At 42.2% G+C, this 64419-nt stretch overlaps 1 protein-coding gene across 1 annotated transcript; it reads left to right on the forward strand.

Moving 5' to 3' along the window:
• Positions 1–47320: 47320 nt before the first annotated feature.
• Positions 47321–48195, forward strand: LOC116901093 (60S ribosomal protein L7-like). Its single transcript, XM_032902655.1, has one exon. The coding sequence runs from the start codon at positions 47321–47323 to the stop codon at positions 48131–48133; it is 813 nt and encodes a 270-aa protein (XP_032758546.1). The 3' UTR covers positions 48134–48195.
• Positions 48196–64419: the final 16224 nt, after the last annotated feature.

The raw sequence follows: 64419 nt of genomic DNA on the forward strand, positions 1-64419 counted from the left end.
TTAATATCTCTCAACATCAATGGCCTCAACTCCCCAATAAAAAGACATAGATTAACAAACTTTATACGCAACGAGGACCCTGCATTCTGCTGCCTACAGGAAACACACCTCAGAGACAAAGACAGACACTACCTCAGAGTGAAAGGCTGGGAAACAACTTTCCAAGCAAATGGTCGGAAGAAGCAAGCTGGAGTAGCCATTCTAATATCAAATAAAATCAATTTTCAACTAAAAGTCATCAAAAAGATAGGAAGGACACTTCATATTCATCAAAGGAAAATCCACCAAGATGAACTCTCAATCCTAAATATCTATGCCCCAAATACAAGGGCACCTACATACGTAAAAGAAACGTTACTAAAGCTCAAAACACACATTGAACTTCACACAATAATAGTAGGAGATTTCAACACCCCCTCTCATCAATGGATAGATCATGGAAACAGAAATTAAGCAGAGACTTAGACAGACTAAGAGAAGTCATGAACCAAATGGACTTAACAGATATTTATAGAACATTCTATCCTAAAGCAAAAGGATATACCTTCTTCTCACCACCTCATGGTACTTTCTCCAAAATTGACCATATAATTGGTCAAAAAACAGGCCTCAACAGGTACAGAAAGATAGAAATAATCCCATGCGTGCTGTCAGACTACCACGGCCTAAAGCTGGTCTTCAATAACAATAAGGGAAGAACGCCCACATATACGTGGAAGTTGAACAATGCTCTACTCAACAATAACCTGGTCAAGGAAGAAATAAAGAAAGAAATTAAAGACTTTTTAGAATTTAATCAAAATGAAGGTACAACATACTGAAACTTATGGGACACAATGAATGCTGTGCTAAGAGGAAAACTCATAGCTCTGAGTGCCTGCAGAAAGAAACAGGAAAGAGCATATGTCACCAACTTGACAGCACACCTAAAAGCTCTAGAACAAAAAGAAGCAAATACACCCAGGAGGAGTAGAAGGCAGGAAATAATCAAACTCACAGCTGAAATCAACCAAGTAGAAACAAAAAGGACCATAGTAAGAATCAACAGAACCAAAAGTTGGTTCTTTGAGAAAATCAACAAGATAGATAAACCCTTAGCCAGACTAATGAGAGGAGACAAAGAGTGTGTCCAAATTAACAAAATCAGAAATGAAAAGGGAGACATAACTACAGATTCAGAGGAAATTCAAAAAATCATCAGATCTTAGTATAAAAGCCTATATTCAACAAAACTTGAAAATCTGCAGGAAATGGACTATTTCCTAGACAGATACCAGGTACCAAAGTTAAATCAGGAACAGAAAAACCAGTTAAACAACCCCATAACTCCTAAGGAAGTAGAAGCAGTCATTAAAGGTCTCCCAACCAAAAAGAGCCCAGGTCCAGACGGGTTTACTGCAGAATTCTATCAGACCTTCATAGAAGACCTCATACCAATATTATCCAAACCATTCCACAAAATTGAAACAGATGGAGCACTACCGAATTCCTTCTATGAAGCCACAATTACTCTTATACCTAAACCACACAAAGACCCAACAAAGAAAGAGAACTTCACACCAATTTCCCTTATGAATATCGACGCAAAAATACTCAATAAAATTCTTGCAAACCGAACCCAAGAGCTCATCAAAACAATCATCCATCATGATCAAATAGGCTTTATCCCAGGGATGCAGGGATGGTTTAATATATGGAAACCCATCAACATAATCCACCATATAAACAAACCGAAAGAAGAAAACCACATGACCATTTCATTAGATGCTGAGAAAGCATTTGACAAAATTCAACACCACCTCATGATAAAAGTCCTGGAAAGAATAGGAGTTCAAGACCCATACCTAAATAGTAAAAGCCATATACAGCAAACTACTAGCTAATATTAGACTAAATGGAGAGAAACTTGAAGCAATCCCACTAGAATCATGGACTAGACAAGGCTGCCTACTCTCTCCCTACATATTGAACATAGTTCTTGAAGTTCTAGCCAGAGCAATCAGACAACAAAAGGAGATCAAAGGGATAGAGATTGGAAAAGAAGAAGTCAAAATATCACTATTGGCAGATGATATGATAGTATATTTAAGTGATCCCAAAAGTTCCACCAGAGAACTACTAAAGCTGATAAACACCTTCAGCAAAGTGGCTGGGTATAAAAGTAACTCAAATAAATCAGTAGCCTTCCTCTACACAAAAGAGAAACAAGCCGAGAAAGAAATTAGGGAAACGACACCCTTCATGGTAGTCCCAAATAATATAAAATACCTCGGTGTGACTTTAACCAAGCAAGTAAAAGGTCTGTACAATAAGAACTTCAAGCCTCTGAAGAAAGAAACTGAAAAGACCTCAGAAGATGGAAAGATCTCCCATGCTCATGGATTGGCAGGATTAATATAGTAAAAATGGCCATTTTACCAAAAGCGATCTACAGATTCAATGCAATCCCCATCAAAATACCAATCCAATTCTTCAAAGAGTTAGACAGAACAATTTGCAGATTCATCTGGAATAACAAAAACCCAGGATAGCTAAAACTATCCTCAACAATGAAAGGACTTCTGGGGGAATCACTATCCCTGAACTCAAGCAGTATTACAGAGCAATAGTGAGAAAAACTGCATGGTATTGGTACAGAGACAGACAGATAGACCAGTGGAATAGAATTGAAGACCCTATGGTCACTTGACTTTTGACAAAGGAGCCAAAACCATCCAATGGAAAAAAGATAGCATTTTCAGCAAATGGTGCTGGTTCAACTGGAGGTCAACATGTAGAAGAATGCATATTGATCCATTCTTATCACCCTGTACAAACCCTTAGTCCAAATGGATCAAGGACCTCCACATCAAACCAGGTACACTCAACCTAATAGAAAAAACAATGGGGAAGCATCTCAAACACATGGGCACTGGAGAAAATTTCCTGAACAAAACATCAATGGCTTATGCTCTAAGATCAAGAATCTACAAATGGGATCTCATAAAACGACAAAGCTTCTGTAAGGCAAAGGACACTGTGGTTAGGACAAAATGGCAACCAACAGATTGCGAAAAGATCTTTACCATTCCTACAACTGATAGAGGGATCATATCCAAAATATACAAAGAATTCACGACGTCAGATGGCACGGAACAAATAACCCTATTCAAAAATGGGATTCAGAGCTAAACAATGAATTCACAGCTGAGGAATCCCCTATGGCTGAGAAGCACCTAAGAAATGTTCAACATCTTTAGTCATAAAGGAAATGCTAATCAAAACAACCCGGAGATTCCACCTCACACCAGTCAGAATGGCTAAAATCAAAAAGTCTGGCGACAGCAGATGCTGACCAGGACGTGGAGAAAGAGGAACACTCCTCCATTGTTGGTGGGATTGCAGACTGGTACAACCATTCTGGAAATCAGTCTGGAGGTTCCTCATAAAATTGGACATTGCACTACCTTGGGATCCAGCTATACCTCTCTTGGGCATATGTACCCTAAATATGCTCCAACGTATAACAAAGACACATGCTCCACTATGTTCATAGCAGTCTCATTTATAATAGCCTGAAGCTGGAAAGAAACCAGATGTCATTCAATAGAGGAATGGATACAGAAAATGTGGTACATATATACAATGCAATACTACTCAGCTATCAAAAAACATGACCTTATGAAATTCATAAGCAAATGCATGGAACTGGAAAATATCATCTTGAGTGAGGTAACCCAATCATAGAAAAACACACATGGTGTGCACTCATCGATAAGTGGCTATTAGCCCAAATACTTGAATTGCCCTAGATGCACAGAACACATGAAACTCAAGAGGGATGATTAAACTGCGAATGCTTCACTCCTTCTTTAAAAGGGGAACAAGAACACCCTTGGCAGGGAATAGGGAGGCAAAGTTTAGAACAGAGGCAGAAGGAACACCCATTCAGAGCCTGCCCCACATGTGGCCCATACATATACAGCCACCAAACTAGATAAGATGGATGAAGCAAAGAGGTGCAGGCTGACAGGAACTGGATGTAGATCTCTCCTGAGAGACACAGCCAGAATATGGCAAATACATAGGCAAATGCCAGCAGCAAACAACTGAACTGAGAATAGGACCCCCGTTGAAAAAATCAGAGAAAGGACTGAAAGAGTTGAAGGTGCTTGAGACCCATATGAACAACAATGCCAACCAACTAGAGCTTCCAGGGACTAAGCCACTACCCAAAGACTATACATGGACTGACCCTGGGCTCCAAATGCATAGGTAACAATGAAAAGCCTAGTAGGAGCACCAGTGGAAGGGCAAGCCCTTGGTCCTGACAGGACTGAACCTCCAGTGAATGTGATTGTTGTGGGGAGGGCATTAACAGGAGGAGGATGGGGAGGGGAACACCCCTATCGAAGGGGAGGGGGAGGGGCTAGGGGGATGTTTGCCTGGAAACCAGGAAAGATAATAACAATTGAAATGTAAATAAGAAATACCCAATTTAATAAAGATAGAGAAAAAAATAGAAAAAGTCTGGAAAGTGGAGACTCTTACAAGATCTCCGCGCGGTAAATAAAGTAATAATACCCATGGGAGCACTACAATCTGGTCTTCCACCTCCTACTGCCATTCCTACTGAGCTCTTTAAAATTATTATTGATTTCAAAGATTGCTTCTTTACCATACCTCTTCACCCAGAAGATTTTCACCATCTTGCATTTAGCATTCCCCAAATTAATTTCCATGGGCCTATAGACCGCTTTCATTGGTGGGTCCTTCCTCAGGGCATGGCCAACAGCCTTACCCTGGCTCAAAATATGTAGTCCAGGCAATCCAGTCCATCAGGAGAGCTTGACCATAGATTATATGGATGATATTTTATTAGAGGTTCCTGACAAGCAGCAAGCCTTTTTGTGTTTTCAACTTCAGGAGGCACCTAGATCCCAGGGGCTTAAAATTGACCCTGAAAATATTCTCTGGGGTATGAGCTCGCGTTAGAACTGATCCGTGCACCCAAAGTTGAACTCCGGCTTTCATGCCTTAAAACTTTACATGATTTTCAACAATTACTTGGAAACTTCCAATTTATCCACCCCTATCTAAAGATTTTTTCAAGTCCTTGTCAATGAACTTCTTTCAGGAGAGTCTCATCCCTTATCCCCACGAGTTCTCACCCCCCAGGCCATCTTGGCACTACAACTGATAGGTCAAACTATTTCCTCTCAGATCTCATTCCAGATACATTATGCTGTGCCCCTATATTTTATTGTTTGTGCTACCATAATACCCCAGTGGGAATCTTTTGGCAACAACCTTAGGCACCAAAAGAAAAAGGAACCCTGTATTATGGGTCTATATTCCCTTCAATCCAAGCAAAGTTTTGGCCACCTATTACTCCCTATCTGCTGCCTTATTCACAAAAGGAAGAAAAATGTCTAGGCGATATTTTGGAAAAGACCCTGACATTATCATTGTCCCTTATACTTCAGAGCAAGTTGACTGGTTACTTCAGTCCAATGACAATTGGGCCATAGCTTGCGACTCCTTTGCAGGGACCATGGATAATCATTATGCAAATGACCCCCTTATACAATTCATAAAAATACACTCATTGACCTTTCCTAAAATTACCTCCAAAACCCCATTATATAAAGGTACCTTGGTATTCACAGATGGTTCTTCAACCAGCAAAGCCACCTATGTTATACAGGAACAAGTCACCACGATACAGTCCCCATATTCCTCTGCCCAGCTTGTTGAGCTGTTTACAGTACTCCAGGTACTTTCTTGGTTGGGGCTTTGTGTGATTTAGGTATAAGCGTAATCATGGCTTCATAGAGGGAACGGGGTATTGTTCCTTCTGTTTCTATTTTGTGTAATAGTTTGGAATTAGGTCTTCTATGAAAGTCTGATAGAATTCTGCATCTGGTCCTGGGCTTTTTGGAGAGGGGGGACTTTTAATAACTGCTTCTATTTCTTTAGGAAATATGGGACTGTTAAGATCATTTATCTGATCCTGATTTAACTTTGGTACCTTGTATCTGTCTAGAAAATTGTCCATTTTTCAGTTTTTTCCAGATTTTCTAGGTTTGTTAAATAAAGGCTTTTGTAGCAGGATCTGATGATCCTTTGAATATCCTCAGATTCTGTTGTTATTTCTCCCTTTTCATTTCTGATTTTGTTAATTTGGATACTCTCTCTCTGGTTGGCTAATGGTTCATGTATATTGGTTGATTTTTCTCAAAGAAATAACCCCTGATTTTGTTGATTCTTTGTATAGGTCTTTTTGTTTCTAATTGGTTGATTTCGGAGTTTTATTATTTCCTGGCCTCTACTACTCTTGGGTGATTTTGCTGTTTTCTTTGAGCTTTCAGGTGTGCTGTCAAGCTGTTAGTGTATGGGGTCTCCAATTCCTTTTTCGAGGCACTCAGAGCTAGAAGTTTTCCTCTTAGCATTGCTTTCGTTGTATCCCATAGGTTTGGGTATACTGTGCTTTCATTGTCAATACATTATTTTTTTTCCTTGACCAAGTTATCATTGAGTAGAGTGTTGTTCAACTTCCATGTGTATGTGGGCTTTCTGTCATTTTTGTTGTTATTGAATACCATCTTTAGTCTGTGGTGATCTGATAGAATACATGGGATTAATTCAATCTTCTTGTATCTATTGAGGCATGTGTTGTGACCAATTTTATGGTCAATTTTGGAGATGGTACCATGAAGTGTGGGGAAGAAAGTATATTATTTTGTTTTAGGATGATAAGTTCTACAAATATCTGTTAAATCCATTTGGTTCATAACTTTTGTTAGTTTCTCTATGTTCCTGTTTTGAGCTTTAGTAAGTTTTCTTTTACGAAAGTAGATGCCCTTGCATTTGGAGCATACATATTCAGAATTTAGAGTTCATTCTGGTGAATTTTTCTTTTGGTGAATATGAAGTGTCTTTTTTTCTTCTTCTTTTTTTTTTTGATAACGTTTGGTTGAAAGTCGATTTTATTTGATATTAGAATGGCTACTCCAACGTGTTTTTTGGGGATAATTTGCTTGGAAAATTGTTATCCAGCATTTTACTCTGAGGTAGTGTGTCTGTCTTTGTCAGAAAATGCTGGGTCCTCTTTATGTATCTAGTCTGTTAGTCTATGTTTTTTTTTAAATTAGGAAATTGAGTCCATTGATGTTAAAAGATATTAAGGAGTAGTGATTGTTGTTTCTTGTTTTTTTTTTCATATTTAGAGGTGGAATTATGTTTATGTGGCTCTCTCCTTTTGGTTTTGTTGCAAGAAGATTGCATTCTTGCTTTTTCTAGGGTATAGCTTCCCTCCTTTTGTTGGGGTTTTCCATCTACTATCCTGTGTACAACTGGTTTCGTGTAAAGATATTGTGTAAATTTGGTTTTGTGATGGAATATCTTGGTTTCTCCATCTATGTTAATTGAGAGTTTTGCCAGTTATAGTAGCCTGGGCTGGCATTCGTGTTCTATTAGGGTCTGTATGACATCTGCTCAGGATCTTCTGGCTTTCATAGTCTCTGTTGAGAAGTCTTGTGTAATTCTGATAGGTCTGCCTTTATATGTTCCTTTGACCTTTTTCTTTTTACTGCTTTTAATATTTTTGTTTCTTTTGTGTGTTTGTTGTTTTGACTATTATGTGACAGGAAGAATTTCTTTTCTGGTACAATCAATTTGGAGTTCTGTAGGTTTCTTGTATGTTTATGGACATCTATTTCTTTAGGTTAGGGAAGTTTTCTTCTATAATTTTGTTGAAGATATTTATGGACCCTTTAAGTTGGGAGTTTTCACTCTCTTCTATACCTATTTTTCTTTGGTTTAATCTTCTTATTGTGTCCTAGATTTCTTGGATGCTTTGAGTTAGGAGCTTTTTGCATTTTACATTTTCCTTGATGAGTGTGTCAATGTTTTCTATGGCATCTTTTGCCCTTGAGATTCTCTCTTCTATCTCTTGTATTCTGTTGCTGATGCTTGCATCTATTTTCCTGATTGCTTTCCTAGGTTTCCTAACTCCAAGGGTTGTCTCCCTTTGTGATTTCTTTGATGTTTTCATTTCTATTTTTAAATTCTGAATGGTTTTGTTCAATTTCTTCACCTGTTTGACTATCTTTTCCTGTAATTCTTTAAGGGATTTTTGTGGTTCCTCTTTAAGGACTTCTATTTGTTCACCTGTTATCCTGTATTTCTTTAAGGGAGTTATTTATGTCCTTCTTAAAGTCCTCTATCATCATGATGAGATGTAATTTTAAATCTTAATCTTGCTTTTCTGGTGTGATTGGACATCCAGTATTTGCTTTGGTGGAAGAACTGGGTTCTGCTGATGCCAACTAGTCTTAGTTTCTGTTGCTTGAGTTCCTGACCTTGCCTCTGTCCATCTGGTTTTCTCTGGTGTTAGTTTCTCTTGCTGTCCTGATATTGGCTTTTACCATCCTGGAAGGCTGTGTGTCATCACTCCTGTAAACCTGTTTTCTTACACCCAGATCTGTGTACAGAGAACTGTGGGACCTGTTTAGCTCCCAGTGCAAGCAGAAATGTGAAGGGTCCTTTCCCAGACTGCTCCTGGGTTTGTGTGTCCTGAGGCTTCCAGGAGGGTCACTCGGATCAGAAGAGTTGGTCTTACCTCTGCTCTCAAGTGTGTTAATGTTCCTCGTGACTGCCTTTCAGCTGGGAGATTTACTTATGCATAAGTAAATAAACAAATTGAGTCTTTTGATATAATAATGTAGGTCAAGTGTAGAGGGATGGGAGAATAACTTTTTCGCAGACAGATATTAAAAAATTAGGCCTCAATCTCATGTAAGAACAAGGCTGGAGATATTGCCATCTTTCACATGGCATGAATGAAGATTTATCAAAATTGATTATTGATCAAATTCACTCATAAAAGGATAATATCTTTCACCTGCTTAAACAAGAACCAACAATTCAACCTTAACTGATCAGTGTACCTTGCACAATATATATGAATACCTTATTATTACTAAATTTTTGTTGTAAAATTCATATAATGCAGAATGTACAGCTCTGACAAGATTCAATGGTTGGGACACTGAGATGAGCTGCTGCCCTATCTATCTGCTTCCTGATGCCATTTCCAGAGACTTGCTCCAGAACAGTTTCAGAATTGCTGCTGACTCACTACAGACTCAGTTAATCAAGCCTTTCAGAGAGATCCTCAAACTTCAGTTAAACCCTGAGTCTTCTAATCATACAGAGACTGGATAACAGATGCTAAAGCTAGCTTTCTTAATTCTACCCATTTTTTTCTAAATTTCCTATTCCTCCCCATCCGTTTAAAAATTCATTGCTCCAATTCAGCAGGAAGAAGCTGTGGAAAGTCATCATCTCAATCCCTTGGATTTGGTTGCCTGGTTATGGTTATTTTATAAGTTATAATTAGGTTGACATTTTCAGGGATAATTTGGAAATGGTCTTAATTTTAAACAGGGAGGGAATATATGGGATGGATTACTAAATTTATTGAACAAAGTATTGTATACCATAAACTTATATTGGTAGGAATCTTGATATTTGTTCCAAATTTGGTTATAATTTCTTACATTGGTAGAGAATTTATATAGTGATGCAGATGTAAGGTTCTACTTGGTATAAATCTATGCATATTGGTGCAAAATTTGAAATAAATGTTGTTACTCTTAAACAGGCATTGTGCCTATGGAACTCACTTAAGAACACAAGGCTTTGACCCAGTCCTTCTAAAGTTGCTATTACAAACTGTTTAGAATGATTATGTGATGGAATTTAAGGACTAGATATTAAACTCATGGTTACATTAGATTCTGATTTAATTATAGTACAGTGTTTTCAATATTATTCAAATTGGAAATAGCTGAGTAGTCAAGGTTCAGTAGTTCATATATATTTATATATAGGTAGTCTTCAGAAACTACAGAAACTACAAAACCTTCAAAAATATCAGAAATCCACATGGCATTTGTAACCATTTAATTATTATTAAAAGTTTGACTAAGAGACATGTCATTCCTAACAATACGCTCTTCACAGTTTGGAGAATATATTGACCATCATAACTTCCATATGGAGTTGCTCCATGTTTGGCATAATAGCCATTGGGTGAGAATTGCTCTAATTCATCTACAGATAAAAATACTGTCCAGGAAAGGACACAGGATGCAGGATAGTCAACAGCTTGGCTCTGCCAAGGTAGAATAAGCTAGTCCTTCAAAATAATGCCTGCTTCATTTGGAGGTCTATTAGATGGTTCTGGGCCAGAAGACTGAAGACAATTGTTCCAATGTTTTGAGGAATTAAGAGCCTATGCATGTTATAAACTGTCTCTGCAATTTGTTTAAATTTTGGATGCTATGTTTTTGTGCTTTCTAGAATTGAATTCATTTTCAGATCTCTGATATGGTTGAAGACTAGTTATAGTCTTATAATCAATATAAAGTTGTTTAGCATTGAGGATGATGATGTAGCTGTGAAAGAATTGTTTTCAGATGATAATGCAATTTAGGATCAAAACATAATTCAGGTGTAGAATTATAAACTCTTTAAGGTAGGATAGATGTTAGAATAATATACCATAATTGACAAAATTGATGGACTGGACATAATTAGTGTATATCATACCTTATAGTTTACATTACTGTTATAAATATATTCAACTTATATTTGAGTGAAAAGGCATTTTTCCTGGATGAAAGGGTGAAATATGGATTGGTTTTAATGCTGCTTGTGTTAAATTGGTTCCCAAATTGCATGAGAATCCCACATTTGAGATATTGAGGATCTCTGCCCCTAGCTGGCTCTAACTGGTAAATAAAATTGCTGGGGTTGGGGATTTAGCTCAGTGGTGGAGCGCTTGCCTAGCAAGCGCAAGGCCCTGGGTTCGGTCCCCAGCTCCGGAAAAAAAAAATAAATAAAATAAAATTGCTGGTGGCCAATGACTGGAGGAAGAGAAACAGAGGTCAGATTATAGGATTTGTGTGCAAATGAACCAAATATGTATTAAGGTTTGCCATGCCAGTTCCAATCATGTGAGAACCAAGGAAGAGTGACTCCATTGGCTCCCACTGCGATTGTGTCTGGGGTACCAAAGATGGAATATAGATTTTAGTAACTACAAATTCAGCAGTATTGAAGGGGAAGCATTAGCACATGGAAGTTTGAGAGTAGCACAGCTTTTAAGTTTATTTAGGAGTATTAAACAAAGCTGCGTGTGTGTTTGTGTGTGTGTGTGTGTGTGTGTGTGTGTGTGTGTGTGTGTGTGTGTGCATGATGAATCTTAAAGATTCCAAAAACCAAAAAGATTTATTATCTTATCTTGGCTGAAGTTTTGGCTATAGAAATTTTTATGTCTAAACTCATTATAGGGCTCTTCCTATGTGGAGGAAGTAGCAGATCAAGTTACCTGTTCTGTTTGATTTTTTAGCATTTTATTGTAGTTAAGATCTTCAGGTGGTCTTCCTCATCAAATCTGATCCATATCCCTATGGAAGGGGTCCAAATATTTTTCTCCATTCCTATCAACACAAATACAAAGCATCTCTTCCCAAACAGCATGTCCCTGGTCTAGTAATCTAAAATCATTAATAGTACTGATTGAATTAATTTAATAGCTTGACCTCTTTCCCAGAGGAATTGTAATTTAATCATCAAACTCAAAACAACACATACTTTGATAATTAATATAAGCAATTAAAACAATTTTAACAAATATTATCTGTTGACATAGTACTCCTTCACCAACCCCTGCCCAGACCTACATGAGATTGAGATTTAAGTTATTTATTCATTTGTATACCTAAATTCTCCCTTCAGTGGAGATTATTATTTCTGTTAAAAATATCCGTTCTCTTGATATAACTTTGATTAACATGCATTTCTCTTATCTGTCTGAAACAAGGTTTTCCAGTATTCCCCTGATCTTTGGCCTATGATTTAAATCCCAAAGCCTCAATTATTTATTCACCAATGTATTTATCTTTAATTAAATTCTTTCTCCTTATTGTATAAGCCAATTTCCAGACTCTAAATTGGTCATACATGGCTAAACAACCCCAGGAACTCTTATAGACCACATTCAGAACAATCTGAGAGTTTGCCCTGGCATAAACTTTTTTTCCAATTTTGTTTAAACCACTTTATTTCATTCAATCTCCATTCTATCTATGTGCCTTTTTTTTCTACATTTGAGATCAAAGGTCTGGATTTCTATATTCCACGTATACTTAAAATCCTCTAAATTATTACAGTTATCCTCACTTTTATCCTTCAAAACAATTTGTTATCTGGTTTCAGGACAGATAGCTTCTACTGTTGGTTTCTGCTGGACTTTCCAGCAGCCTATCTCTTTGCACAGTAGGGGCACCTAGCACCCCTGAGGCCAAACTCTTAGTATTGTTCCCAATAGCATGAAGAGAGCTCAGGCAAAACCTGTAGCCTCTAAGAAGCCAATTTTCCCCAACTCCTAATCTTATATCATGACATGTATATAGTCCATCCAAGAATCTCTAAATACTTTTTTTATGTTTTATATAACTGTTTTTATTGGGTATTTCATTATTTACATTTCAAATGTTATTCCCTTCCCCCAGTTTCCTATTCATAAGCACCCAATCCTATCCCCCTCCCCTTCTTCTAAAACAGTGTTCTCCTCCCCATCCACACCCACTTGCTGCCCCACACCCACGCCCAGATAATCCCCTACACTGGGGGTATAACCTTGGCAGGAACAATGGTTTCTCCTTCCATTGGTGCTCAGCAAGGCTATCTTCCACAGTATATGCAGTTGGAGCTATGGGTCAGTCCATGTAAAGCCTTTGGGTAGTGGTTTAGCACCTGGAAGCTCCGGTTGGTTGGCAATGTTTTTCTTATGGGGTTGCAAGCCTCTTCAGCTCTTTCAATCCTTTCTCTACTTCCACTAGCAGGGGTCCTGTTCTCAGTTCAGTGGTTTGCTGCTAGCATTCGCCCCTGTATTTGACATGTTCTGTCTGTGTCTCTCAAGAGAGCTCTGTATCCAGTCCTGTCAGCATGCACTTCTTAGCATCATCAATCTTATCTAGTTTTGGTGGATATTATATACATACATATATATAATTTATAATATATATGGGGCAGGCTCTGAATGGCCCTTCCTTCAGTCTCTGTTCTAAACTTTGCCTCCATATTTCCTCCTGTGGATATTTTTGTTCCCCCTTTCAAGAAGGAGTGAAGCATCAGCATTTTGGTTATCCTTCTTGAGCTTCATGTGGTCTGTGCATTGCATCTTGAATAATTAGAGCTTTTGGGCTAATATCCACTTACCATTGAGTGCATACCATGTGTGTTTTCCTGTGATTGGGTTACCTCACTCAGGATGATATTTACTAGTTCATTCCATTTCTGTATGAATGTCATGAAGTCATTGTTTTTGATAGCTAAGTAGTACTCCATTGTATAGATGTACCACATTTTCTGTATCCATTCCTCTGTTGAAAGGCATCTGGGATGTATCCAGCTTCATTCTATTATAAACAAGACTACGATGGACTTAGTGGAGCATGTGTCTTTGTTGTGTCTTGGAGAATCTTTTGGGTATATGTCCAGGAGAGGTATACCTGGGTCCTCAGGTAGTGCAATGTCCAATTTTTGGGGGAACCTCTAGACTGATTACCAGAGAAGTTGTACCAGTTTGCAATCCCACTAACTATGGAGGAGTGTTCCTCTTTTGCCACATCCTTGCCAGCATCTGCTTTTGCCTGAGTTTTTTTTATCTTAGCCATTCTGACTGATGTGAGGGTTATTTGGCTCTCTGGAGTCTAACTTCTTGAGTTCTTTGTATATTTTGGATATTAGCCCTCTATCAGTTATACGATTGATAGATCTTTTCCCAACCTGTTGGTTGCTGTTTTGTCCTAATGACAGTGTCCTTTGCCTTACAGAGGCTTTGCAGTTTTATGAGTTCCCATTTGTTGATCCTTGATCTTAGCGCACAAGCTATTGGTGTTCTTTTCAGGAAATTTTCTCCACTGCCCATGTGTTTGAGATTCTTCCACACTTATTCTTCTATCAATTTGAGTGTATTGGGTATTATGTGGAGTTCCTTGATCCAGTTGGACTTAAACTTTGTACAGGGCAATAAGAATGGATTGATTTGCATTCTTCTACATGCTGACCTCCAGTTGAACCAGCACCAGTTGAAATGCTATCTTTTTTCCATTGGATGGTTTTGGCTTCTCAGTCAAAAATCATGTGACCATAGGTGTGTGGGTTCTTCAGCTCTTTCAAGCCTTTCTCTGGTTCCTCCAACGAGGGTCCCGTTTTTAGTTCAGTGGTGTGCTGCTGGCATTTGCCTCTGTATTTGACATATTCTGTCTGTCTCTCAGGAGAGATCTATATTCGGCCTTTCAGCATGTACTTCTTAGCTTCATCCATCTTACCTAGTTTTGGTGGCTGTATATGTATGCACACATGTGGGGCAGGCTCTGAATGGCCATTCCTTCAGTTACTGCTCTAAACTTTATCTCCCCATCCCCTCCTATGGATATTTTTGTTTTCCTTTTAAAGAAGGAGTGAAGCATCACCATTTTGGTCATCCTTCTTTTGTTTCAGTGGTCTACCCATCTTAGGTAATTCAAGCATTTGGGTTAATATCCACTTATCAATGAGTGCATACCATGTGTGTTTTTCTGTGATTTGGTTACCTCACTCAGGATGATATTTTCTAGTTCTATCCATTTGCCTATGAAATTTATGAAGTCATAAGGCTGCGATGAACTTAGTGGATCATGTGTCTTTGCTATATGTTGAAGCATCTTTTTTGTATATGCCCAGAAGAGGTATAGCTGGGTTATCAGGTAGTGCAAAGTCGAACTTTCTGAGGACCCTCCAGACTGATTTCCAGAGTGGTTGTACCAGTTTGCAATACTACCAACAATGGAGGAGTGTTCCTCTTTCTCAACATCCTTTCCAGCATCTGCTGTTGCCTGAGGTTTTTATCTTAGCTGTTCTGATTGGCGTGAGAAGGAATCTCAGGGTCATTTTGATTTGCATTTCCCTGATGACCAAAGATGTTGAACAGATCTTTAGGTGCTTCTCTGTAATTCGATATTCCTCAGCTGAGAATTCTTTGCTTAGCTCTGTACCTCAGAGTCTAACTCCTTGAGTTCTTTGTATATTTTGGATATTAGCTCTCTATCAGATGTAGGATTGGTAAATATCGTTTCCCAATGTCTTGGTTGCCATTTTGTTCTAATAACAGTGTCCTTTGCCTTATGGAAGCTTTGCACTTTTATGAGGTCCCATTTGTCCATCTTAGAGCATAAACCATTGGTGTTTTGTTCGGGAGAATTTTCCCAGTGCCCATGTGTTCAAAAAACTCTTTCCCCCTTTTTCTATTAATTATAGTGTATCTGGTTTGATGTGGTTTGATGTGGTTTGTCCAAGGTCCTTAATCCACTTGGACTTAAGCTTTGTACAGGGGGATAAGATTGGATCAATTTTCGTTTTTCTACATGCTGACCTCCAGTTGAACCAGCACCATTTGTTGAAAATGCTATCTTTTTTCCACTGGATGGTTTTAGCTCCTTTGTCAAATATCAAGTGACCATAGGTGAGTGGATTAATTTCTGGGTCTTCAATTCTATTCCACTGCTCTATCTGCCTGTCTCTGTACCAATACCATACAGCTTTGATCACTATTGCTCTGTAATACTGCTTGAGGTCAGGGATGGTGAATCCCCCAGAAGTTCTTTTATTGTTGAGAATAGTTTTTGCTATCCTGGCTTTTTTGTTTTTCCAAATGAATTTGCAAATTGCTCTTTCTGTCTCTAGGAAGAATTGAGTTGGAATTTTGATGGGGATTGCATTGAATCTACAGATCGCTTTTGGCAAAATGGCCATTTTACTAGATTAATCCTTCCAATACATGAGCACGGGATGTCTTTCCATGTTCTGATATTGTCTTCTATTTCTTTCTTCAGAAACTTGAAGTGCTTGTCATCCAGATCTTTTACTTGCTTGGTTAAAGTCACACCGGAGTAGTTTATGTAATTTGTGACTATTGTGAAAGGTGTCATTTCACCAATTGCTTTCTCAGCCCATTTATCCTTTGAGTACAGGAAGGCTACTGATTTGTTTGAGTTAATTTTATACCCAGCCACTTTGCTGAAGTTGTTTATCAGGCTTAGTAGTTCTCTGGTAGAACTTTTGTGGTCACTTAAGTATACTATCATATCATCTGCTAATAATGATATTTTGACTTCTTCCTTTCCAATTTTTATGTCTTTGACTTCTTTTCATTGTCTGATTGCTCTTGCTAGGACTTCAAGTATTATAATGAATAAGTAGGGAGAGAGTCCCTGATTTTAGTGGGATTGCTTCAAGTTTCTCTCCATTTAGTTTGATGTTGGCTACTTGTTTGCTGTATATTGCTTTTACCACGTTTAGGTATGGACCTTGAATTCCTGATCTTTCCAGGACTATAATGAAGGGATGCTGAATTTCGTCAAATGCTTTCTCAACATCTAATGAAATGATCATGTGGTTTTTATCTTTGAGTTTGTTTAATAGTGGATTATGTTTATGACTTTCCATATACTGAACCATCCCTGCTTTTATGTGTTCTTGGCTTAAGTTTGTAAAAATTTTATTGAGTATTTTTATGTCAATATTCATATGGGAAATTGGTCTGAAGTTCTCTTTCTTTGTTGGTTCTTTGTGTGGTTTAAGTATAGGAGTAATTGAGGCTTCATAGAAGGAATTTGGTAGTGGTACACCTGTTTCTTTCTTTTTTTTTTTTTTTTTTTAGTATTTTTTTTTTTATTAACTTGAGTATTTCTTATTTACATTCAAGTGTTATTCCCTTTCCCGGTTTACGGGCCAACATCCCCCTAACCCCTCCCCCTCCCCTTCTTTATGGCTGTTCCCCTCCCCATCCTCCCCCCATTGCCACCCTCCCCCAACATCACGTTCACTGGGGGTTCAGTCTTAGCAGGACCCAGGGCTTCCCCTTCCGCTGGTGCTCTTACTAGGATATTTAATGCTACCTATGAGGTCAGAGTCCAGGGTCAGTCCATGTATAGTCTTTTTTTTTTTTTTTTTCCGGAGCTGGGAACCGAACCCAGGGCCTTGCGCTTCCTAGGCAAGCGCTCTACCACTGAGCTAAATCCCCAACCCCCATGTATAGTCTTTAGGTAGTGGCTTAGTTCCTGGAAGCTCTGGTTGCTTGGCATTGTTGTTCATATGGGGTCTCAAGCCCCTTCAAGCTTTCCAGTTCTTTCTCTGATTCCTTCAATGGGGGTCCTGTTCTCAGTTCAGTGGTTTGCTGCTGGCATCCTCCTCTGTATTTGCTGTATTCTGGCTGTGTCTCTCAGGACAGATCTACATCCGGCTCCTGTCAGCCTGCACTTCTTTGCTTCATCCATCTTGTCTAACTGGGTGGCTGTATATGTATGGGCCACATGTGGGGCAGGCTCTGAATGGGTGTTCCTTCTGCCTCTGTTCTAAACTTTGCCTCCCTATTCCCTGCCAAGGGTGTTCTTGTTCCCCTTTTAAAGAAGGAGTGAAGCATTCGCAGTTTAGTCATCCGTCTTGAGTTTCATGTGTTCTAGGCATCTAGGGTAATTCAAGCATTTGGGCTAATAGCCACTCATCAATGAGTGCATACCATGTGTGTTTTTCTGTGATTGGGTTACCTCACTCAGGATGATATTTTCCAGTTCCAACCATTTGCCTATGAATTTCATAAAGTCATTGTTTTTGATAGCTGAGTAATATTCCATTGTGTAGATATACCACATTTTCTGTATCCATTCCTCTGTTGAAGGGCATCTGGGTTCTTTCCAGCTTCATGGCTATTATAAATAAGGCTGCTATGAACATAGTGGAGCACGTGTCTTTTTTATATGTTGGGGCATCTTTTGGGTATATGCCCAAGAGAGGTATAGCTGGATCCTCAGGCAGTTCAATGTCCAATTTTCTGAGGAACCTCCAGACTGATTTCCAGAATGGTTGTACCAGTCTAGCAATCCCACCAACAATGGAGGAGTGTTCCTCTTTCTCCACATCCTCGCCAGCATCTGCTGTCACCTGAGTTTTTGATCTTAGCCATTCTCACTGGTGTGAGGTGAAATCTCAGGGTTGTTTTGATTTGCATTTCCCTTATGACTAAAGATGTTGAACATTTCTTTAGGTGTTTCTCAGCCATTCGGCATTCCTCAGTTGTGAATTCTTTGTTTTAGCTCTGAACCCCATTTTTTTAATAGGGTTATTTGTCTCCTGCCGTCTAACTTCTTGAGTTCTTTGTATATTTTGGATATAAGGCCTCTATCTGTTGTAGGATTGGTAAAGATCTTTCCCAATCTGTTTGGTTGCCGTTTTGTCCTAACCACAGTAGGGACGTGTAGTTTTAGTTTCAGTTTCCTTTGCTGCCTCAGCCATTTCTGACTTGCAGAGCACAAAGTTGCCCCCAGAGAGTGCGGCTTGGGCAAACTCTGAAAACTCTCTTGACATGAGCCATCCCTCAGTAGAGGATTCTAGGACTGCCAATGTAAAAGGGGCTACAGGGCCATAATTTGATACCGCTGTTTTAAGTTTTTCTAATATTTTGAAACCCAGGGACTGATAATGATATCTCAGCAGATTTGGTTAGCAAACAGCATGGGACACAGAGCTAGCTGCTGTGGGGGTGGGTTCATCCCCTGCTCCCTGTGAGTCGGGGTGAAACTCCGCCTCTTCCTCCTCCTCAGAATCACCATCCATCACCAAGTCTTCCTCCTTCTCCAGGGTACCTGGGGTGGAAGGGTATCTAGGGAATTTAGCCCCACTCTGTAGGGAGAGAGGAAAAGCTAAAACTTCATGTTTCTTGTCTTGATTTTTACCCTGGCCTGCAGCTTTAAGCTGGAATGATGTGAGGGTGTCAGATTGGTCAATTCTGTTTCTAATTCTTGAAGGACTCTAAGTAATTGTACCTATTCTTTTCTAGTCTCGACCACGTGTCTCAGCAATGCCACATCATTGGTCAGCTGGCAACAAGCATCTGACACAGGGGGTGACTCAAGGACTGCATCTAGAGTGCCATAAGTAGAGAGGGAACGAATGACAGAAAGTGGCTACTGGCTCTGGTTGTGGCCAGCATAATTGTAGCCATTTCTGACTCATAACAGGTGGCTCTCTCCTCTAATTTTGCCTCCTCCTCGGGGGTCGAATGAACTATAAAATATCACCCTGAGTGAGGTAACCAAACCACATAAAAACATACAAGGTATGCACTCATTGATAAGTGGATACTAGCTGAAAAGCTCGAATTACCCAAGATGCAATCCAGAGACCACAGGAAGATCAAGAAGAAGGATTACCAAAATGCAGATGCTTCACTCCTTCTTTAAAAAGGGAACAAAAAGACCCATAGGAGGGGATAGGGAGGCAACATTTAGAACAGAGGCTGAAGGAATGGCCCTTCAGAGCCTGTCCCACATGTGGCCCATATATATACAGCCACCAAAACTAGATAAGATTGATGAAGATAAAAAATGCATGCTGAAAGGGACGGAATATAGATCTCTCCTGAGAGACACATCCAGAGCATGTCAAATACAGAGGTCAATGCTAGCAGCCAACCACTGAACTGAAAACAGGATCCCTTTTGGGGGAATTAGAGGAAAGATAGAAAGAGGTGAATGGGCTTGCAACCCCTAAGAACAACAATGCCAACCAACCAGAGCTTCCAGGGACTAAACTACTAACCAAAGACTATACATGGACTGACCCAGAGCTCCAACTTCATATGTAGCAGAGAATAGCCTTGTTGGGGCACCATTGTAATAGGAAGCCCTTGGTCCTGCCAATGTTGGATTCCCAGTGCAGGGGAATGTCGGTGGGGGGGGGGATACTAAGGGGGATGGATGAGCGGGAACACCTTTATGGGGGAGGGGGGGGGCATAGGGGGCTTGCAGACAGGAAACTGGGAAAAGGATTAAATTTTGAAATGTAAATAAAGAAATATATCTAATAAAAAAATTTCAAAAAAAGAATAAAAAAATAAAGTGAACATAGTATTAAAAAAAAACCTCAGGTACAGCATATGCTGGCGAGGATGTGGAGAAATAGGAACACTCCTCTATTGTTGGTGGGATTGCAAACTGGTACAACCACTCTGGAAATCAGTCTGGAGGTTCCTCAGAAAATGGACATTCCTCTACCTGAGGACCCAGCTATACCTCTCCTGGGTATATACCCAAAAGATGCTTCAAAATACAACAAGACACATGCTCCACTATGTTCATAGCAGCCTTATTTATAATAACCAGAAGCTGGAAAGATCCCAGATGCCCTTCAAAAGAGAGATGGATTAAAAAAATGTGGTACATCTACACAATAAAGTATTACTCCGCAATCAAAAACAATGACTTCATAAAATTCATAGGCAAAAGGAATGAACTATAAAATATCACCCTGAGTGAGGTAACTCAATCACATGGTATGCACTCATTATAAGTGGATATTAGCCCAAAAGCTCGAATTACCCAAGATGCAATCCACAGGCCACATGAAGGTCAAGAAGAAGATGACCAAAATGCAGATGCTTCCACTCCTTCTTAAAAGGGGTAACAAAAATATCCATAGAAGGGGATATGGAGGCAAAGTTTAGAGACTGAGGGAATGGTCATTCAGAGCCTGCCCCACATGTGGCCCATATATATACAGCCACCAAAACTAGATAAGATTGATGAAGCTAAGAAGCACGTGCTGACAGGAATTGGATATAGATCTCTCCTGAGAGACACAACCAGAGCATGTCAAATCAGAAGTGAACACTAACAGCAAACCACTGAACTGAGAACACGACCCACTTTGGGGGAATTAGAGAAAGGATTGAAAGAGCTGAATGGGCTTGTAATCTCATAAGAACAACAATGCCAATGAACCACAGCTTCCAGGAACTAAACCACTACCCAAAGACTATACATGGACTGACCCAGAGCTCCAACTGCATATGTAGCAGAGAATAACCTTGTTGGGCACCAATGGAAGGGTAAGACCTTGATCCTGCCAAGGTTGGACCCCTAGTGCAGGGGAATGTCGGGAGGGTTGGTAAGGGTGTGTGGTGGGAACACCCTTATAAGGGAGGGGGAGGGGGTAGGGAGCTTGTGGACAGGAAACATGGAAAGGGATAACATTTGAAATGTAAATAAAGAAATATATCCAATAGAAAAAGATAGCATTTTCAACAAATGGTGCTGGTTCAACTGGAGGTCAGCATGTAGAAGAATGCAAATCAATCCATTCTTATCATCCTGCTCAAAGCTTAAGTCCAAGTGGATCAAGGACCTCCACATAAAACCATATATACTCGAACTAATAGAAGAAAAAGTGAGAAGAGGCTTGAACACATGGACACTGGGAAATTTTTCCTGAACAGAACACCAATGGCTTATGCTCTAACATCAAGATTCAGCACATGAGACCTCATAAAATTGCAAAGCTTCTGTAAGGCAAAGAACACTGTCGTTAGGACAAAATGGCAACCAACAGATTGGGAAAACGTATTTACCAATTCTACATCCAATAGAGGGTTAATATCCAATATATACAAAGTACTCAAGAAGTTAGCCTCTAGAAAGTGAAATAACCCTATTAGAAATGGGGTACAGAGTTAAACAAAGAATTCTCAGCTGAGGAATATTGAATGGCTGAGAAGTACCTAAAGAAATATTTAACATCCTTAGTCATCAGGGAAATGCAAATCAAAACAACCCTGAGATTCTACCTCACACCAGTCAGAATGACTAAAGTCAAAAACTCAGGTGACAGCAGAAGCTGGTGAGGATGTGCAGAAAGAGGAGCATTCCTCCTCTATTGGTGGGATTGCAAGCTGCCACAACCACTTTGGAAATCAGTCTGGAGAGTCCTCAGAAAATTGGATATAATACTACCTGAGCACCCAACTATACCACTCCTGGGCATATACCCATATGATGTTCCAACATATAACAAGGACACATGTTCCACTATGTTCATAGCAGCCTTAATTATAATAGCCAGAAGCTGGAAAGAACCCAGATATCCTTCAGCAGAGGAATGGATTCAGAAAATATGGTACATCTACACAATGGAGCAGTACTCAGCTATTAAAAACAATGACTTCATGAAATTCATATGCAGATGGATGGAATTAGAAAATGTCATCCTGAGTGAGGTAACCCAAGGACAACAATAGCAACCAACCAGAGCTCCGAGAGAGTAAACCACTACCCAAAGACTACAAATGGACAGATCCAAGGCTCCAGTTGCATATATAGCCAAGGGTGGCCTTGTTGGGCACCAATGGGAAGAGAAGCCCTTGGTCTTGACAAGGTTAGACCACCCAGTGTAGGGAAATATCATGGCAGGGAGGTGGGAAGGGGTATGGTTGGGGAGGGGTAACACCCTAATAAAAGAAAGGGGAGGGAGGATGGGATAGAGGACTTATGGACAGGAAACCGGAAAAGGGAATAGCATTTGAAATGTAAATAAAGAAAATCCAATAAAAAATTCTCCCTTCTTTGGAGATTAATATCTCTATTTATCTTTATATAACTTGAATTAATATCTTTTCCTATGCATTTAACTTTAGTTAAGCTCCCTTCTACTTACTGTATGAGCCTATTTCCAGACTCTTAATTTGTTATACCTGGCCAAGCAATACCAGCATTACCATGTATCCCTCAGTCAAAGAACTCAAGTGCCTGCCCTGGCATAGACTTTTTCAAAAATTTTAAAGCATTTTTTACCATTCATTCTCCATTGTGTGGAGATTAGTACCTCTTATTATTATTTGTTGAGATAGGATTTCTCTCTATCCCCATGCCTTTGTGTCCTATATTTGAGATGAATGGCCTGGATTCCTTATTCCATGTATACTTGAAAACAAACAATTACCACTATATCTCTTTTATCCTTTAAAAACAATTAAATAAATCTCATTTATTTCTCTCCTTTGTTTATCTGATTATAGGATGCAGGCACTTCTCTCTCTCTGTCTGTCTCGCTGTCTCTCTGTCTATGTCTCTGTCATTCTCTCTCTCTCTCTCTCTCTCTCTCTCTCTCTCTCTCTCTCTCTCTCTCTGGCATCCAAGCTCCCTATCTCTTTGCACAGCAGGGGTTCCTAACACATATGGGCTCAAACTTTGAGGCAGCCAGAAACTTTTGAGAAGGGCCCAGGGTAAATCTCCACCACCTGGCTTGTCTGGGTCTTCCTGGGGGACTTTGCTGTGTCCCAGCTCAATTTTGCATGGCAGTTCAGCATACCTTTTGTTCTAGTACAGAACCTGTACAACTAGATGAGAAACCCTTAACTCTGCTAAGAAACTAATTTTGACTAACAATCTCACATCATGGCCTGTGTTTTCCATTTCAGAATCTCCAACTAATTATTAATACTGAGTTCAAGCCTACATGTGGGACATGTTCTGTAGTAGTTGTTTAATCAGCTCTACTCCCCAACAGCACCTTCACAATTTCCTCACTGCCTGCCCAAATGCTCTGGATTCTCGAAAGAAAGACACACATATACATGCAGCTTTGTTTAATATGCCTAAATCAGTTAAATGGCTGGGCTACTCCAAAACTTCCACGATGCTAGTTCCTCCCTTTCGATACTCCTGAATTAATACTTACTAAATTCTATAGCCCATTTTTGCTACCCCAGACCCAATTGGGGAAGGAGCCCTGGGCCCTCTCTTCCCTGGTTCTTACACGGCTGGTACTCTGTCTTCAGCAGCTCTTAAGACTGCATCCTATTCCTTTCCTGGGAAGGTGATTCTCAATTTTTTCTCTTTGTTCCCCTTGCCCATGAATCCAAAAGTCCTGTCACTGTCTCCTTCCCTGGCTATTGGCCACTGGCCAATTAGAACCAGCTGAAGGCAGGGACACTCAGTGTCTCAAATGCAGGATTCTCCTGGTGTTTGGGAACTGATTTAGCACAAGTAGCATTAGAACCTATCCACAACAATTGGGAACAAGCAAACAACAACAACAACAACAACAACAAAAAACTTAAGTATTGCCTTTTTCTTATCACCCTCCTGTCCCGCGCTTCTCTCACCAGCAAGAATACACGGGGACACACGAATCCTTACTGCAGCTAAACGTTTATTGAATCTTAAGGAGAGGCCCCGTGTGCCGGCATGGCGCGGCTTATATACACCCTAGTGCGGCGCATCCACACCTGATTGGTCGCTTACCCATGATCTCATTAGGCACACCCCGGAGTGGGCAAAGACCTGGCACGAAGGCACTCTTGCACATGCGCACACAGTTAACTTCCTGAAAGGAAGTCGGCTGATGCGGCGGAGGCCAGCGCCATTTTGTAATGGTGAAAGCTATCCCAGCTTTCCACGTGGGGCGCAGTGGAAGCCAGTGCCATCTTGTGGTGGCAAATGTTATTGCGGCCCTCTACATCTCCCCCTTATTATTTTATTAATAACCATAAATTATTGTCTAGGCTGGTCTAGGTCTCTGCAGTTACGTCCATCTGCTGTGGCTCCTGTCTTAGGTCGTTCCTCTATGTCACAGCCTATCTGTCGAAGGGTAACCCTATCGCCACCAGGTCCCGTGTACTGTGCATGAGGAAAGTTGCCCGTCTCTGGATACCACAGTGCTGTGTGACAGTAACTGTTAAATGACCTAGGGCGAACTCTAAAAAGAGGCCAGCCAGAAAATGAATTAGTGGGGAAATCATGACGACCCTATCACGTGCAATGAGAAAACCTCAGCAATGTGGGAGGGCTGATCAAAGAATCATTGAGTCTCTCTCATCCCAGTGCAATGGATCCACAGATCCATGGGGTGCAAGAGCAGAGAACTCAGATACCGACTAATTTTTGAAGATAGATAACCAAATTTTAGGGGAGGCCCCTTGTTCAATGGCCACAAGTGCTTGAGTGATAACAGCCTTGTCACGTTTCTGTTGAGATCTGGGTTTGCAAACCAACCATAGCATGAACACTAATCCACAGCATAGGGCTGCACCAAACAGAGCCACTCCCGATAAGTAGTGGGCATCTCATCTGGTTCTCCTCAGTTGTTACCACCAAGGGCCGTAGTCAAGCCGCTCCTATAATAAAATTTAGAATTCCCAATTGTTAGCAACTACTCCAGAAAGTTCACCCACTGTGCTTGTCTAACAATAGATTGGAGGAGGGTAACTCCAGACACTGTAGACACAATGGCTATAGCAGTAAATGGCTGCTACAATAGCAATGAAAGTAACAAGGTCTTTCCCAGGACAGTTCAGGATCAGTCATTCTTTTCTGGAACAACCAGCAGGCAAGGGAACCATGTCTGAGAACTGTACAACCAGGACAGAGTTCCCCAGTCCACAGCAGCTTCACGCAGGTGGCATTCCTGTGAAGCTATAGACTGCAAGATGACAACACCAGTTAAGGCAGCAAGAGTCACCAGGGGAATGAGGGGGGCAGCAATGGCTGGAGTCCAGTCTTCTCCAGCAAGCAGCAGTGCACAGAGGGTCAGAGAGCAGGCCACAGTGGGATGGGACACACGCAGCGGTAACACTGACTGCATCAACGCCAAAATCTCTGTGATGACAAATGATGAGGGGGAATCTTTCATCTTCCTCTCAGGGCAGAGGAATGACTCCAGGGACCCGAACCAGGAGAGCTGAATCTTTATGCAACCAGGATCAGCAAGTCTCACCAGCCACTCAGGCAGCTGGCACACTCTTGTAGCATCCTGTAGAAAAAACACAAACATTCCCTCTTCCCCATATAAAATATCTGGACAGGATCATGTCAATATGTGGATCTCTCTATTTCACCTAGGCAGAAGTATGCCTAGTTGTAGGGTGCCATAAACTTTGGCATCCAAATTTTAAAACTGAAATAAAAGGAGCATTATTTAGCATACAGGGATAACTCCCCCTTTTTATTTATTAAGATATAGTAAAGATATTATTTATTAAGGTAAGTCCTCGAAGATTAAATTGAGGACACTGAGCACTTGTATTTATAAATTGACTTGTATACCAAATTATTTTCTCTAGCATTATTGTTTTGGATATATAAAGAATGAGATTTTTTGACTAATTGTTCCTATGTAAGGCCTATAATTTGCCTGGTATCATTGTCTTCCCTTGTTAATGAGTCTAGGCAATCTAGTTTGAGTTCTTAAATGGTCTATTAAGGAACAGTACTTAGTGCTCTTAACCACTAAGCCATCTCTCCAGCCCCTCACCAGCTTTATTTACCTAAACATAAGCATTACTTAGAAATGTCAAAACCTGTAAATATTGTCTAGATTTAGTCGTACTAGAAATCTCTGAGCTGGAAGGGCGAGGCTGAGAATTGAAAGTAAGCAAATGGAGTCTTCTTCTTTTCATATTAACTCCATTACCATTTTCAAAGAGCTGGGTCTATGGTTTTGTTTAGTTGTATGAGCCAGAGCACTGAAAGGACAGTGAGTTGTCAGACAATTTACACTGAAATCACTCATTGATTTTATATAGAAAACCTGTCTCTAGTAAAGCATTAAGTAATTGAAATCAATTGTAAACCACAAGCCACACATTGGCTATCAGTATGTGAATTGAAAGCTTGATTTAAAAACAGTGGCTAAACCATAGAATTTAATAATCTGTGTTGAAGCAATAGAAACTCAAGAGAATAAACAAGTGATCCAATCATACATGTAGCCTTTTCATTAGATGAACCACCTATAAATACAGGAAGCGCATTTCCTATGGGTAGCATGTACAAATATACAGGAAGTATAAAAGCATGTAAAGAGTAAAATTATCAATTTTGCCTGAAAAATTTGTATATGTAATAGGCCAAATATCAGTATTTTGTAATAACCAATTTGATTGCTGTTTGGAATAAGGTATGTTTCACCAGGTTTTTTTTTTAAATACTTCCATGACTCTAGCCTACAATTCTATATTAACACAACTGAAGCTTTATCTCCAATGAGGATAACAAAGGCTTAAGTCCTCTGGTAAGGTGAGGTATTTTGGCAATTAACATATCCTTAGAAACTTAAAATTAGTTTCAAATATTCTTTTCTGGAGTAGTGCAACAGCTACTCCCCAAATATTAAAGCTCATTTTGAGAGCAAAGGTCTGCAGTAAAAATTTCCATATACACTGAAAGATTTAAAGTTCTAACTTCTTACATTGAAGAAACAACAAAATTACATAATATAAGGCTGTTAGCCATTCCTAATGATATCACGTTATGGGCTCTCTAAAATTATAAGCAAGCTCACGAAATGAAAACTCACAATCAATCCTCTAAATCTATCTTGAAATGGCAGTTGGAGTAAACAAACTGGCTGTAGTGCTCTCACAAGTTCCAAAACCTCATCAATCCTTTATAAATCCTGTAACAATCTCTACCTGTTTGATTTTTCTTAATTACAAATTAGTTTGAGTTAGTCAATGTAACACTGGCAATCCTTAATCACAATCTTTAAGTTCTCCTTGTAACACCAGAGCACAGCCACAATTTTGGAAAGTCACCTGAGTTCTGAGTACTGACTAGGCAGCTGTTCTTGGGGCAGTGGAATTAGTATCAAAATACAGATAGCTTCAGGGCAAACCACAACTTTGGAAAGCAAAACTCAACCTTTAACAAACTAGCTTCTAAAATCTCTATGACACCGAGTCTATCCTTTACGCTACTAAGTTTGACTGCCAATTCCTACATATGAACGCACGATGGTGTAGTCTCCAGTACCTCAACAAAGAGACATTGTCCTAAATTCTTTTAGAAGCCTGGTTTCTAGAATAAGAATTCCATAAAAATATTACCTCAATTTAGACCTGTTTCCCTAGGTTGGCTCATGCCACATGTTGTCTAGAATGACTCCATCCAAATTACCAGCTTTATGTCAACTTTCTGTTACCAATATTATACCTTTTTAACCATATCCAATAACTTGAAAGCCAATAGTCCATAACCAAGGCAAGTACAGCATATTTATACATTTAAAACCAATGAGAAACAAAATTGAAGTGGCTACACATATCTTAATATTTAGACCAAACACCATTTTTACCTTTTTAGCTATGATTTTAAGAGAAGCACCTTGTCACCTGTTGAGTCAAATAATAAGTCAGGGATTTTTCTAAGAGAAACAGCCATCAGCTCTCGTACCAAAGAAGCTGAGGAGCTGCTGGCGCCTTTAAGATCAGCTCATGCAGACGCTCACCCCCGGGCAGCTTCTCCAGCTGACCTAGACTCCTAGCTACAGGTGCAGGGCTCTAAAGGCCGATAGAAACTGCTTTTTATTCATTTGTTCCTTTTTTGAAACGAGTTAAAACCAAATCAAGATGTGAACAACCGGCAGATAAAGTTTTTACCATTTTTTCTTTTGAACACGAAACATAAAACATTTAAACAACGAGAAACAAAAATCACAGACATAAACTGACAGACATGGACAGCTTGGTGCACCAAGGACACACAATAGACAAAGAGGGAAAAAAACAGATGGTGTCAGCAGAGAGGTAGGATTTTCCCTTTCCCACCACTTCCACAGTGACCATCCACTCGAGTGGAGTTGATATGGACGATGGATTGTCTCAATTCCTGGACTAGTCCATCAACGTGTTGAAACCAAATTCCTGTAAGATACTGAGATATATTACGGGATATCTGAGCAGCACAACTGACATTCACAAATGGTATGGAAGTGAAACACAGTCCTGAATATTTTTACTCACAACCCAATTACATTAACTCCATCAAGCTGTGCATGGGAATTGAGATGTCCTTTTGTTTGATTCTCCTGAATAAATTTTCAGGCGGTCTACCTCTATCAAATCTGATCAGTATGACTCTGTGAAGCTTCCAGAGCCTAATCACACCTTTTACTAGCACAAAGACAAAATTTTTCTCCCGAAATACTGTGTTCCTTTTATCTCCTCCCTTTTTCTCTCCCGGGGCGTTTTTTCCCCAATCTCTCGCCTCCGCAGATCTGAACTCTTTAGAGGGGACTGTCTGCTTATTATCTTTTTTCCTTGAGCTCTTTAGTTTTTTACCGAACTCTGTTTCTGACATGCCGCCTTGCACCTCCCCCAGTGCTCTCTGCTTTGCTATTACAGCTCGGCGGCTCCCATGCGACCTCTGATGCTGTCTGGCAGTAGCTAGAAACTCAAAGGCCAATAGAGAAAGCATGAGGGCTGCCAAAACGATAACAAAAACTTCCGCCGCATCTAGCAGGGGAGTGAAGTGGAACAAATCAAGACGCATGTCTCTCAGGGCCTACCTTTTAAACACTACAGTTCTGGATTCCTTCCGCAGATGGAAGACACCCTCTTGGCGCCTGGCAATGGCGTGGCATCCCGGGTTCTCGGCACCAAATGTCCCGCGCTGTCTCTCGCCAGCAAGAATACACGGGGACACACGAATCCTTACTGTAGCTAAACATTTATTGAATCTTAAGGAGAGGCCCCGCGCGCCGGCATGGCGCGGCTTATATACACCCTAGCGCGGCGCATTCACACCTGATTGGTCGCTTACCCATGATCTCATTAAGCACGCCCCGGAGTGGGCAAAGACCTGGCACGAAGGCACTCTTGCACATGCGCACACAGTTAACTTCCTGAAAGGCCAGCGCCATCTTGTAATGGCGAAAGCTATCCCAGCTTTCCACGTGGGGCGCAGTGGAAGCCAGCGCCATCTTGTGGTGGTGAATGTTATTGCGGCCCTCTACACCCTCCATTTACTCATCTAGTGAAACTAAGTTCAAGTTCCCAGGCATGAGGGAGTAGGGGACTTCTTATTAGTCAACTACCTTTCCTAAATCATTTTTTGTTCTTTACTATTATTTTTGTTGTTGTTGTTGTTGTTGTTGTTTATACATCATACAACTTTCTGCCTGCATGTATGCCTGCAGGCCAGAAGAGGGCAACAAACCTCATTATAGATGGCTGTGAACCACCATGTGGTTGCTGGGAATTGAACTCACCACCTCTGGAAGAGCAGCCAGTTCCCTTAACTTCTGAGCCATCTCTCCAGCCACCATATTTTGTTCTTTAAACCATAATGGCTGTCTCTAACAATGCCTTCTGCTATTCATCTTGTGCTCTTCAAAACATAACACTTGTTTCTTAACACCAAAGAACAAATGGATGTGATTGGCTAAACTATAAAACCCTCATCCTATCATAGTTAACATTGTAAACTACATAAGGAAAGGCCTTATTCCTGATTGGTGGGGAAATGTAGCTGTAACTTGACACAGATGGTTCTGGTTTTCCACCTGAGAGGCTCTATAATATGCTGGCTCACAGTGGAGAGGTGGATGCATGGCTGCCCCCTCATTATGTTCCAAATATGTTCTCTGGCCATGATTCAGCAGCACCTTGACAACAAGAAATTATTTGTCATTTGCATTACCTGAGTGTGGGTTGTGTTGGATCACAGAGGACCCCATGACACAAAGGCTTTACCACATTGTTGGCACTCACAGACTTTCTTTCCAGTATGAATACTTCCATCATGATGAAGACTAGAGAAATGTGCAAATGCTTCACCATATTGAATATGTTCATAAGGTTTTTCTTTCGTGATGATGAAGACTTGTGAATTTTGAAAAGGCTTTGCCATGTTAAATAAATTCCTAGAGTTTCTCTCCAGTATGGATTCTTTCATGATGACGAAGACTATGGACATGTGCAAAGGCATCACCGTTATTAAATACACTCATAGGATTTATCTACATTATGATTTCTGCCATACCTTTGAATATGACTGACATGCACAGGCTGTACCACATTGCTTATATTCATAAGGTTTCTCTCCAGTAGATGTTCTTTTATGTATTCAAAGAGGACCATGATATGTGAAGGCTTTACCACATCGATTTACATTCATAGGGTTTCTCACCTGTTTGACTCCTTGTATGTATTTGGAAATGATTGCAATGTACAAAGGCTTTATCGCATTGGTGATATTCACAGGGTTTCTTTCATGGGTGTCTCCTTTCCTTTTCTTAGAAAGTACTGTGGCTTGCAAAATATTTACCACACTGCTTATATTCATAGGGTTTTTCTCCAGTATGTATTGTTTTATGTGTTTGTGCAAAGGCTTTGCCACATTAGTTACAACCACAGGATTTCCCTCTCTATGTGTTCTTTTATGTATTTGAAGATGACTGTGATAAAAGAGCTTTACCACATCGACGACATTCATAGGATTTCTATTCTGTATGTGTTTATTTATGCTTTTGGAGGCCCCTGCTTTGTGAAAAAGGTTTAAAACCACCTTGGATACATTCAAAACGTTTCTCTCCTGTATATGTTCATTTATGTTTTTGGAGATCACTGTTTTATGAAAAAGTTTTATCACATTAGTTACATTCAAAATTTACTCTCTGTGTGTTTGGTTATGCATTTGGAGGGCATTGCTATATGAAAAATCTTCACCACATTGGTTATATTTCTCTCCTCTGTGTGTTATTGTATGTTTTTGGAGATCAAAGACTTTACCACAATGGTTACATTTATAGGGTTCCCTTCCCATGTGTGTTCTTTTGTGATATTGGAGACCACTGTTTTGTGCAAAGGCTTTACCACAAATGGTAACCACATTGAATAAATTCAGAGAGTTGTTTTCCAGCACAACTTCCTTTGTGTCTGCAAATACAATTGACACATGTGAAAGCTTCCTCACATTGATTATACTGATGAGTGGGTTTTTTTTAATCTGTATGGTTTCATTGTAAAGAGCACTCTGATCTTACAGTAACATCACTTTGTTACATTCCATGGTGTTCCCCTTCATTGTGAGCTGTTTTGCATCTTTGAATGTACATGGGATGGGAAGAGCATCGATTTCCTGGCTCACATTTTTAGAACACCTTTTCTATAAGAGGTCGTTCACATATTTGAAGTGAACAGGAAGAACTCACAGCCTTACCATACTGATTCCATTCATAAATTTTGCAATAATGTGAACAATACTACATTTGGAATGTGAACCAAGGCAAACAGAAAATCTTCCACATCCTTAGTTCTCATATTGATTTTCAGCAGTTTGAGTTTGTAAATGTCTCCAATAATATTGGAAAACTAAAAATTTATAAGCTTATAGCACATTTATAAAGTCTATTCAAACTGGGGAGTACTGCCTATCTTCTCCGAGAGAAAGAGGTATGTTGCTTTTTTCAATATTTTATGCTCCCATGGCTTGTATCCATTGTATCAATCTTAAAAGAAGAATAACAAGTGAAAAAATCCCACATGACATTCACAGTTTGACTTTTGTTTCCTCATAGAGATGTGGTATAGGGATTAAGGTTTTTCCACAAAACCATCCTGAATCGCATAAACTGTCCATCTCACTAAACTTAGTAATGTTATTACAAGTATATATTTACAAACAGATTTACACTGATTTATTTGCTTATCACAAGGCTTGGACACATACTTATCACCTAATCAATGTGTTTCCCTTTTGTAGTACCCAAGTGTTATAAGGTTGACCAGACTGGCAGTTCTACATCATGGCTCTACTGGGCTTGATTCAGATGGTGATATATCTGTTAAGCCTTTGTTTCTGTGTTTTTATATTTAAAGGAATGTCTTACAAACACAAACTAGATACCTGACATTGAAATACATGATTTTTGTGAGATTTAATAATCATCCATAACTCAGAGTAGTGCTTATTTTATCCTGTTTTACTTTAAAACTTGCAGGACACACTAAACTTTTTCAGAGGCATATTCTTATCAGCTTGCACATGAAAATCACTTTCTATGTCTTCTAGAACTTTGGAAATATTCTTCAATAATAATGGTTTCCCCAAATTTAGCCTAAAATATTGTACCAGAGAACATATGTTACATTATTGAATATTAGGCAAAATTTAGGTTATCAACTTGAGTGAACTTTAGAGCCATGACTGAGTTATTCACCTCATTCTTCCCCATTCTCATCTGAAATTACAAAAAACAAATAACAATAATAAACTGTTGTTCCTACATTTTAAAAAAGTGAAAAAATATCCACTGTATTACCTATAGCAGTGAGGTTCCTATAGGTCATCATACCTTTGTAGAGACTCTTCTCAAAAGGATCCTGCAAAGCCTATTCTTCCAGAGTGAAGTTCACATGCACATTATCATAGGTTATTACATCCTAAAAGATCCCACACATGTGTACATAAGAAAGCATTGTACTGAAGAGAGTGTAAATGAACACTTCAAAATGAATAGTTGCTGACTGACCTGCCCACTCACATACCACTATTTATTCAATAAGCAAACAGTCTTTCACAGTTGAACAACACAAACCTAAGTAAACATAGAAGTAAATAAATGACATCTTGGAACCTGATGCATCAGTATTAAGATGTTGGTTGCTACTACCCAAAGACTATACATGGACTGACCCTAGACTCCAACTGCATAGGGAGCAGTGAATAACGTTGTTGGGGCACCATTGGAAGGGGAAGACCTTGGTCCTTCCAAGGCTGAACCCCCAGTGTAGAGCATTGTTGGGGGAGGGTGGTAGTGGGGAGTGAATGGGGAGGTGAACACCCATATAGAAGAGGAGGGGAGGGGTTAGGGGGCTGATGGACAGGAAAACAGGAAAGGGAATAACATTTGAAATATAAATAAGAAATACCCAATTTAATAAAAATGAAAGAAAATGTAAATAAAAAATACAATAAAAAGAGATTAAGAGGGGAAATCAAGCGGCAGGTCCCCTGTGGTCCAGACACCGCCCGGACCTGAAGGGACCTGGTCAAAAGCTCCCTGCACCCAAATCCCATGGGAAGGAGAGCTAAACCTTCAGAGGGGCAGACACGCCTGGGAAGCCAGAAGAGACTACACTCTGTCCACATTTCTGACTTCAGAGGAAAACACCTAACGCCATCTGGGAACCCGATGCACAGGGGTCCCGGGAAAAGGCTGTGCAGGCCATCCTGGTTGCCACCCTCACGGAGATCTCAAAACCAGCCCTCCATGAGCAACTAGAGCTGCAGGACCAGAGGTAAGACCAACTTTTCTGCTCCAAGCAACCTGCTTAGTAGACTCAGGACACACATCCTGATGTCACTGAAGAACACTAGACAGGAAAACTCTGTTCCCATAACTGGCTGAAAGAAAACAGGAAAACAGGTCTAAAGCACTCCTGACACACAGGCCTATAGGACGGTCTAGCCACTGTCAGAAATAGCAGAACAAGGTAACACCAGAGACAACCTGATGGCAAGAGGCAAGCTCAGGAACCCAAGCAACAGAAACCAAGACTACATGGCATCATCAGAGCCCAATTTTCCCACCAAAGCAAAGACTGAATATCCAAACACACCAGAAAAGCAAGATCTAGATTTAAAATCACATTTGATCATGATGATGGAGGACTTCAAGAAAGACATAAAGAACTCCCTTAGAGAAATGCAGGAAAACATAAATAAACAAGTAGAAGCCTATAGAGAGGAATCACAAAAATCCCTGAAATAATTGCAGGAAAACACAATCAAACAGGTGAAGGAATTAAAAATGGAAATAGGAGCAATAAAGAAAGCACAAAGGGAAACAACCATGGATATAGAAAACCAAAGGAAGAGACAAAGAGCCGTAGATACAAGAATCACCAACAGAATGCAAGAGATAGAAGAGAGAATCCCAGGAGCAGAAGATTCCATACAAATTATTGACACAACTGTCAAAGATAATGTAAAACGGAAAAAGCTACTGGTCCAAAACATACAGGAAATCCAGGACTCAATGAGAAGATCAAACCTAAGGATAATAGGTATAGAAGAGAGTGAAGACTCCCAGCTCAAAGGACCAGTAAATATCTTCAACAAAATCATAGAAGAAAACTTCCCTAACCTAAAGAAAGCAATACCCATAAACATACAAGAAGCCTATAGAACTCCAAATAGATTGGACCAGAAAAGAAACTCCTCCCATCACATAATAGTCAAAACACCAAATGCACAAAGCAAAGAAAGAATATTAAAAGCAGTAAGGGAAAAAGGCCAAGTAACATATAAAGGCAGACCTATCAGAATCACACCAGACTTCTCACCAGAGACTATGAAAACCAGAAGATCCAGGAAAGACATCATACAGACCCTAAGAAAATACAAATGCCAGCCCAGATTACTGTATCCAGCAAAACTCTCAATTAACATAGATGGAGAAACCAAGATATTCCATGACAAAACCAAATTAACACAACGTAAAGCTACAAATCCAGTCCTACAAAGGATAATAAATGGTAAAGCCCAACATAAGGAGGCAAGCTACACCCTACAAAAAGCAAGAAACTAATCTTTTTGCAACAAATCAAAGAGAAGAAAAGCACACAAACATAATCTCACATTCAAATACAAAGAAAACAGGAAGCAACAATCACTATTCCTTAATATCTCTCAACATCAATGGACTCAACTCCCCAGTAAAAAGAAAAAGAAAAGAAAAACTGGATACACAGTGAGGACCCTGCATTCTGCTGCCTACAGGAAACACAAGTCAGAGACAAAGACAGACACTACCTCAGAGTGAAAGGCTGGAAAAAAACTTTCCAAGCAAATGGCCGGAAGAAGCAAGCTGGAGTAGCCATTCTAATATCGAATAAAATAGATTTTCAACCAAAAATCATCAAAAAAGATAAGGAAGGACACTTCATATTCATCAAAGGGAAAATCCACCAAGATGAACTCTCAATCCTAAATATCTATGCTCCAAATAAAAGGGCACCTACATACATAAAAGAAACCTTAATAAAGCTCAAAGCACATATTTCACTTCACACAATAATTCTAGGAGACTTCAACACCCCACTCTTATCAATGGAAAAACCATGGAAACAGAAATTAAACAGAGACATAGACAGACTAAGAGAAGTCATGGACCAAATGGACTTAACAGATATTTATAGAACATTCTATCCTAAAACCAAAGGATATACCTTCTTCTCACCACCTCATGGTACTTTCTCCAAAATTGACCAGATAATTGGTCATGAAAGAGGCCTCAATAGATACAGAAAGATAGAAATTATCCCATGCATCCTATCAGACCACCACGGACTAAAGCTGGTCTTCAAAAACAATAAGGGAAAGTGTCCACATATACATAGAAGTTGAACAAGGCTCTATTCAATGATAAACTGGTCAAGGAAGAAATAAAGAAAGAAATTAAAGACTTCTTAGAATTCAATGAAAATGAAGGTACAACATACCCAAAATTATGGGACACAATGAAAGGTGTGCTAAGAGGAAAACTCATAGCGCTGAGTGCCTGCAGAAAGAAACAGCAGAGAGCATATGTCAGCAGCTTGACAGCATACCTAAAAGCTCTAGAACAAAAAGAAGCAAATACACCCAGGAGGAGTAGAAGGCAGGAAATAATCAAACTCAGAGCTGAAATCAACCAAGTAGAAACAAAAAGGACCATAGAAGAATCAACAGAACCAAAAGTTGGTTCTTCGAGAAAATCAACAAGATAGATAAACTGTTAGCCAGACTAAGGAGAGGACACAGAGAGTGTGTCCAAGTTAACAAAATCAGAAAGGAAAAGGGAGACATAACTGCAGAATCAGAGGAAATTCAAAAAACCATCAGATCCTACTACAAAAGCCTATATTCAACAAAACTTGAAAATCTGAAGGAAATGGACAATTTCCTAGACAGATACCAGGTACCGAAGTTGAATCAGGAACAGTTACACCATTTAAACAACCCCATAATTCCTAAAGAAATAGAAGCAGTCATTAAAGGTCTCCCAACCAAAAAGAGCTCAGGTCCAGATGGGTTTAGTGCAGAATTCTATCAGACCTTCATAGAAGGCTTCATACCAATACTATCCAAACTATTCCACAAAATTGAAACAGATGGAGCGCTACCAAATTCCTTCTATGAAGCCACAATTACATACCTAAACCACACAAAGACCCAACAAAGAAAGGGAACTTAAGACCAATTTCCCTTATGAATATCAATGCAAAAATACTCAATAAAATTCTGGTAAACCGAATCCAAGAGCACATCAAAACAATCATCCACCATGATCAAGTAGGCTTCATCCCAGGCATGCAGGGATGGTTTAATATACGGAAAACCATCAACGTAATCAACTATATAAACGAACTGAAAGAACAAAACCACATGATCATTTCATTAGATGCTGAGAAAGCATTTGACAAAATTCAACACCCCTTCATGATAAAATTCCTGGAAAGAACAGGAATTCAAGGCCCATACCTAAACATAGTAAAAGCCATATACAGCAAACCAGTCGCTAACATTAAACTAAATGGAGAGAAACTTGAAGCAATCCCACTAAAATCAGGGACTAGACAAGGCTGCCCACTCTCTCCCTACTTATTCAATATAGTTCTTGAAGTTCTAGCCAGAGCAATCAGACAAAAAAATGAGATCAAGGAGATAAAGATTGGAAAAGAAGAAGTCAAAATATCAATACTTGCAGATGATATGATAGTATATTTAAATGATCCCAAAAGTTCCACCAGAGAACTACTAAAGCTGATAAACAACTTCAGCAAAGTGGCTGGGTATAAAATTAACTCAAATAAATCAGTAGCCTTCCTCTACCCAAAAGAGAAACAAGCCAAGAAAGAAATTAGGGAAATGACACCCTTCATAATAGTCCCAAATAATATAAAATACCTCGGTGTGACTTTAACCAAGCAAGTAAAAGATCTGTACAATAAGAACTTCAAGCCTCTGAAGAAAGAAATTGAAGAAGACCTCAGAAGATGGAAAGGTCTCCCATGCTCATGGATTGGCAGGATTAATATAGTAAAAATGGCCATTTTACCAAAAGTGATCTACAGATTCAATGCAATCCCCATCAAAATACCAATCCAATTCTTCAGAGAGTTAGACAGAACAATTTGCAAATTCATCTGGAATAACAAAAAACCCAGAATAGCTAAAACTATCCTCAACATAAAAGGACTTCTGGTGGAATCACTATCCCTGAAATCAAGCAGTATTACAGAGCAATAGCGAAAAAAAAAACTGCATGGTATTGGTACAGAGACAGACAGATAGACCAGTGGAATAGAATTGAAGACCCAGAAATGAACCCACACACCTATGGGCACTTGATTTTTTTGACATAGGAGCCAAAAATCATCCAATGGAAAAAAAGATAGCATTTTCAGCAAATGGTGCTGGTTCAACTGGAGGTCAACATGTAGAAGAATGCAGATCAATCCATGCTTATCACCCTGCACAAAGCTTAAGTCCAAATGGATCAAGAACCTCCACATCAAACCAGATATTCTCAAACTAATAGAAGAAAAAGTGGGGAAGCATCTCGAACACATGGGCACTGGAGAAAATTTCCTGAACAAAACACCAATGGCTTATGCTCTAAGATCAAGAATCAACAAATGGGATCTCATAAAACTGCAAAGCTTCTGTAAGGCAAAGGACACTGTGGTTAGGACAGAGTGGCAACCAACAGACTGGGCAAAGATCTTTACCAATCCTACAACTGATAGAGGGCTTATATCCAAAATATATAAATAACTCAAGAAGTTAGACTGCAGGGAGACAAATAACCCTATTAAAAATGGGGTTCAGAGCTAAACAATGAATTCACAGCTGAGGAATGCCAAATGGCTGAGAAACACCTAAAGAAATGTTCAACATCTTTAGTCATAAGGGAAATGCAAATCAAAACAACCCTGAGATTTCACCTCACACCAGTGAGAATGGCTAAGATCAAAAACTCAGGTGACAGCAGATGCTGGCAAGTATGTGGAGAAAGAGGAACACTCCTCCATTTGTGGTGGGATTGCAGACTGGTACAACCATTCTGGAAATCAGTCTGGAGGTTCCTCAGAAAATTGGACATTGAACTACCTGAGGACCCAGCTATACCTCTCTTGGGCATATACCCAAAAGATGCTCCAACATATAACAAAGACACATGATCCACTGTGTTCATAGCAGCCTTATTTATTATAGCCAGAAGCTGGAATGAACCCAGATGCCCTTCAACAGAGGAATGGATACAGAAAATGTAGTACATCTACACAATGGAATATTACTCAGCTATCAAAAACAATGACTTTATGAAATTCATAGGCAAATGGATGGAACTGGAACATATCATCCTGAGTGAGGTAACCCAATCACAGAAAAATACACATGGTATGCACTCATTGATAAGTGGGTATTAGCCCAAATACTTAAATTGCCCTAGATGCACAGAACACATGAAACTCAAGAGGGATGACTAAACTGCGAATGCTTCACTCCTTCTTTAAAAGGGGAACAAGAACACCCTTGGCAGGGAATAGGGAGGCAAAGTTTAGAACAGAGGCAGAAGGAACACCCATTCAGAGCCTGCCCCACATGTGGCCCATACATATACAGCCACCAAACTAGACAAGATGGATGAAGCAAAGAACTGCAGGCTGACAGGAACCGGATGTAGATCTCTTCTGAGAGACACAGCCAGAATACAGCAAATACAGAGGCGAATGCCAGCAGCAAACCACTGAACTGAGAACGGGACCCACGTTGAAGGAATCAGAGAAAGGACTGGAAGAGCTTGAAGGGGCTCGAGACCCCATATGAGCAACAATGCCAACCAACCAGAGCTTCCAAGGACTAAGCCACTACCCAAAGACTGTACATGGACTGACCCTGGGCTCCAACCTCATAGGTAGCAATGAATAGCCTAGTATGAGCACCAGTGGAAGGGGAAGCCCTTGGTCCTGCCAAGACTGAACCCCCCAGTGAACGTGATTGTTGGGGGGAGGGCGGTAATGCGGGGGAGGATGGGGATGGGAACACCCATATAGAAGGTGAGGGGGTGGGATTAGGGGGATGTTGGCCCAGAAACTGGGAAGAGGAATAGCAATTGAAATGTAAATAAGAAATACTCAAGTTAATAAAGATAAAAAAATTAAAAAATAAATAAATTGTGTATAAAAAAAGAAAGACTTTTATGAATCTCTTAATAAATATGACACTTAACCAGGATGATGTCATATATGTGTAGTTACATCACTCAAGCTACAGGGGCAGGAAAAAAGAAAAAAGAAAAGAAAAAGAAAAAGCTGAAGGGGCTTGCAACCCCATAAGAACACAGTGCCAACCAACCAGAGCTTCCAGGGACTAAACCACTTCCCTAAGACTACACATGGACTGACGCTGGGCTTCAACTGCATAGGTAGCAAAGGACAGCCTTGTTGCGCACCAATGGAAGGAGAAGCCCTTGGTCCTGCCAAGGTTGGACCCCCAGTGTAGGAGAATGTTCGGGGGCAAATTAGGGGGGTTGATGGGGAGGGGAACACCCTTATAGAAGAAAGGGAGGGGGATTATGAAACAGGGAAAAGGAATAACATTTGAAATGTAAATAAAAAAAATAATCCAATAAAACAAACAAACAAAAAAAAAGACAGCATTATAATCAATCCCCAACATATGCACACAACCATGGTCTTTGAACCTTCCAATGGGTTCACTTTGAAAGAGAGCAGCTGGTACCTGGATGAGAATCTGCTATAGAAATTCCCAGTCTTTTCTAGATACCTTCTAATTAATGATGCTCATACACAGCTATGTGTGCATTTGTGTATGAGCATGTGGGGCAGTGCATGTGTCCATGTGTGTATGAGCATGTGTGTAGGGTGCATGTGTGTGTGAGCATGTGGGGGAATTCATGTGTACATGTGTATATATGTATGTGTGTGGTGGGATGCATGTGTGCATGTGTGAATGTGAGCATATGTTTGGAGTAGGTGCATGTGTGCATTGTGCATGTGTGTGTGAGCATATGTGGAGTGCATGTGTGCATGTGTGTGTGAGCATATGAGTGGGGGTACATGTGTGCATGTGTGCATGTGTGCATATGTGAGTGTCATCTTTGTCAGAAATCATGTGGCTTTGTGCACCTATATCTGTATCTTCTCTTCCAGTGCATTGATCTGTGTCTGGTTGTATGTCAGTACCATGCTCATTTCTACTACTACAGCTCTTTAGTATAATTTGAAATCAGATAATGTGTATGTGTGGGCATGTGTGAGGGAGGTACACGTGTGCATGTGTATTTGGTTGCATTGTACACTTGTGTGAGAATATGTGTGTGTTTGTGTGAGCATGTATGTATGTGGGTATAAGTGTGCATATGTGTGTATGTGTGCATGTGTGTGTCACGTGTGTGTGGCAATACCAGAGAACACAGCGGTATTTTATACAAATACAATCATAGTTATGTTTTTTATTAATGTGATACACTAAAATGAAGTTTATAGAAAAAAAGAAATCTTTAAAATAGTGTTATTTCACTCCTTGCTTCTATCTGGACACCACCTGCACAACACACCCAGGAAACATTGATTAACACCGGAGGTGGCTGCAAGAGGTCAACAAGCACCTACCGGACCCCCAGTTTCCCCAGAGTAATTACAAGCTAGTGCCTTCTGAAAAGTCCCCTGCCTTGTTCTTTCTACAAACACTGTCGTTTTTGTCCTCGTTCCCCCTTGCAGCCACTTTTGAACGTGGACAGACACGTCTCTGAAGTCTGACTACTTGGCAGCCACTTTGAAATCCCAACACCGAGATGGGTTCCCAACTCCATGGAAGTGAGAATTCACAGGCTGTCCTGGGAGCTTCTTATGTGTCTGTTACTCAAGAAATTGTCTTTAAGTCAGGTAGTCGCCCTGAAGGACGATTACAGAAAGTGATTAGTGAGTTGTTTGTTGTTCTACATTTCCTGGGAAGATATGAAGAGATTACTGTTCCTTCCAGATAAGGCATGTCTTTTGTCAGAGACAGGAGATGGCTCCACCCGAGTCTCGCTTGGTGCTGTGAATAAATACCCATAAAATTATTTTTAGAAGTATGGAAGGGAAGGGTTTATCTTGGCTCATGGTTTGTTGGAAGTCCATCATATTGGGAAAGACAGGGTAGAAAATGGGAGTCAGGATGGGGAGAAGTAGAAGGCAGGATGGGGAGAAGTAGGAGGCAGGTTGAGAGGAGTGGGAAGCAGATGGGGAGTGGGAGGCAGGTGGGAGAGGGAGGCAGGGTTGGGAGGAGAAGGTACCCTGTCACATTGCATCTATGGTCCAAAGAAGAGGGAGATGAAAGGCGTCCCTCTCACTTTCTGCCTGAGCTCAGCCAACAGTTGTAGCCATCCCATTCGGGGTGGCTCCTCCATCTTCTCTTAAGGTTCTCTCAAAACACTAAAATATACCCAGAGGTGTCCCTCCTAAGTGATTTCAAGCCCAGTGAAGGGGAGAGAAATTTTTATTAGGGTTGCAGGAGCTTGGTTGACATAGGCAACTAGCTGCATCACTAACAAAGCCATCAAACATGGGCTGACTCCCTGGATTTCTCTAACTGCTTGCAGGCAGCTCCACCAGAAGAGTCTCCTCTTCCTTGGCAATTGGTCCTTGCTTATAAAACCCCAGGGAGAACCCTGTGAGTCACATAACCTCCTTCTGAGTTTCAGATTGGAGGGAGTGCCTGCTCACCAACTCTGCTGTGAGTGAAGCTAGGATTCGCAGAATAGGAATCTGTTGTCTCCTGGCTGGAGAAAAGAAGGTTGCCTGACAGAGGCTGAGACTGAGGTAGGCTGTCCATCAAGAGGTAGACCATTGAGCAGACATTTTATCAGAGCTAGTGTTCAGGCCTTTGTAGGAGGGAGATGCCCCACAATGACTGTGCCTTCTTAAGCCTGCATGCGTGTAATAAATCTGGAGGAGGCCTCAGAGCACACTTCCCAAATAGTCCAAGCAACTAGGGACCAAGTGTTCAAACATATGAGCTGATGGCGACCATTCTCATTCAAACCATGAGGTCCTTATGCAAAGTGAAATGAGCCAGCCACAAAACGAATGACAAACACTTCATGATCCCTAAAGCTGCCAAGTTTACAGAGTCAGAAAGAAGAGTAGGAGCCAAAAACTGGGGTGAGAAAGGTGAAAATTAATGTTTCAGTAGGCATAGAGGTTCCGTTTGGAAGATCAAAGATGCTCTGTAGCTAGGATGTGGCATTTATCCAACATGTTCTTAACACTACTGAATTAATACTGAATATAATATAACACTATATTAATAATAATATAATATAATAATATAATATAATAATATAATATAATACTGAAACCTGAACGTATTAAGATGGCAGACCATACACTCTGAGTACTTTACTTCAAGTAAAAGGAAGAACAATCGTGTATTATAAGAGGAGGGGAAGCAGAAAGAGCAAGAAGGAGGAGAGGAGGAGGAGGTGGTGGACGACGAGGAGGAGGTAGAAGAGGAGGAAAAGGAGAAAGACAAGGTGGAGGAGGAGGAAGAGAGAAGGAGGAGGAGAGGGAGGGGGAGGAGAAAGAGAAGAAGGAGAAGATGGAGGAGGAGCAAGAGAAAAGGGAGGAAGAGGAGGAGGAAGAGGAGGAGTGGGGCAAATGATGGAGACCCAGGGAGCCAGGACACAGAAGGTAGACAGATGGGCATCAGAAGGCATCCCTAACTTTGTTCCATCTCAAGAAAGCACCGGCCTCTAATTCACTAGAAACACCATCCTGAGTGAGGGGACCAGCACTTGCTCCACACCTGAGAGAACACAGACCTCAGGAAGGCACAACAGCTTGGAGTCAGTTTCTGGACCTTTCTGTCTGAGAGGGATTGCATAGCTCTAAAAGTTGTACCTGTTGTATAGAATTTATTTTGTTCATAGAAATTCAAGTGAATCAGGCCATAAATAGTTCAGATGGTAAAGAACTTACCTTGTAAGTGTGAAGAAGACCTGAGTTGATTCCTGAGGATCTACACATAAAAGTAAAATGTTGTGGTGCATACATGTGACCTCAGCACTGGAGAGGAGCAAATTGGAGTCCCTGGGCCTCACTGACCAGCCAGCCTAGTAGGTAAGCTCTAGGCCAGTGAGAAAGTCTGGCTCAATAAATATCTCCTCAGGAAGACAACTGGGCTTCCTCTGGCCTCCATATGCACCTGCATACATGTATGCCAGCATGAAAATAGATGCACACACATACATGTACACACATACACACACCTGTACAAATATGTGCATACACATATATAAACACATGCACACATGTGCATGAATGTAATACATGCATACACGCACACACGCACACACACGTGAGCACACACGTGAGCACACACGTAGAGTACTAATGATGATGTGCCCTCTTCACCATTCTGTGTCTGCCATTCTCTGTCCAGTGTGTTCATGCTCTATATCATGTCATCTGTTAGAGACTTGGGAGCCATCTTGATTTTCCAGTTCAACTATCACCAATGGCCCATAGCTGTGTTGACGCGTCCCCTATTTCACTAAGAATAGTAATTGTTCTGATTTACTGTTAGCTATGTTATTTATCTCTTGCTGGACCTAGTTCACAAGTTTAACTTTGTCTTAGGTACAGCTAAAAACATTCTACCTCACGCAGGCTCTCAGACACTGTCTGTTACAAATCATTGACTCTCCGTGTGTTACTTAGATCTCATGGTAGAACCCTGGACTCCAGCAACATCAACATCCTGTCTCATCATCCTGATTGAAGAGACTACTAATACTGAGAAACAAAGAAAAGGTATTTATTCAGTGTGGCCACAGTAGGAAGGAGGGCAGATGGACAAGTCCAGTGACCCCCAGTCAACCCAGTCTAGTGGTGGTCTTCCTCTATTGTCCCTTCTCTCGTCATCCTATTTTTTGAGACAGGATCTACCCTGGAGCACTGATTTGGAAAGACTAGCTGGCACTGAGCTCTACGAATCTGCCTCCCCTGACCCTCACCAGCACCAGAACCACAGGACCCACCGCATTCCTGCTGGGGATCCAGCCCTCATCCTTGAGCAAAAGGTGATTTATTGACTGTGCCATCTTCCAAGTTCCACACAGTACAAATAAAAATACGAAGAACATCCGTCCTTGTCTCCCTCTGCACTGGACTCGATGCTTCTCAGCTTTCCCCTGTCAGGGAGAACCCTACACTTCTGAGCTGAGCTCCTCCACAGACCACAAGGGACTCTGCTGTACCCTCTTTAGCCACTAGAGGGAACTGGACCAACACCAGGAGTCACACACTCCACTAATAAGACAGAACTCTCGCTCACAAAGTGTGCTGTGTCTTCAGTAATAGGGACTTACTACCTGCTTATGGTGGGCAGCCAAAAGTATGGCATTCACCTCTGTTGTTTCCAGGTCCTGTGGCGTCTCTCTGAGCATGGAGGGAGGTATCCTGTGTCTGGCACTGAGAGTTTCATTTAATAGCCCTCATGTTCTGTGAGCATCGTTGTCTACTCATGTAGGGCACCTCCATTAAAACTCCATTTTAAAAAAAAATTTATCTCTTTTTATTCTATGTGAATGGGTGTTGCACCTGCACATACATCTGTGTACCCCATGCATGCCTGGTGTCCACAGAGGCCAGAAGAACATCAGGTCCCATGGAACTGGAATTACAGTTGTGAGTTGTCATGTGGGTACTGGTAATAAATCCTGGTCCCCTGGAAGAGCAGCCAGCATTTTTAACTCCTAAGCCATCTCCCGAGCACCCAAACTCTATTTTTTTTATTTTATGTTTTTTTTTTACAAAGTAGTAAGATTCCAAACAGCTTTTCACACATTCTTAGTTTTGTCTAACTAACCTTGAATTCTTTCCCACATTCTCCTGCCTCATCATCTAGCTAAATGTTTAACCCTCAGTATCCAACCCCCTCTTTCATATTCATTTCACATCATATGTCTTCTACTCCCCCCACCTTTAAGTGTTCCTCCCTCCCTCTCACCCCTTGAGCTTCCCATTCTCTCGGGACACTCCAAGTTAATCCTTAAATCCAAAGATTCAAAATCACTATCCACACATAAAGGAGAACACACTGCATTTTCTTTCTGGGCCTGGGTGACCTCACCCAGTATAATTTTTCCAGTTCCACTCATTTTCCTGCAGATTTCGTGAGTTCATTTTCCATTACAGATGAATAAAGTTCCACTTTACTCATTTTCCTTATCCAAGGGTCAGATGATGGGCAACTAGGCCACTTCCAATTCCCAGCTATTGTGAATAGAGCAGAATAAATATGGCTGTGCATGTGTCCCTGTGGCCCTTTAGGTATATGGCCCAGGAATGGTGTTCTAGGGTTTTATTGCTGTGAAGTGACCATAACCATGGCAACTCCTATAAAGGAAAACATTTAATTTGGAGCTGGCTTACAGTTTTAGAGGTTTAGTCCATTAACATCATGGTAGTAAGCATTGTAGCATGCAGGCAGGCATGGTGCTGGAAAGGATCTAAAGACAGCATAAAGACACAGTGTACCACACTAGATGAAGCAGGAGCATAAGAGACCTCAAAGCCCTTCCCAACAGTGGCACACTTCCTCCAAACCACCTAATAATACCACTCCCTACTGGCCAAACATTCAAACACATGAGTCTGTGCGGCCTATTCAAAGCACCACAAGTGATATAGCTGGGTCATATGGTGGTTCTGCGTTTAGCTTTTGAGACTCAGCCTCAGATTCTTGGCCATCCAGGCAGTGTCAGGCATGGAATACCTCTCATGGTGCCAGCCTCAAATTAGATCAATCATTATTTGGCCACTTCCACAAGTTCTGTGCCTCCATTGCCCAAGCATATCTTGAAAGCCTGATAGATTATTGTAGGTTGAAGGTTTTGTGCCTGGGTTTGTGTCTCAGTCCCAACACTGAAAGTTGCCTGGTTACAGAATATGGCCAATTCAGGCTCTGTAGTCTCCATTAACAGGAGTCCTTGCTAGGGTCACCCTCATAGATGCCAAGGAGTTTCCACTACACTAGTTTTTCAAATTGTCCCCCAAATGCCCTTCAATTCCATTTATCCCTCCCTGTACTCTCTCCTTTCCTCTGCCTAATCCCTCCTGTTCCCATCTCCACTTTCCCTCAGTCCACCTGCATAATCTATTCTATTCCCCTTCCCAGGGAGATCCAGGCATCCCCCCAGAGCACACCTTTTATCTAACCTCTATTAACTGTTAATATCCACTTATAAGTGAGTACATACCATTTTTCTGTGTCTGGGTTACCTTACTCAGCATGATTTTTTTTTCTAGTCCCATCTATTTGCCTGCAAATATCATGATGTCATTGTTCTTAACAGCTGAGTAGTACTTCATTGTGCTAATGTACCGCATTATCTGTATCCATTCTTTGGTTGAAGGACCATGTAGATTGTTTTCAGTTTCTGACTATTATGAATAAGGCTGCAATGAACATGGTTAATCAAGTGTCCTTGTTATAGGATAGAATGTCATTTAGGTCCAGGAGTCGTATAATGGGGTCTTAAGGTAGATTGACTCCCAATTTTCTGAAGAACCACCATATTTGTTGTGGGTTGCTCTGGTGTTATTTGTACTCTGATGTTAATTCTGTTTTCTCAAGATTGGCTGCCCCAGCTCTTATTCCGGCTGGAACCATGGGTTGCCGCTGCGCCAGGAACCCTTAAGAAGAAAAAGGTTCCCGCTGAGCCAGAAACCCTTGAGAAAAAGCGAAGGAATTTTGCAGAGTTGAAGGTGAAGCGACTGAGGAAGAAGTTCATCCTGAAGACACTGCGAAAGGCAAGGAGGAAGCTCATCTACGAGAAGGCAAAGCACTCTCACAAGGAGTACAGACAGACGTACCGGACTGAGATTCGCATGGCTAGGACGGCAAGGAGAGCTGGGAACGTCTGTGCGCCCACAGAACCAGAATTGGCCTTCGTCATCAGAATCCGAGGTATCAATGGAGGTAGCACAAAGGTGTGCAAGGTGTTGCAGCTGCTTCGTCCTCGGCAGATCCTCCATGGCACCTTTGTTAAGCTCAACAAGGCTTCAGTGAACATGCTGAGGATCGTGGAACCGTACACTGCATGGGGATACCCCGACCTGAAGTCAGTAAATGAGCTCATCTACAAGCGAGGCTACGGCAAAATCAATAAAAAGCGCATTGCCTTGACAGTTAATTCCTTGATTGCTCGATCTCGTGGTAAATTTGGCATCGTCTGCATGGAGGATCTAATTCATGAGATCTATACAGTTGGGAAACGCTTCAAGGAAGCAAATAACTTCCTGTGGCCCCTCAAACTATCTTCTCCACGAGGTGGAATGAAGAAAAAGACAACTCACTTTGTGGAAGGTGGAAATGCTGGCAACAGGGAAGACCAGATAAACAGGCTTATTAGACGGATGAACTAAGGTATTGCCCGTGGTATTTTTTTAATCTGGTCCGTTAATAAACAGTCACAGCTTGGCAAATTAAAAAAAAAAAAGATTGGCTGCCCCAACGCAGAGTGGCTCGCATACTCATTTGTGACTTCATGTGAACCTTCTCCCCATTTTAACTGGTCAAATAAAGACTAGAGCCTATGATTGGACAAGGGAAGGGAAAGGTGGGAGGTATTAGAGAGTGGAGGAAGAAGGACAGAGGAGAGGAGGTGGGAGAAAGATGGAGTAGAACCACATGGCCTAGAGAAGCCACAAGTAATAAGGGATCTCATAGCTGGGGAATAGCTTAGTGTAGTAAATCTGCCCATTCTAGGTGTACAGCTTATAAATACTGTAGTTGAGTTGTGTGTTTTTGCACAGGTTTATTGGGGTTGGAGATTTACTACAGCAAATTGGGTCCCAACATGGGTCTTAGATCCCAACTAACCTGAGATAAAAGTCCGCTGCGCCTCCCCACCCCCACCCCACCCCCAAATAAATAGCTAGGGCCACAATCTAAAGCTACAACAATATGTAGATTAAAAACTGACTGTGAGGTGGGGGCTGGAGAGATGGCTCAGTGGTTAAGAGCACTGACTGCTCTTCCAGAGGTCCTGAGTTCAATTCCCAGCAACCACATGGTGGCTCACAACCATCTGTAGTGGGATCTGATGCCCTCTTCTGGTGCGTCCGAGGACATCTACTGTGTACTCATATACATAAAATAAAAACTCACTGTGTCTGAGAGGTCTGCAAAGAGCTACAGAGAGGCTCCCTCCCCAAGCCCCAGACAAACGGCTTCAGCCAGGGGCAACAACATCCCAGCCCGAAGCTGAGACTTGGGCAGTGCCAATGTCAGATTCTCTGAGACTAGGGAAGGGCAGGGGACCCTGGAACACACCTGCCTGCAAGCAGTTTACTGACAGACACAGTGAGCTGATCTGGGCCTCTAAGTCCAGGGAGCCTTGCTTGCTCTCCCATTTCTCTGGTGTCTAAAGAAGACTCAGCCAGACCCACTCTCCCGACTGCTACCTGAGATCAGCATACACGCTGCCAGCTACAACAAAAGATGTAGAGCAGGCTCAGAAACACAAAAGCCACGGGTCTTTGTACAATCAGCCCCTCCCTGCAAATAAGAGAATCAGAGGACTACAATGTCCTAAATCAAACACCAGAGGGAGACAAAGATACAGAAAGCTCCAAGGGGACAACAAAAACCCCAGGGACAGATTACATAGTGTTTTATTAACCTTAAAAATGGTAAATGCTGATGAACAAAAAGCTACGGCTGCTGAAAGACGTTAGATTGCAGAAAAAAATAACTTCTAAACTAAACCAGCCAGTTTATTTAAAGGATGTTGTGACATCAGAATGGAAAATGGAAAATATATTATGCTGGGGAGGGGTTATGCCTATATTTACACAGGAGAAGAAAAGTTGTGTTTCCAATTTGATAAAAATCAGATATGACAAAGGGAGACTCCCCCCCAAAGACCTTGACTATGGAGACTAACAAGATCAACAAGACAGATGATGTATACATGGTAATGTATATGTCTCTGTACACAAAGACAACTCTGTAACTGGCTGAGACGTAAATGTCTCCATAAAGTCAATAACACTTATTGGGTACAAAATTCTCATGACTTGTTATTGTACACCAGCCTTTAAGGTGACATAAATGGAAATGTATATTGTAGTTTGATTATATGATCAAACTAACCTATGAAGAAAGGCAGCCATGTTTCCTTATTGATCTTCATCAACTGAGCTGTGAACCCTACACACTCCATATAAATGTCTTTACAGAGTTATGTGTTGCTTGTAAGGTTTATATATGCAGAATGAAAGAGGAAAAGACAACCCTGACAAGATCCATACTCTGCTCTGCTGAGATTCTGGGACCTTCTATTGCAGCTCCTTGCTGTATTCTACCTCAGCTACACTGAAGCTGCTTCCTCCCAAGACTTGCTTCTAGGACATTTCCCGAACAGCTAGCTTGCCCTGACTATTAGTATAGTCAGAATGTCAGTTAAACCATGGACTTTCTCAACACATAGAGACTGGAATAAAAATGATTCCAGCTAGCCCTCCTTTGACAAAACCAATTCTCTCATTTTCCTTTGGGCCCCCAGAAGCAATTCAATTAGAAACAAGCAAAAGAAGATCATCATCCCAGTCCCTTGGGTTGGGGTGGATGGTCCTGGTTATTTTATAAATTACAAATGTGTTGTCATTTTAAGAGAATGCTGTAGCTTTAGACAAGAAAGGAAACTAGAGAATTTGGACTCAGGGATGTCTACCTTTCCTTTCCTCTTCTCTATCCTTCCTTTTTAGGTAAAGGAAAGGGAAGTAGAAGAGAAAAGGGGAGATATAATAATATAGAAATTAGAAAAATAGACAAATAGGGATAGGTTCTCAAATTTACTCTTAAACAAAACGTTGTATAACCATATCTTACATTGCTGGAAATCTTTATAATTAACACAAATTAGTATTATAATTTTACATTTTAACAAAATGTATAGATTGATACATATTTAAGGTTTTCATTAGTGTGAATTTCTTATATTGATACAAAGTTCGAAATTAATATTTTTACTCTTGATGGGCATTGTGCCTCTGCAGCTCATCTAAAAATGCAAAGCTTAGATCCAATCCTGGAAACAACTGGCATTACAAACTGTTTAAGATGGTTGAATAATGCAAGTTGAGAGCCAGGTAATAAGCCCATTGTTATATTTGATTCTGATTTATAATGAAGTATTTTTAATTTTTCTCAAATAGAAATGACGAAAATAGTTAAGGTTAAACAGTCTAAATATACTTTACATAGATAGATAGTCTTCAAAAGCTTCAGAAGTCCACAAAATACGCCATTTAAGGCCATTTCATTTTTTTAAATTTTGTAATTATATTATATACAGAAAACTTAGGTATACATTTAACCCAGTTTAGTGACAAGTTCTTTAGCCTTTGCCTTTTCCAGCTTGGCAATGTGAGCCACAGACTTAGGACCCAGGACGTTGCCTCCCCAGTGGCGGCGGATCTCGTCATATCGGTCATTATAATTGGTCCTAATAGCTTCCACCAGCTTAGCCAGAGCACCCTTGTCTTCCGAGTTCACCTGTGTGAAGGCAACAATGGTGCACGTCTTCCTGTGGACCAGGCACCCCAGCCTGGCCTTCCCCTTGATGATGCAGTAGGGCACCCCCATCTTTCAACACAGGGCAGGCAGGAAAACCACCAGCTCAATGGGGTCTACATCATGGGCAATCACCACCAGCTGAGCCTTCTTGTTCTCCACCAAAGTGGTGACTGTATTGACCCCTGCTCAGAGGACAGGTGGTCTCTTAGTTGGGACGTCCCATTTGCCAGCAGCTTTCTTCTCAGCGCCGGGCCAGCAGCCTTTGCTTCTTCTCCTGCTTTGTCTCTGGCCTGTACTTGTGGGCGAGCTCAAGCAGCTGAGTCGCTGTTTGCCTGTCCAGGGCCTGGGTGAACTGGTTGATGGCAGGGGGTACTTTGAGTCACTTATAGAGGATGGCTCTTTGCCGCTGCAGCCTGATGTAGCAGAGCCATTTGACAAAGCGTCTGAGATCTCTTTTGGGCTGGATGTCCTGCCCAATGCCGAAGTTCTTAGGCCTTTTTTCAAACAAAGGATTGACCACCTTTTTGGCCTCTTGCTTCTTGACCACGGCGGGGGCCGGGACCACCTTCTTCCCCTTGGCCTTCTTTCCTTTGGGCATCTTCCTCGGCTGGAGGAGAGAGGCCATTTCATTATTAAAGTTCATTTGACTAGAAACCTGACTGCTCCAGACAGCACCCCCCTTCAAAGAAGAAATTGAGCATCAGTAGTGTTACTTCAGTTGTGACAAGATAGCCACTGAGCAAGAATTGCCTCAATTCATCTACAGAAAAAAAATACTTTCCTGGAAAAAGATACACTATATGGAACAGTCGACCGAGACCTCTGCGAAGACAGGGTAAGCAGTGTTTCATAATTTTCCTTTAAAAAGGTCTGTCAGATGATCCTGGAACAGAAGGCTAAAGACTGATGCTCCAACGTTTTGAGAAATGAGAGAATATCCAGGTAGTCAGCCATCTCTACAAATTGGTTAATTTTTGAAGCTACCTTTTTTTTGCTTCCTAAATTTTCAGGTAATGTTTAAGCCGTTCTTGGATTCTGATGGGGTTAAAGATTAGTTATAGTCTCATAGTCAACTCTGGTTGTTTAGCATTGAGAAAGATGCTAAAGATTTGAGAGGACGGTTTCCAGGTGGTCATATAAGCTAAAGACAGAACATGAATCAGGTAAAGAAATGTAAGCTCTTTAAATTAGGATAGATGGTAGAGGGCTTTATATAATGGACTGGGTGTTAAGTGTATCTTATACTTTATAATTTACCTAGTTGTAATGGTTGTGCTCAATTTATATCTGAGAGAAAAGAGTCTTTAGATTGAACAATAAGGAAGAAATGTGGGTTGCCCTGAAGCTGTTTGTATTCTGTTAATTCTATGTCTTCAAGATTGGCTGCCCTGACGCGGAGTAGCTCACATACTCATTTGTGACTTCATGTGAACCTTCTCCCCATTTTTAACTGGTCAAATAAAGACTAGAGCCTATGATTGGACAATGGAAGAGAATGGTGGGGCTGGAGGTATTAGAGAGTGGAGGAAGAAGGACAGAGGAGAGGAGGTGGGAGAAAGATGGAGCAGAACCACATGGCCTGGAGAAGCCACAAGTAATAAGGGATCTCATAGCTGGGGAATAGCTTAGTGTAGTGGTAGATCTGCCCAATCTAGGTGTACTGTAGTTGAGTTGTGTGGTTTTTGCACGGGCTTACTGGGGTTGGAGATTTACTACAACCGATACTGATTTTCACAGTGACTCTACAAGTTTACACTTCCACCAGTAATGGAGGAGTGCTTCCCTTTCTCCACAGCCTTGACAGCGTGAGCTGTCATTTGTGTTTTTCAATCTTAGCCATTCTGGTGCAAGACGGAATCTCAAAGCAGTTTTTGATTTGCATTTTTCTGGTGGCTAAGGATGCTGAACATTTTTTAGTGTTTTCAGGCACTTGAGATTCCTCTGTTGAGAATTCTCTGTTTGGATCTGAACCCCACCTTTTTAAATTGGATTATTTGGTTTGTTTGATGCCTAATAACTTGAGACCTTCAAGGTTATTCCACGCCTCTCTTCCATCGGATTCAGTGTATCTAGTTTTTGTTTTGTTTTCTTGAAATAGGGTATTAGAAGGCTGGCCTTGAACTCTGAGATCTGCCTGCCTCTGCCTCCTAAGTGCTGGGATTAAAGGTGTGCACCACCACTCCTCGGAAGTATGTTTGGTTTTAGACTGAGTTCTTTAATCTACCTGGGCTTGAGTTTTCATAATGTTAATCCTACTGATCCATGAGCATGGGAGATCTTTCCATCTTCTGATATTTTCTTCAATTTCCTTCTGCAAAGGCTTGAAGTTTTTGTCATACGGGTCTTTCACTTGCTTAGACTTACTCAAATATATAGTATATTATCTGTGGCTATTGTGAACAATGTTGTTTCCCTAGTTTTTTCCCTCAATCCATTTGTCAGTTAGTCATTTTATATGACATGGATACTGATTTTTTTTGAGTTAATCTTGTGTCCAGCCACACACCCTGATCTAAGGTGACTGTGGCCTTATATCAAGTTCAGAAGTGTCCAACACTTAGCTGAAGGTGTTGATCAGCTGTAGGAGTTCCCTGGTGGAATTCTTCTAGTTTCTTATGTATACTATCATATCTTCTGCAAATAATAACACTTTGACTTCTTTCTTTCCTATTTGTAGCCCCTTGATCTCCTTCAGATATCTTATTGCTTCAGCTAGAATTTCAAGTACTATATTGAATAGATATGGAGAGAGTGGACAGCCTTGTCTTATTCTTTAGTTTAATGGAGTTGCCTTGACCTTCTTTCTATTTAATGTGATGTTGGCTGTAGGCTTTCTGTAAATTTCCTTTATTAGGTTTAGGTATGTTCCGTTTATTCCTAATCTGGACAGGATTTTTTTTTAATCATGTAGGGATATTGAATTTAGTCAACAGCCTTTTCGGCATCTTATGAGATGATCGTGTCTTTTTCTTTCTTTCAGTTGTGTGTATGGTGGATTACATTGGCTGATCTTCACATGTGAGACCACCCCTGCGTCTCCGGGATGAAACCTACTTGGTTATAGTGGATGATGTCTTTGATGTGTTCTTAAATTTGGGTTTCTGATATTTTATTGTTTCCTCACCAATGTTCCTGTGGGTAATTGGTCTGTAATTCTCTCTTTGTTGAGTCTTTGCATGGTTTGGATATCAGGGTGACTGTGGCCTTATAAAGTAAATTTGGCAATGTTCCTTCTGTTGCTATCTTTTGGGATAATGTAAAAAGTACTGATGTTAATTCTTCTTTGAGAGTCTGACAGAATTCGGCCCTAAAACTGTTTGGCCCTAGGCTGTTGTTGTTGCAAGACTTTTAATGACTGCTTCTATTTCCTTAGGGGTTATAGATTTAAATTGTTTATCTTAACTTGATTTAACTTTGGTTAGTGATATCTGTCAAGAAAATTATCCATTTCTTTTAGATTTTTCCAATTTTGTGGAGTTCAAGATTTTAAAGTATGACATAATGATTCTTTGGACTTCTTTGGTGTCTGCTATATCCCCCCGTTTTCATTTCTTATTTTGTTAATTTGGATACTCTCTCCCCATCTTTCACTTTGTTTTCAACAAGGGTGTGCATATTTCTCTGATTTTCTCAAAGAATCAACTCTTTGTTTCACTGATTCTTCATATTGCTCTTTTTTTCCTACATTTTTACTAAATCGGGTATTTCTTATTTACATTTCAAATGTTGTTCCCTTTCCCAGTTTCCTGTCCATCAGCCCACCTACCCTTCTATAAGGGTGTTCCCCACCCCATTCACCCCCATTATGGTGCCCCCCAACAATCCCCTATACTGGGGGTCTACCTTAGCAGGACCAAGGGCTTCCCCTTCCACTGTGCCCCAAAAGGCTATTCACTGCTACATATGCAGTTGGAGCCCAGGGTCAGTCCATGTACAGTCTTTGGGTAGTGGCTTAGTCCCTGGGAGCTCTGGTTGGTTGGAATTCTTGTTCTTATGGGGTTGCAGGCCCCTTCAGCTCTTTCAGTCCTTCCTCTGATTTTTCCAACGGGGGTTCCGTTCTCAACTCAGTGGTTTACTGCTGGCTTTGATAGTTAGTAGCCTCAATATGTATTTTTTGACATGTTTTGGCTGGGTTCTTTGTCTCTCAGGAAGGAGGGTCTCTTCCACTTTATTCTGAGGTGAAGGGTGTGTTCTCTCAATCAATCCACAGAGCTCCTCGTTGCAGCTAGTTTGGCTGATCAGTTTTTCTGTTCTTTCCTGCATCTCAGTCTCTACCTCCTTAGGTGAGACTCACATACAGGTGAGCTGCCGTGCTCACATAGTGTTTATTTGAGTTCTGGGGTCTGAACTCCCCTTGCTTGTATGACAAGCACATTCTCTGCTGAGACATCTTTTGTCTCCCTCTGAGATTTCTGAAATTTCTGATACTCTGACTGTCTTTCTCTGTTTGGGCGGACCCTACTCTTCCTTGTCTTGAGTCTTCTTTGTTGTGTTATTTGAGGCAGCTTCTGTCTTATCCTGGAACCAGGGTGCTCTCTCTCTCTCTCTCTCTCTCTCTCTCTCTCTCTCTCTCTCTCTCTCTGTGTGTGTGTGTGTGTGTGTGTGTACTTTGAGTGTATGTGCATGTGTACAGTGTGCACATGTAGTACCCACAGAAACCATGGTGTGTGAAAATGGCATTAGATCCTCTGAATAGTGTGAGTTCAGCTGGTTGTGAGTGTATTGCCATGCGGATATGTAACTGAACCATTGTGCAGTTCTCTGGAAGAAAACCTGATGTTAATCTTTGCCAGTGCTTTACTGCTGAGGCATCTCTCAGCTAGGCCTAGCTCTTTCCTGACTCAGTCTCCTACCTCCTTAGGTGAGATACACAGGTGGTTTCCTTCAGGGATCTTCAATCTTGCTTGTATGACAAGCACATTTCTCCCCATCTTTTAAGAAATTTCTTTTGACTGTGTTTGGGCGGACCCTTTTCCTTTTGTCCCTATTTGGGCAGGACCACATCCTCTCTCTCCTCTCTCCTCTCTCTCTCTCTTTCTAATCTCTCTCTCTCTGATGGTACACAGTGTATGTATGTGATGACAGGCCACAGAAACAGAAATGGCATTAGCTTGAACCTTGAGTTCAGCTGCCATGCGGATGCTGAACTCAATCGGAAGAACAGCCAGTGCTCTTAACTGCACATCTCTGGTTACTGACAGACTTCCTTCAGAGACAAAGCTTTTTTAGTGACTTTGGAGGCCACATCCTAATCCCCTCCCTGCGAGGTACAACTACATCAACTTGAGAAGTGGAGCCAAAAGAGAACCATGGGTGTGGCTATAACATACACATGATAGACACTGATGCAGATGTTACCATGCACCAAGCCTGATTTGCCTGTGACATGGATCAAAAACCACTCCAGGGCCCACCCTGAACCTCCAAGTGGACTGTTGGTCCTTATCCCAACTGGTACCTGTAATACAGGAAGAAGCTGAGGAAACTCCCAGCACAGACTGAGGCAATGGGCTTGGGGGATATGTGTGCACACGTGTACATGTCCATGTGTCGACACCGTGCCGTGTCTCACCTCATCTGTTGGGGATCTGGAGGCACCAGACTTGCAGTCTCACAGCTGCAGATTCCCATGACCTAGATCCATCCATCCTCAATTCTTTGGCCACTGCTGCTCTACCCACTGGCTCCAGGCATCTCTCCTCTCTATACCAGGACTGTCACCTGCTCCAGCCTGAGACTGTGCTCTCATGGTGAGGAGTATGCACAGAAGACTGGGCTCCAGGGCTTTTGCTGGGCCTTAGGAATGGCCAGGCCTTGCCAGTGTCTCTTCTCCTTAGAGCCATCTAGAAATGGGACTCCTGGTTGGGTATGTCTTTGCCTTGTCCCAGTGGCAGCACTAGGAAGAACTCTAAATGTCACTTTCTCATGTTGAAAGGGACTATTAATCACCCCTGCCTCTGACTGTGAAGACCATTGATGGATAAAGTTAGTGCAGAGCCTGTCCTGGAGAGAGGTCAACAAATTAGTTATTCTGATTTCCTCTTCCCAACTCTTTCCTCAGAGACCCTGCTTAGGTTCAAAGGTCCAGGGACCCTGGTCTTGGTCCATGGCTACTAGGATGCTGGTGCCTGTTGTTCCTCTTTCATTAACAAGGACAAGAAGGCAGTGTAGACCTGTCAAAAGGACCTCTGTTTGCAGGTTACCATTATGTCTGCATTCAAAGAGGTGGAGGGCGATGAAGACACTGACCTTTAGAGGGAGACAGAGAGCAAGGGTGAAAGTCTGATGACCTCTTCCTCCTCAAGGCTGCAAGGGGCAATAATGGCAGGGAGGCTGAAAGAAAATTCCTGCTTTTCGAAAGTCTACATTCTACATAGCTGGAGAGACACGCTCACAGACACGGCTATTAGCTCTCTCAGAATACTCCCTCCTCAGGCTCCTCTCCATTCAGGCATTCTCATTCTGAGGGATGGGGAAGTTTCTAGAAGTCTGGATGGCATCACTCCCACCCCAGTAGATGAAAAGGTTGTAGTGGTTTGAATGAGACTGTTGGCTCATATAATTGATTTTTTGCCCCTCAACTGGTGGACAGTTTAGGAAGAACAAGGAGGTGCAGCCTTGTTTGGAGAAGCATGTCACTGGGATGGGCTAAGAGGTTTCAAGAGCTCAGCCATTCCAGTTATCTCCATCTCCCTCCTAAATTGTGAATCAGGCTGTAAGCTTTCAGCTACTGATCCAACATCATGCCTGCCTCCCTGACACTATGCAACGCTTAGTCACTTCTGTAACGCCCTGGAACTATAAGCCCCAATAACCTTTTTCCTCTTAAATTGCCGTAATCATGGTGTTTTGTCACAGTAACTGAAAAAGCTGGGGCAAGTTTCCCTTTTCTTAATCTAGCAATGCTCTAGATGTATGCGCCTCTGTGAACCAACTCATCTATGAATATAGGTGGGCAGTTACTTCAGATTGATTTACCCTGCACCATAAGCTCACCCCAAGGCCTGAACGTGGACTTACTTCTGTCAGAATGGTTATATAGTCACCAGGAAGAAGCAAGAAACAAAGTCTGTGAGGAAGGATTCATTTTAGCTCCTGGTTGTAGTCCTTCATGGCAGATAAGGCATGGTGGCAGGAATATGAGGTTGCTTTCTCACATCCCCTCAGACACAAAGCAAATGGGACAGGAAGAGGACAGTGTCATAAGCTGGCCTGTGCCCTGGATCCACTTCTGCCTGCTAGGATCCACCGCTGAAAAGTTTCACGAGGTCTCAAAACAATAGCGCCAACTGGAGAGCAAGTGTTCAAACACATGACCCCATGGGGGACATATCCTATCCAAACCGTTGGAGAGGGGCTCCCCAGGGAACGGTGCGACCACTACTACCAGTAGAGAGGTATACACAGCAAACGGCCATTGAGTGGCCAGAGCTATAGCCTAAGGCTGATCTTCAAAACCCGGATGTGTTAGCAAGTGATGACACTATTCACACGGACCGAGAGGCTTGGGAGAGGGAAACCCAAACATCTCTGGTGAGGCGTTCACTAGACCACATCATTGCTCTGAATAAAGAGCAAGTCCTGATAACAATCACCTAGACATCAGCCAGGTTTAGAATACTGGCTGTCCCCACTCCTGGCCTCCTAAAGAGAGTGACTTCACTGTCCTGAGCTTCCGCATCTCCTCAACAGAGCTGAGGGGAGAAGATGCAGAAAGAAAAGGGAGAGGGAACAGAATACTCAGTTACATTTCCACAGCTACACCGCGGATACTCAGTCTGCCTTCCATCCACGGAAGGACCGATTCGTGCAGCGCCATCTAGTGCCAGCTAAGAACTGTTACGTAGTTAAAAGTTCTTTCTGGTGGTGAAGGCTGCGGCATCCCAGCAGGTTGGGCCCAGGCTTTCTTAGAAGGTGCGGGTGGGCGGAACACTTGGCTCAGTACTTCTGCTACCTGCACACGGGAGCCTACCTGCTCTGCCTCATTGGGTATGAGTAGACTGGAGGGCCACAGAGACGCACTTGAAAGCTCCCGGAGACAGTAGGACAGACAATTCTATTGATTTTTGGATCTGGGGACGCTTGTGTGTTATCGTAGTGGCTCAGAATGAGAGCTTCCTGGGTCTCTCTGGGTGACCTGGCGCCCAGGGTCCCTCTCAAGCAAGACTGGGTTTGAATCCTGAACTCAGCAAAGACTCCTGGGACTGTGGTAAAGGGAGGGCTTGGAACTGTGAGGCAAAGAGGGATTCGAGCAGGCTAACAGTCTATTTTGGAGCTGGCCATTGGAAGCAGGGTTTGCCCACACAGTACTTGAGAGAAAAATAACAGCTTCATTCCACAACAGCGTAACAGCGTATATGGGATTTGCTGGAGCGCAGTTACGGTCCCTGCATCTTACAGCCATCATACAGCTAGCTGGTGGGCAGTCCAAGGGTCTCCACCACCAGGGCGCACCATTTCCAGATCTCAATTCTGCTTAGTATCTCATTTCACCTTCCGAAATCCTATTTAGGCACAAGAAATCCCAGACTCAGAGAAGTCAAGCGACTAGTTCAGGATCCCACAGCAGCTCTAACTCTGCAGCCTCCTTACTACGTAATTAACCCCCGGTGTTCATCTCTTGACCACACTGGTCGTTGGCGATTCCAGGGTTGTCCCAGACTCTCTGAGTCAAGGGTCCCGCCATCGTTCTGGGAATGTCCAGGAGGTCAAGGTCACTGCTGAGCCCCTCTGCGCCTCCGCGCTGAGAAGGGGCCGAGCCTTTCAAGGCGGCGCCGCCCCCGCTTCAGTCCCGCCCCGCCCTGCCAGCACCTCCTGGGGCCCCGGCTCTGCACAGTGCTCTGAGGGGCGGACGTAGCCCGGAGTCGCACGGGTCTAGCCTTCAGGGAGATGCGTGGCCAAGGCAGGGGGCACGCCCGCTGGCCCGCACCTCTGCGCTCGCTATTGCGTGCCTTAGGGCCCCAGGACACCATCGCCCGAGACTTGGAGCAAGGTAAGTGCAAAGGAGATCTAAGGTCCCTGGCTCACGCGGGCCTGGGCGACCGGTCCAGAGCCCCCCTGGTACTGCCCTTGACTGCTGCGCACCGCTAGGTTGCCGGCTGCGCCCGAGCTACAGCGCCGGCGCATCCTGCTTTCTTCTGCAGTAGAGTCTTAGGGATCTATCCCTAAACAAGGGCTATGGGTACTGTGGGCAGGAAAACTGGGCTTTAGGGTCCTATGATCTCATCTCGGATTTGAAATCTCCCCTCCGATGGCATAAGTGCCCCCAGTGTACCTGGCAGACACGTGACCTCGCCATGCCTCGGTTTCCATCTCTGCAAAATGGGGGCGATTTATCTTTGAGCCGCGATATCAGGGTACAGTGCTAACTATCCGGAAAGAGCTCTGTGAGTGCTGGCTTTTCTCCAAAACTGGCTCACAGAGCCCTCGCCCCCTACAGGGCAGACACCTGGTCCTGGAACCCTGGAGCGAGTTCGGATGCAGTTGAAAGATTGGACTGAGTGAGGAGGTGGGGGTTGAGAAGGGGGGAACCTAAGGAGACCACAATGATCAGAGGCCCATCTGGTCCAGGGAAGGGCTCAGGTCCCTGGTAAGAAGACCAGGGTTAAGCTTGTCCTCGGTGGCCTTGGCTCAGGATGGGGTGGTGGGCCGGCTGTGCTGTCAGGGAAGGAGATTCTGGCCAGGGCTTCCTAGTTGGTTTTCCCCAGCATTCCCCCCCGGGGGGCTTCACTGCAGGCCCACTGCCCCACTCACCTACCTGAACATTCAAGCAGCGCCTCAGGTGCTCTGGGATCAGATTAGTTCAGAAACTGGCTTAGCCCAGGAAGGGCAGTTCTGCCTTCACCTGGTGTGAGGGGTTCAGCATCTCCAACATGGAAGACAGTTGTGTAGCTGAGTCCTTCCACAGCGTGCTCGGCCCAACATCCCCTCTTCTCCCTAGTCCTGAAAGATAACTGGTTCAGGATGTTCAGGTTGGGGAACCTTGGGATTCACGGAGTCACAAGCCATGCTGGGGAGGCTCTGAGATGCTGAGGTTAGTGGACGACCCACAGGACTTCTACCCGTGGTCGGAGCGTTTGGATACCTTTGTTCAGTGAGTGAGCGGAGAGCTGGGCGTTCCAGAAGACAGGACAGAGGCATCCCATTGCTGACTCTATTTCTCCTAAATACTGGGTGCCAACTACTCTGCCCATGTCTAGTGGCACCTGGACAAGAGGCGCCACTCATCTGAGAGGGTGCTTCCTCTGGGATGGCCTCTTTGGCGTGATACCCTCTAGCTAAAGGAAGCCTTCTCCTTCCTTCCTACCTGCACAGCGTATGTGTTCCCCCAGCCTAAAGGCTCCCTGCCCCTGTTTTGTTGCAGCTGAGTATCAGATGCTCAGCGTAGTGTGTTAGGTTGGACTTGAGGCCTGGACTCTTGCAGCCCTTCTGCAGGGCAGTATGCTCGGGGCATCGGTGTGTGAGCTACCTGCCTGCTTATGCAACATTTCACCTGTTCCACATGTGCCTTTCAGTCGCCACATTTTAAAAATAGTTCCATAGCCTCTGCCCAGGCTTTGGCCCTGGCAGGGCTCAGCCATCACCGTTGACCCACTTTTGCCAAAGAGAGAGGGAGCGTTGAGTCAGTGGGTCGGCAGACATCACAGTCCCGAAAGCACCGTAAGAGCAGGTCCAGACGCCGGGGTGCTACAGAGGACAGAGGACTCATTGTGTGTGGGGTCCAGCCTGAGGGAGGGTCCCTGAGACTGAGGAGAGTGGAGAAAGTTGAGTTTGGGCCAGCATCTTTAGGTTCTGGGATCAGTCACCTGTATCTTCTCTGTACAATCTTAGGCAGCAGGCAGGGAGGCCGAGGATAGAGTTCCGCCCCAGTTGGCCTATGGCAGCACCCCCTTGGGGGTGTCTTTGGGATTCTGGAAGAAGGGGCGCTCTCAAACATCTTCACTGTAGCTGCTGATGGGAACTATTGGCCTGGTTGCCACAAGTCCAGGATGCTCTGTAATTCTGTGCCTGAGCCCCAGTGATGGGCAGTGCCCTTCATGGAGAGGTGGAAGGCTTGGCAGGGAGGAGGGGGAATGGAGGTTGGAGAGGGCTGTAAGGGAAGAAGTAAGCCCAGGATGAAGGGGGTGGTATTCACAGGGCCTGTAGAGGAAATCCTGAAGATGGGGGCAGAGCTGGGTCTGGAGGTTCCAGACTGAGACTCAGCAGACGGTGCCAATCATTAAGAGATCACTTGGGATAGCCTGAGACAAGGAGAGTGATGCTTTCTGGGTTTCAGTATTGCATTGCTATCTGTAGCTGAGGGGTCCAGAGTCTGAGTACCAAATCCAGCTTTACAACAAGCTCAGGCAACCAGGCTGTGTGCTGTAGTCTTCAGTCACTTTGATGGCCAGACCTGGATAATATCTCTTGATTTCTTTCTTTTAGACCCAGACAAGAGTGTCTAGAAACCATGGAGGTTCTCTCCCATGCTTCGTGCTCTGATTTCTGGAGCTGGCTCTGGGTGAACAGTGACCCTAGCCTCGAAGGGAAAATGAACGTTTTAGAGGTGATTTAGAGTCCCTCACATGGGAGCACGTTACCTTGGGTTCTGCAGGTTTTCACGTCTGACTAGGAAGCGCTGACTTGTCTTGCACTATTTATGTACCAAATGAGTTTGGTAATTTTTTTTTTGAAGGAAAGGCATGATTGATGATATCAAGACTTGTCCCAGCCAAGGCTCATTAAAAGTGGTGGCCTGAGGGGCCATGAAAAGCAGTGAAACCGAATGCTTTGTTTTGCTGGGTCTTCTCAACTTAGGGCTGTGCAGGGTTTCCCAAAGGCAGTAGCTGAGAGGATGCACAGAGGGTCTGGGCTGCCCAGTTCTTTTGAAATTTTAAGGACAACCAGCTGGGCACAGCAAGCTTTTCTGCTGGAGTGAGTGCAGTGGAAGAGACTCCGGAAACAAAGGGTCATCAGTCAGTTCAGGAAGCTGGAAGCCCCCACCCCACCCCACCCCCGGCCCTGGGGAGCCCGGGTTACAGACTTCTGCCTGTATCTCTGTACCTGTGCCAGGCTGAGACACATCACTGGCCTCTGGACCAATCTGCCGTAGTCAGGAAATAGGAAGGAATAGCTCACTAAAACCTAGCTCGCAGGCCTCCTCCAGGCCAGGGATGGCACCTGTGCCCTCTTCGTAGTAGCCGTGGCTGGGACATTGACCACAGGGAGTCAGGCGATGTCAAGGAAGTGAAAGGGTAGCTCCAGCCTTCTCCAACTCTACCAACTTTCCAGCTACTCCTCTGCATAGCAGGGTTGAGCACCTGTGTGCCTAGAGGCAGAAGAGCCATGGTGTCTGACTTCCAAACACAGCAAAATCCTTGAGTGTGACCCAAGGTCTCCCTGTCCCTCCTGACTGCTTGTTGGGGAGCTCAGGGCATACTTGGAGCACACGGATGCCTCCCAAGCCAGGGACCTTCAGGCTCTTTACATCTCCCTACCCCAGCCTTGCATGCACAGGTGCCTCTTCCTCCTCTCTTCCTTAAGGATCACTGCCTGCCTGTCAGCTTGGCCTGGGACTAAGTTAACTGCCCCTTCCTTTAATTTCATTCTTTCATCTCTAAATGTGTGTGCACGTGTGTGCATACATGCAGTCACTGGTGTGAATGCAAGCACACATGTGCTGTGGCTCAAGTGTGGTGGTGAGAGGATAACTTCAAGTGTCATCGTCGCCTTCCACTTCGTTTGAGACAGGGCACTTTTCTTTCTTTTCTTTTTTTCTGCTGTGTTCAAGCTGGTCTGCGAGCTTTGGGGGCTTTCCCCTGCCCTGTCCTCCTGCACTCCTCCCGAGGATAACAACGGTGAGCTCTGAATCATCTGGCTTTGGTCTTTAGAGATTCAAATTCACATCCTCAAGCTTGTGCAGAGCCATCTCCCAGGCCTAGTTGCACTCTTTTTGTATTAAGGGGTAAGAGAGATTCTTACTCTTGAAGATAGGCCTGGCTGTAGTTGGTACTCAGCAAATATGAACGGGTAGTGTTTCCCCCTCACAAGTCCAAGGACGTTGTGTCAATGCAGGGACATGCATATATGTTACCGGTGCAGTCTCCAGACAAAAAAAAAAAGAAAGCATAAACAAGCTTCAAACCTCCTC

Source organism: Rattus rattus, chromosome 5 (genome assembly GCF_011064425.1).
Source record: "Rattus rattus isolate New Zealand chromosome 5, Rrattus_CSIRO_v1, whole genome shotgun sequence".
NCBI classification, from domain to species: Eukaryota; Metazoa; Chordata; class Mammalia; order Rodentia; family Muridae; genus Rattus; species Rattus rattus.

What these genes read in the sequence shown, in the direction of transcription:
- LOC116901093 (XM_032902655.1), top strand. Translation starts at nt 47,321, where the DNA reads ATGTTAATTCTGTTTTCTCAAGATTGGCTGCCCCAGCTCTTATTCCGG.